This window comes from Lathyrus oleraceus, chromosome 5, assembly GCF_024323335.1.
Source record: "Lathyrus oleraceus cultivar Zhongwan6 chromosome 5, CAAS_Psat_ZW6_1.0, whole genome shotgun sequence".
NCBI lineage: Eukaryota > Viridiplantae > Streptophyta > Magnoliopsida > Fabales > Fabaceae > Lathyrus > Lathyrus oleraceus.
Genome location: NC_066583.1, coordinates 369,904,744 through 369,976,832, shown reverse-complemented (window position 1 = coordinate 369,976,832; position 72,089 = coordinate 369,904,744). Strand labels below are relative to the sequence as shown.

General features: G+C 37.6%; 1 protein-coding gene and 1 non-coding gene across 2 annotated transcripts; both read left to right on the top strand.

The window, feature by feature from the left end:
• Positions 1–1,585: 1,585 nt before the first annotated feature.
• On the top strand, positions 1,586–1,692 carry LOC127090282 (small nucleolar RNA R71). Its single transcript, XR_007791807.1, has one exon. It is a non-coding gene; the product is annotated as a small nucleolar RNA R71 (small nucleolar RNA).
• A 42,096-nt stretch (positions 1,693–43,788) lies between these two features.
• On the top strand, positions 43,789–45,966 carry LOC127084811 (probable cytokinin riboside 5'-monophosphate phosphoribohydrolase LOGL3). Its single transcript, XM_051025326.1, has 4 exons — positions 43,789–44,240; positions 44,307–44,435; positions 44,591–44,775; positions 45,452–45,966. Exons 1-4 carry the CDS (start codon positions 44,031–44,033, stop codon positions 45,846–45,848), a joined length of 921 nt encoding a protein of 306 aa, XP_050881283.1. The 5' UTR covers positions 43,789–44,030; the 3' UTR covers positions 45,849–45,966.
• The last annotated feature ends 26,123 nt before the right edge of the window (positions 45,967–72,089 follow it).

Sequence of the window (72,089 nt, the reverse complement as noted above, 5' to 3'; positions counted from 1 at the left end):
TGGGCATGGCATGTGGTCGGGTGTAAGTGCTAAGCATTCGCTTAGACTTTCGTTTTGGTATGGTTCATGCCAATTATTGTCTTCAAGGATTGAAGGGATTTGGATTTTCATTATTTCAGAGTACGTAGTTTCTTCCATCTCCATCTCTCTCACGCATTCGTCTATGACATCAAGCAGATAGCAGGTGTTGTCTATAGTTGGCGCTTGTAAGAATTGAGTTAGGATGAATTCAACCTTTTCCTCTCCAACTTCGAATGTCAGCTTACCTCTCTTTACGTCTATGATGGCTCCGGCGGTAGCCAAGAATAGCCTTCCTAGAATGGTAGGTGTACTGGCATCTTCTTTAATGTCTATGATTATGAAATCAGTAGGAATGTAAAATTGTCATACACGAACTGGGACATTATTTAGTATACCGACAGGATATTTAATCGAGCGGTCAGCTAGTTGAACGGACATCTTTGTCGGTCTTAATTCTCCCATATTGAGCCTTCTACAAATGGTTAGGGGCATTACGCTAATGCTGGCTCCTAGATCGCATAGAGCTTTGTCTATGACGAATTTTCTAATGACACAGGGTATGGAGAAACTACCCAGGTCTTTTAGTTTGGGAGGCATATTATTCTGGATTATGGCGCTACACTCGGCAGTAAGTGTAACTATTTCGTCATCCTCAATCTTTTTCTTATTGGATAGGATTTCCTTAAGAAATTTGGCATAGGAGGGCATTTGTGTGATGACTTCTGTAAAGGGTATCGTAATGTTTAATTGCTTCAGAAGCTCAACAAATTTCCTAAATTGATTCGCAGTTTTAGAACTTTTGAGTCTTTGAGGATACGGAATGGGTGGTTTATAAGGAGGTGGAGGCACATAAGGTCTCTATTTCTCTTCGGCCTCCTGGGTATTATCTTCTGTTTCCTTTGGTTCATCCACCTGCTCAGTTGAGGTTTTATCTGGTTTTTGGTACATGGCAGGGTTTTGGAGTCTTGGATCTACAGGTCCATCTACTTTTTTTCCACTCCTCAGTACAACGACATTTGCATGTCCCTTGGGATTAGGTTGCGGCTGTCCAGGAAATGTTCCAGCTGGTGCTTGGCCAGGTGCATTAAGGGCATTGTTATTCTTATACGAGAAATTGGGATGGTTTTTCCAACCAGGGTTGTAAGTATTTGAATAGGGATTTCCTTGTGTGTAGTTCACTTGATCTGTTGGGACTCCTGCTAATATTTGACATTCTTGTGCAGTGTGTCCAGGGTTTCCACATAACTCATAGTTTGGAGTTACAGCAGCCACGGTGGTTGCGGGTGGTATGGTCAAGTTGTCTAATTTTTGGACAAGGGCATCTACCTTTGCATGAACATGGTCAAGGCTACTGATTTCGTACATTCCACCCTTAGTCTGGGACTTTTCCACTGGAGTTCGTTCACCTTCCCATTGGCAATGGTTTTGGGCCATGTTTTCAATGAGTTGATAGGGTTCGGTGTATGGCTTATCCATAAGTGCATCGCCCGCGACAACGTCTATTGTAAGTCATGTGTTATACAGAAGCCCATTATAAAACGTGTGAATGATCACCCAGTCCTCTAGACCGTGATGTGGACATATTCTCATCATGTCCTTGTATCTCTCCCACGCTTCGTAGAGAGATTCCACATCTTTTTGCCTGAATCCGTTGATTTGAGCTCTCAGCATAGCAGTTTTGCTCGGCGGAAAGTATCAGGATAAAAAGACGTTCTTCAATTCCTCCCATGTTGTAACGGAGTTGGAGGGCAAGGATTGCAACCAAGCCCAAGCTCTGTCTCTTAGTGAAAAGGGAAAAAGGCGCAGTCTTATCGCATCTTGAGATACACCATTCGCTTTTACAGTATCGGCGTACTGCATAAACTTGGTCAGGTGTTCATTAGGATCTTCTGTTGGATTTCCAGCAAATTGATGTTGTTGGACGGCTGATAAGAGTGAGGGTTTCAGCTCGAAATCGTTTCAATTAATAGCGGGAGCAACAATGCTGTTGTGAGGTTCTTGTTGAGATGGGGTAGCATAGAATTTAAGAGGACGATTATGTGGTCCTTCTTCAGCCATGTTTGGTTTTTCTTCTGATTTAGGAGGAAAGGAGATATCGGGAATACCGTATTTTTGTTGATATTCGTGTATTCGGCGTCTCACGTATAGGAAACGCTCTAATTCGGGGATTGGTGGTGCTAAGTTATCGCCTTGTGAGCGAGTACTTGGCATACAATCAGGGAAAGAAAAAGGAGAGAAGATTAGTTTTTGTTTTTACCTTAGTCTATACCGTGCAACGAAAAAATCGCACTATTCGACTAAAACAGGTCCCCGACAACGGCGCCAAAAACTTGATGCTTGTCGTGGCTATATATAAAATATAGTCTGTCGGATACTTGACTGCAAGTGCACAGTCTAGTCGCTTTAGTTTTAAAAGATATCGATCCCACAAGGACCTATGGTCAAACTAGTGCTACTAACGTCACTATGTTTAGCTAAGGGAATTGATTAGTAGAAGTTCGGGGGTAATATAGTAAATCTAAGGGAAATTTTCGGTTTTAATAAAGAATTAATGGAAGGGATCAGTATGCAGCGCACTGATCGTCAGGGATTCGATAAGTTATCGGTGAATAGTTTAAATTCCAAATATCTCTCAGTAGAAAATGTTTATTTAAAAGACTTTCTCTCACACTCTCGTGGTTGTTGATTCAGCCTATAACTTTAAGTCAGAATGTACGCTCTCGCTTCCCATTTGAAGTCAAAATTACTTTTTGAAAATAAATAAGTTCTAATTGTTTTTAAAGTGCTCTCGCTGTTTTTAAACTCAATGCCTAATTTTTACTATCCAGCTTGAGCCTCACGCTCTCGCGATTGTTGGTTCTCACCTTAGTTAATTTCCCACTCTCGTGGCAAAATCATGTTAAATAGCTTTTCACGCTTTTGTGATAAAGTTAATTAAATTTAGATTAAAAACTTTAGCCTAAAAGGTTATTTGAGAAAAAAAAGGTTTTCACCGGTTATTATTAAATCCCATCAAATTAAGTTGCTACATACCGATACTGGTAGTTTAGCCTGACATATTAAATAAAGCAAACACAAGGCATACACAGATCAACATTACGGCAAACATGCTTATTACAATAAATGGGTAATAACAATAATAATTCAATAAAAACCTGAAGATCAAAGTACAGAGTATAGCGATTCTTGGAGCACTTGGGCAGTTCTCCATAAGTCGGTAGGCTTTACTTCTTTAATACAGATTACTACTAAAATAAAATAAAATGTAGTAGTTCCCCAGTGTAGGAAACTACTACTATGGCTAACTGGAAAACTAACTGGAAAGAGGGAAACTATAAAAAGAATGGCTAATGCAATACGACAACGGAAACAAGATTGCTGGAAAGAAAAGAAAAAATGCTGAATGTTGGAAAACTGAAAATTAAATTGCAGAGCGTAAATATCAAAGTAGGCGTCCCCAATTTTTCCCAATTGAGTCCCTTATATAGTGTCCATTAGGTCTTGGTAGTTGAGAAAATCAAGGAAGACTTGGTCTTGAGAGAGGAATCCGTGGGAAAAGTTTGTTGGAGGAGATTTAGGCACGTTTGGGTGCCTGTTGCTGACTGCTTCAAAGCGCAGATTGTGGCCGCGTGACGCTCGTCATGGGCCTGTGACGGTCGTCACAGTCTGGGTCGTGACAAGCATCATGAATGTGTGGCGATCGTCACATCAGCAAAATCTGCATAATCTGTTTTTCTGGTTTTTCTGTGCTTTTTCACTTGTTTCTTCTTCTTTTTCTTCCTTTTCTTCATTTTGCTCTTTAGTGTATGAAGATTCAAATACCTGTAAAAACAACACGAATACTTGCGCAATAATCGGGATATTAATCGAAATGGTTTGATCTTTGGATGTAAATTAAGGCAATTATCTGATGTGTTTTCGCGTTATCATATATATATATATATATATATATATATATATATATATATATATATATATATATATATATATATATATATATATATATATATATATATATATATATATATATATATATATATATATAATATATATATATATATCTTCACCATCTTCATCTTCAACCTTGTGCACTAACAATTGGTATTTAGAGCTCCGGTTCGATTCATAGGGAAACACGAGTGAATGGTGAGGCGTGTGTGATTGATTTTGTTTCTTGAATTCGTATTGAATTTACAATCGGAACTGTAATAGAATCACATTTATTGATTTTGAGAGATTAGGAAACATGAGTGTTTGGTGAGATCTATGTGAGTTTCAGTGCACAAAATCAAAGATGAACGAAGGAAACAGTAGCTTGAATACAAAGCTTCTAGTGATTGATGGAAAGAAATGGAATAAGTGGTCGATTCAGATGCATGTGTTATTTAGTGCTTAAGACGTTCTTGATCTCGTCAATGACAGTTATGTTCCAATTGCGACGGATGCAACAGAAGCACAAAGAAATGCGCAAGGAGAAACGAGGAAGAAAGATCAAAAGGCGTTGTTCTACATCCATCAGTGTGTGGATGCCAATGTGTTTGAGAAAATCGTTTATTCGACGATGAAGAAGGTTGCTTTGAACACACTAGTACGGTGCTACGATGGTGATACATCAGTGAAGAAGGTGAAGCTTCAGTATCTATGTAAGTAGTATGAGAATCTCAACATGAAGGACAATGAGAAGATACTTGATTACATCTCTAGAGTGATTATGATCACCAATGAGATGAAATCTTGTGGAGAAACATTTTGTTAGAATAAGTAACCATTGAGAATGTACTGAGATCTCTTACTCCTCAATTTGATTACATTGTTGTAGCAATTGAACATTCTAAAGACCTAAACACCATGAGGATTGAAGAGATGCAGAGTAGTCTAGAGGAACAAGAGTTGTGTTTGGATGAGAGAACCTCTGAAAGAGAGATAGAACTGTGAAGACAAGCTTCTCAAAGTGTTTTGATGAAGACATGCTCAACATATATGCATTGCAAAAAGAATTGTAGGTGTTTAATTGGCTGCATTGTATGGTAAAACATTAGCTGGATTCTAATGTCTTGACTGATGTCATGACATGCTGTGGAGGTGTTTGTGTGACTGCATTGTAGGTTAGAATATTTAGCTGTACTCTGATGTCTTGACTGATGTCATGACATACTTGAGTAGTTTACTGCAGGATTAGCTAATATAGGATGTATTGAATGTCAAACTGGATGTTATGACATTCATCCCTGTCAGCAGATACTGAGGAATAGAACAGTTGGTGTTCTGTTAGAACTCAGTATTTATTTTCAGTCTGGTTATCAAGGAAATACCAGACCTGGCATAAGGCCTATTGTCTGAATGTCAAACTGGATGTTATGACATTCATCATTGACAGCATATACTGAACAATAGACAGAGTGGTGTTCTGCTACACTTCAGTATGTTTCTCAGTCTGTTCTTCAAGAGGATAACAGAACTGACTTAAGGCTAAATGTGTAAATGTCAAATTGGATGCTTTGACATTTATTAATGTAAGTTGTTACTGTAGAATGGACAGATTGGTCCTGTACAGTTCAACAAATTTGTACAGTCTGTTTTCAGGAAAAACAGACTTAGCATATGGTCCTTGATGTCAAGCTGAATATTGTGACATTCATTCCTGACAGCATATGCTAAATTGTAGGTTGTTTAGTTTTTCTGTTTCAGCATTTTTCTCAGGCTATTCTTCAGGGATTCAACAGCTGAGAGAAAATCCAGGAAACCAACAACCAAGCTACATTTAATGAACCTAACAAATAGCCTATTTGTTAGTAACCTAGATGTGGAATTTAGGGGAACTTGCGTGACCTTAAATTCAGGAGAATACAAGTACAAGGCCCAAGTGCTGCAATATAAAAGGAAGTCATTCCTTCATTCAGAACAGGGGATTTTGAGGCGTGAAGATTTAGTGTGTCCATCATGCTTCACTGCTGTATTTTTGTGAGTCTTGTATTAGACATATCTTGTAAGCCAAGCTATTATCACGTAGATGATTGTATTGGTATAGGGTGTTCGTTGAGTTGTAAGTGTTGTGTCACTCTAAGCTTTTAAGCATGAGTGTTGTGTATCTTGATTAAAGCTGTTAAGCATAATCAAGAGTTGTTTGAAGTGTGACTTCAAAATTGTCTTTAATATTGATTAAAGGTAGTAATCACTGAGGTGATTGAAGGGGAGTGAGTAGGAACGCTGATCTTCGTGTAAGATTGAAATTGCATTGGGTAGGTATTAAGTGATAGGGTTAAACAGTTGGTTTAAGGTATGAATTAATACTACTAATAGTGGATTTCCTCCATGGCTTGGTAGCCCCCAGACGTAGGTCATGTTGGACCGAACTGGGTAAACAATTACTCGTGTTATTTACTGCACTTATATTTTTCTGCATAATCCTTGTCTGCGCAGAATTGGATGTCATAACAACCCGTGTGACATCGAAAGTCTGTTAACTAAAATTTCAATTGGCATCAGAGCAGGCACCCCGCCTGTTAAGTTCTGGGTGAGATCTAAGGAAGTTACTTTCTAGTACCATGGACAAGGATGTAGGACACTTAAATAGACCACCCATGCTGGATGGTTCTAACTATGATGACTGGAAGCCTCGTATGATAGCCTTCTTAAGGTCTCTAGATAGCAAAGTCTGGAGAGCTGTCAACAAAGGATGGGAACATCCAACGAAGACAGGTGAGGATGGAGTTAGTGTGCAGATCCCTGAAGAAGAATGGGACAAGGAGCAAGAGGCATTAGCCCTTGGAAATTTTAAGGCCTTGAATGCATTGTTCAATGGAATAAGTAAGAACATCTTCAGACTAGTGCACCACTGTGAGCTGGCCAAGGATGTGTGGGATACCCTCAAGGTAACTCATGAAGGCACCTCCAAAGTGAAGATGTCCAAACTTCAGATGTTGACCACCAAGTTTAAAAATCTGAGGATGAAAGAGGATGAGACTATTCATGACTTTCACATGAATATTTTTGAGATTGCAAACACCTCTGGTGGCTTAGGGGAGAAAATGGCTGAAGAGAAACTTGTAAGAAAGATTCTCAGGTCATTACCTAAGAGGTTTGCCATGAAGGTCACTACAATAGAAGAGGCTCAAGATATCTGCAAGATGAAGGTGGATGAGCTCATTGGTTCTCTCCAAACCTTTGAAATGGGCTTATGTGAGGATACTGAAAGGAAGAACAAAAGCATAGCCTTTGTATCAAATACTGAAGAGAATTCAGAAGAAGGAAACAGTGGAGGAAATGAAAGCATCTCAGAAGCCATAGCCATGCTTGGAAGACAGTTCACCAAGTTCATAAAGAAGATTGATCAATAGGGTAGACCTAATGTCAAGAACTCTTCATATGACATCAGTAGAAAGTCAAAATATGAAGAAAAGGTCACTCAAGGCAAGGGAATCCAGTGCCATGGATGTGAAGGTTATGGTCATATTAAAGCTGAATGCCCTACCTTTCTCAAGATGCAAAAGAAAGGGCTATCTGCCACCTGGTCAGAAGAAGACACTGAGAGTGAATCTGAAGGAGAATGTGCTAAACATGTCACAGCTCTGACCAGTGTCTGTGCCTCAGAGGATAACTCAAGCGGAGATGAGCTTACCTTGGATGAACTTGCTGCCTCATATAAAGAACTATGTGTTAAAAGTGCAGAAGTATGTATCCAAGGAGAAAAGCAGAAGAAACTCATCAAAGAGCTGGAAGCTGAGAAACAGAAGCAGATGAAAGTCATAGAGGGTCTGAATGGTGAGATTTCTTTGTTGACTTCTAAGCTAGACCAAATGACTAAATCCATCAGAATGTTGAATAAAGGAACTGACACCTTGGAAGAGATTCTAAAGGAAGGACAGAAGTCAGGAACCATGTCTGGTTTAGGCTTTGCTAAGAATTCTTCATCTGAACTCAAAAATTCTAAGGCTGGAGTTCAGAAATTCAAGCAGAAGTCACATCCGATGTCTCAACATCAGAGAACCAGAATGAGTAAACATCAGAAGAAGAAATTTCAGAGATGGAGATGTCATTACTGTGGTAGATTCGGTCACATAAAACCCTTCTGCTACAGGCTGCATGGTTATCCAAACCAGACTCCTCAGGTCAGACCTAAGCAGAAGGCGTCTAAGCATAATGCCCCCATTAAGAAACAAAAATGGGCTACGAATCAGACACCTCAAGTCAAACCTAAGCAGCAGGCATCTAAGCTTAATCTCTCCCTTGAGAATCAACAATGTGTTTCTAAATTAGCTCACACATCTCCAAGGGCACCTACCAGACAAGACTGGTACTTTGATAGTGGATGCTCAAGGCATATGACTGGGATGAGCAACCTATTGGTGAATCTACAACCCCAAACCACCAGGTTTGTGACATTTGGTGATGGAGCTAAAGGAGAAGTCAAGGGTGTTGGTAAGCTGGATTGTCCTGAAGCTCCAAAACTGAGTAATGTACTGTTAGTAAAAGGACTGACTGCAAATCTCATCAGCATAAGCCAGCTATGTGACCAAGGATTCAATGTGGAATTCACTAAGGGAGGATGTGTGGTGTTGAATGGTTGCAATCAGGAAGTGATGAGAGGAGCCAGATCCAAAGATAACTGCTATGTATGGAAATCTAAAGACTCACTCTACTTCCCTAAGTGCCCCTTAGCCAAGGGAGAGCAGGAAGGGAAGCTGGGACATGGAAGTCTTAGACAACTTCATGTAAAAGGAATGAAGAAGAGCATTTCCAAGGGAGCAATGAGAGGAATCCCATATCTGTCTTTGGATAAAAGAACAGACTGTGGAAAATGTCTGATTGAAAGTTGTGAGTCATTGGCACCTATTGGTCATCATACAAATGGTGTGGTAGCAAGGGATAAACAGATGTGTGTATTATTGTAGTCTGCAGAAGCTAAATACCTAGCTTCTGGTAGCAGGTGGTCATCACTGGTATGGATGAACCTGATGCAGACTGAGTACAATGTCACCCAGAATGTCATGACATTGTATGCTACTCAGTTTGACAATGGTAGGGGCAAAGAGGGAAGGTGTACGTCTGAGAAATTATAGCAACTAATGAAGTTAGTTAGCTACTGTTTATTAAGTCAACTTATTAAACAATTAATAGTGCACTCTAAGTGGTCAAAAATTAATAGACCTTACTCGCGCAACAAGCGTTCCACATTTCGTCGCTTCAACTCTCAGTCGTGCAAACCTTCTCCCAAAGAAACTGTTCAACTCTCCTCTGAGATATTCAGCATGGCACACCAATCCGATTCCACCTCCTACACGACCCTGTCCGATTCCCCCAGCGCTGAGTCTTGCAACCCTAACCGGGAGGAGTCTGCTGTTAACGCTGCAACTTCTTCTCATGCAAGAAGACCGAAAGAAACGGTCTCCAGAATCTCCTCAGTGATCGCTCTGGACAAACCAACCAAGGAAGGATCGAGGTATGTGCATAATTTCATTGCATCTATTGTCACTAAGATTCTATCTGGTGATCAGGATGTTCCTGGGGTTTCCGTTCCCTTGAACACTGTCATACCCGATAATGTTGCATGTCGAGAAACCGCAATCGCATTAAGAAAGGATGTTTCTGAACAACCTGATGATCATGAGGGTTCTAAGAGTGAAAAACCCTAGACAAGGTGAGAGGTGAGAAGGTCAGTGTCACTCAAGATGTTGATCACAACCCTAGAGCTGACACAGTTAACCTGGAAGAGTTCTCTGATAATGAACTATTGACCTCAGTTGTTCCTAGCATAGCCAAAAAGGTTAGGACTAGGAGGGAGAAAAAGACTGTGGTGCAGAGGTCCCCAACCAAGGAGGTCGATGAGACAGCCTCTCCCAAGCAAAAGGTGACAGAGAGTGCACGCAAAAGGAAAGGACATGGACCTGCAAAATCTTGGAGCAAAGAGGTGCCCAAGAAAATGAAGACCAAGGCTGTTGTGGTGGAGTCTGACTCGGATGTCCCATGTGATGTCACAACATCCCTGGAATGACACATTGTGCTGAAGGGACCTATAGCCTTTCCTTCTCTCATATGTGGCATTGTGCTGAATCAATTCCCAAACATCTTGACAGACAATGACTTTGTGAAAAGAAGAGAGAGTCCATTGGCCTTCAGTTATAAACTGTTCCTGGGTAAGCATGTCCCTGACATTGTCATGACATCTGGAGAAACATCCAATGTCGGCAACCATCCAGATAAAGCTGATGTCATTGCTGTGCTCAGAGAGACTTGCAAAGAGCTGGAGGCTAGAAATCACGCTTTGGAAAAGCTGATTTTTCAATTGGAGATGTCTGCTGAGGATACAGATGGAGCTGCCAGGCAAAGCTCTGAGGGTGAGAAGGAGGCCAGTTCTGATGAGGAGGCTGATGATGAGGCTGAGGAATAAATCATTTTATGTAATTCTGTCTTGTGTGTGTAATTCTGTTTATGTTAAGTTGGTCTGTAATTTAAGGTGTTGCTTTGGCAACATTTTTGACAAAAAGGGGGAGTAACAGGTGATACCCCAGGACAACAGTTTGTTTTGTTAAAACAGATATTCATGACAGATTCAAGATTCCCTCCCCTACTATGCAGCTGATGTTCCACTTCTATGAGTGTGAGTATGTATGTGAGTGCTGCAATTAGAAGTTTTTATTTAACTTCTGTATGTGTGCTGCAACTAGAAGTTTTTATTCAACTTCTGTATGTGTGCTGATTTGTGGAGTTTTTATTTAACTTCCATGTGTGTGAGTGTGCTGCCACTCTGAGTGTATTAGCTAGGTTAATTTCCTGCTAGATGTGAGATTCCCGCTGCTATGGACTCTGTTGTGAGACCAAAGTGTTTTAGCCAAAAATTTGCCAAAGGGGGAGTTTGTAGGTGTTTAATTGGCTGCATTGTATGGTAAAACACTAGCTGGATTCTAATGTCTTGACTGATGTCATGACATGCTGTGGAGGTGTTTGTGTGACTGCATTGTAGGTTAGAATATCTAGTTGTACTCTGATGTCTTGACTGATGTCATGACATACTTGAGTAGTTTACTGCAGGATTAGCTAATACAGGATGTATTGAATGTCAAACTGGATGTTATGACATTCATCCCTGTCAGCAGATACTGAGGAATAGAACAGTTGGTGTTCTGTTAGAACTCAGTATTTATTTTCAGTCTGGTTATCAAGGAAATACCAGACCTGGCATAAGGCCTACTGTCTGAATGTCAAACTGGATGTTATGACATTCATCATTGACAGCATATACTGAACAATAGACAGAGTGGTGTTCTGCTACACTTCAGTATGTTTCTCAGTCTGTTCTTCAAGAGGATAACAGAACTGACTTAAGGCTAAATGTGTAAATGTCAAATTGGATGCTTTGACATTTATTAATGTAAGTTGTTACTGTAGAATGGACAGATTGGTCCTGTACAGTTCAACAAATTTGTACAGTCTGTTTTCAGGAAAAACAGACTTAGCATATGGTCCTTGATGTCAAGCTGAATGTTGTGACATTCATTCCTGACAGCATATGCTAAATTGTAGGTTGTTTAGTTTTTCTGTTTCAGCATTTTTCTCAGGCTATTCTTCAGGGATTCAACAGCTGAGAGAAAATCCAGGAAACCAACAACCAAGCTACATTTAATGAACCTAACAAATAGCCTATTTGTTAGTAACCTAGATGTGGAATTTAGGGGAACTTGCGTGACCTTAAATTCAGGAGAATACAAGTACAAGGCCCAAGTGCTGCAATATAAAAGGAAGTCATTCCTTCATTCAGAACAGGGGATTTTGAGGCTTGAAGATTTAGTGTGTCCATCATACTTCACTGCTGTATTTTTATGAGTCTTGTATTAGACATATCTTGTAAGCCAAGCTATTATCACGTAGATGATTGCATTGGTATAGGGTGTTCATTGAGTTGTAAGTGTTGTGTCACTCTAAGCTTTTAAGCGTGAGTGTTGTGTATCTTGATTAAAGCTGTTAAGCACAATCAAGAGTTGTTTGAAGTATGACTTCAAAATTGTCTTTAATATTGATTAAAGGTAGTAATCACTGAGGTGATTGAGGGGGAGTGAGTAGGAACTCTGATCTTCGTGTAAGATTGAAATTGCATTGGGTAGTTATTAAGTGATAGGGTTAAACAGTTGGTTTAAGGTCTGAATTAACACTACTAATAGTGGATTTCCTCCCTGGCTTGGTAGCCCCCAGACGTAGGTCATGTTGGACCGAACTGGGTAAACAATTACTCGTGTTATTTACTGCACTTACATTTTTCTGCATAATCCTTGTCTGCGCAGAATTGGATGTTATAACAACCCGTGTGACATCAAAAGTCTGTTAACTAGAATTTCAAGAATGATTCAAGACTCAAGCTCAAGCGTTTCTTTTCAAAGCATTTCAAAGTCTTGAAGATTGCTATTGATTCGACCAAAGTGTTAAGGTATTAAGTTCTCATTCTCTCTATGATAAGTCAAGTGATCTATTTTTTATCATTCATTCATGTGTTGGCTGCTTAGGTCTCTTAAATTTTTATCTTGTAGCAGTCACCTTCATTTATAATTGCATTCTGCCATTCTACTATTTGGTAATCAGTTACCAGCATTAAGTAATCGATTACCAGCTATGTGTTCTGCTGTGCAAGGCAAGTTTTACAGCAAGTGATCGATTACACCCCTTTTGGTAATCGATTACATAGTGTAGTTTTTCAAATATTTTAACGTTGGCTCAGGTGTAACCGATTACAACATATTGGGTAATCGATTACCACTGAACCAGTGGCAGAAAATATTGCATTTTTTCATGAAAATGTTCTATGGAGTGTGTCCTTGAACCATGGCACCATTTCATGTATCATAACCATTTAGAGAGGCATCTAAGGGTTATATATAACACTTTTCTGCAGAATTTGAACACACCTCCTTTCTTACAAATATTTTCAAAAAATCTTCTTCATTCATCTTTTCAAATTTATTTCAAGTGTTCTTGATCAAAATTTTCTGGTGAAACTATTTACAGAATTTTCATAAACACTCATATAGTTTCATCCATATCATTAGAGCACTTGTTTATCATAAAGAAGTGTGATTACTGTAAAGGAGAAGATCAATCAATAGATTTATAAATTACTTTCACTTTTCAAAAACTTGTAAAAAATTCATATTGTTGCTTTATCCTTGTTGTCCAGGATTGTTGGAAACAAAAGGTTCATTAAAAGGGAGGATTGTTCTCTTTTTTGAACTTAGTGAAAAATCCAAGAGGGTTGTTCTTGGTGTATTTGTTAGTGTCTTAATTGAAAGACTAGGAAGAGTCTTGTAAAAGTCCTAACAATAGTAAAATCTATTTCATGTTGAAAGGGGACTGGAGTACTCTCGATCTGTGAGGGGAACCAGAATATCTCTTCGTGTTCTTTACCTTTCCGCACTTTATCGTTCATCGTTTAACATAACCAGAGAACAAAGTGAAGGACAAGAGCGATCCAAAACGCAGTAGAATTTAAGAAATTTCTCCTTTAGTGATCCTTACGAATGGGCATGGTCAGTGATAGAATGTTTACCTCTTGTGGCGATTGAAACCTTTAATGCAGATATACGGAGCAATCACGAACATTGAACGATGACAATGCCTTTACTCAGTCCACACGAACGGATTCCTTCAATCTCAATGCTAGCTGCTACGAATGAAGGCTTTGAATGAGAGAGAGAGAGAGAGAAAATAAATTTCAACTGCACAAATGCTTCTACACAAGTGTTCTATTTATAGAACCACTTGTGTGGGCTGCAAGCTAAAAAAGCCCACGTAAGTGTATGTGGCCCATATCTTATATTATGCCAAAATTACTTAAGTGTGTGGTACCTTACCATATTTTATATTCTACTTAAGTACACTGTACCTTATGATGTTCTGCAATTCACTTAAGTGCACTGTACCTTACGGTGTTCCTTAGTTACTCTATCTCTCATCAATCTGTCCTTTTGTGTGTGACCCTGTAGGTTTTCGCAACATTGGCAATTATATTGAATCACATAGTTAACATAATAAACAGTGAGCGATATCTAGCAACACATCACTGCTACCCAAGACACGAAAATGTCATGTGATCTGAAAAGTACTTTTATGATAATACTTATGTGTGCAATTACACTTTTTCCCTTATGTCTATATTGAACACAAGGCATAGACTGTGTCATCCTTGTCCAGTTCAATATTGGGCCCATAAACATTTATCATGTTACGCGGGATGAGCAAATTCCATCTAGGTCACTCATGTCCCTCAACATGCTTCGTGGAGTACCCATCAACTGTCTTTATGGTCATCCAGTTACGGACAATGTTTGATCAGCAATAAGGCACTTGACTCTACATCTAGGGTCCATAATGGTTTCAAGTCGAAGGGTGGTATACACCATTATCACCATGAGAATAACTTATGACACTTTGCATAACATTCTATATAGTATTCTCATAGCGGGTCAATCCAGTATAAGTATTACTCTTAATATTCATACCTATGAGACTTGATAACTCCTTATCCATGATCCATGAGATATGATCATCAGTCTATATACATAATAGTCTTAATGCTTTAATGTTATCCCACTTCATAATAAAGCTCGACTACAGATACTTTAAGAATAATGTCCTTATGTTTAATGTGATCTCATGATTAAGTCACACTTGATACATTAAACGGACTAGCTATTCCAGGGACTTTATTAAACAAACATGCTAAAGAAAAAGTCTTTTATTATTAATAAATAATTCGATACAAGTACCAAAAGTATTGGCCTCTAGGTCTTACACCAACAATCTCCCACTAGCACTAGAGCCAATCAGGCATACCCCTAATGCCCATAGATCTAGTATGGCCATCATGCTTCTGCTGCGCAAGAGGCTTTGTCAGTGGGTCAACAATATTGTCAAGTGTAGGTGCTCTGCATATTTTCACATCTCCTCTATCTATTGTTTCTCGAATGAGGTGATAACTCCTAAGTATGTGTTTGGATCGTTGGTGAGGTCTAGGCGTCTTAGCTTGTGTAATAGCACAATTATTATCACAACAGAGACCAATGGGATCCACAATGCTAGGAACTATGCCAAGGTCACTGAACTTTTTGATCCAAACAACTTCCTTTGCTGCACTTTGTAGCGGTGTATTCGTTACTATATGATCTATTGGTTAAATCATAAGCAAAGTATACAATGAATATAGAGTCGCCACCGCACTTTTATTTATCCTAAGGACTGGTTAAAAAGCGAACAAAAACCTAAGAAGTTTTACACGTAGAAAACTAATGAAAAAGATCAGAGATCGGGGTAAGGGGTAAATTACGCAATGGGAAGGTGTTAGGCACCCATCACGTCCTAGGTACTCCTAGGGAGCCCTTTTCACAATTGTTGTATAAGAAAATATTTATTTGTTTTGACATAAGTGTTGTGCAAACATGATTGGGATGGTGGGGAAAGAATATACATGTTAATTATTTTTGTGTTTGAACGGATGAACCCGTTGCCTACGTACCTTCCATCAAAGGTAAGGATCAAAACGCCGTAGTTCGGCTAAAAATTTTCCAAAAGTTAGTGGATTCAATTTTAAAACAAAAGCATCCAAGGTCTTACGTTACCCACGGGAGAAAACTCAACCTTAAGAAACAACAACGTCCACCATGTGAGAAAAGCTTCAACTTGCTAGAGAGGGGTTAACCCTATAATAAGCAAGGAAGACTTACAATTCATCTACTACGGACAAATAGGCGAGATTAATATCAACCAACTAGGGTAAATCAAACCTATAGCTAATGTATGAAAACTTAACAAACATGGACAAAGCCACAAAATCATTTGAATGGGTGAAGTTATTTGGATTATTTACAAAAAGGTCAAAGTATGATTAAAGTCAATTCAAAATGAAGTATTTACAAAAATGAAGTTTGGAAAAATCATGGACTTAAGGTCCAAGTTTCTAATTTGGAAAGAGGTGAGAATGTTTGCACAACATTTATTTCAAGTTTTTAAAACATGTGTGAAAAGGTAGGACACAATGGGATGAATGGATAATGGTGGAATGTAAAACTTCTTAAGCGGTTCGCCTCTTGAAGTCATATAGAAGATGACTCAAGTGCGTCCTTTGGAATAAGCAATGAGCAATAATCTGAACATGGTAACAGATGAAAGTAAATAAAAGCGGATACTGGATGCCACTCAATGGTCTTATACCTGTCTCCTAAAACAAGTAAGAATATCAGAAGCCACTCTATGGACTTACACTAATCTCCATCAGAATAAAACAAAACAAAACAGGGAAGTCAACTGCCAATCCATCTGGACTTATGTTAACCTCCACAGTATGATCCTAGGAATGCAAATGCCACATCACAGGGACTTACAATGAATCCTCACATACAACAACAACGCTCAAACAAAGAGCAAAGAAGATATGAGTGACCAATGAGGTCTTGCACTCTATCTCTTCCATGTCATGGGAACAGATGCCAACTTACAGGGACTTATAACTGGTTCCTCAATGGGTAATCAAACAAATCACATAGGTATGAAATAATGGACATGCTACAAGGAGCAATGAATGATAGTAAATGCACTAAGGCAATCAAATAATCATGTATAAATGAATCAAGTAATCAATCACATAAATTCAAGTAGCACACGCTATAACCATTCAATGAGGCTCAAGCAAAAGGGTTTGACTATGAAAGTCCACTGTAAGAGGTAAGTGTCGCTCTTAACCTGGCCATTGAGGGGCTCAGGTGAAGCAGATGAAAGGATATGAGGGGTGTGCCTCATTGCTTCTATCTCAGGTCCGAGAGAGCATGTAAATATAAGAATGTGGGGGAGTTCAGAAAGATGGAACTCTTTCCCCAATTGTTGACTCGATAGATCTTGGGTATGGATCTCAATGCTACAACCATGTAATGGGAGCAAGGAGAAGACACACTGAATAGTGGGAGATAGGCTATTTATCTCTACCTTCCACCAATTGCCTCAAATGAGGACTTTTCCTGCTTGGGACAAACATAAGCAATCACAATCAATGCCTCTTAAAGAGGACTTCAGACAATTTGCCCGGCCAAATAACAAGCCGGGTCTCCAGACTACATGAAGAAGAAGGTTCTATACCTCAATGCAAGTTGCTATTTAAGCAAAGCAAAGCGAGTTCTTAAGAGAACTGAGCGACTAAAGGGTACCTGAAAACAATCCAATAAAATCAGCATCCCATTCATAAACAGATAACAACATAAGAATCAATTAACAAAGTACAATTATACAAATAATGATGTGCATAGCACAAGGCTCACATGAACCAAACATCCTACAAAACAAATACATTAGTCATATGTGTCAAGTAACACAATCCATAATGTGGAGCAAATTCCTTAATCATTAACTCCTTAACCTGAAAAGGCACAATTCACTTCAAATGTAAGTAACATGACCACTAGGGCTAGCCTAGGGTCAAAAAGATGGAAAAATCTTAAAACAGCAGCCAATTCATGATCAAATTCAAGTAATATCAATATAAAGGGATCCCAATTGGTCCCATATTCAAACTATGCTCCTATTTCTATTTATGCAACATGGAAGGCAAAAGATGCAATGTGGAGTCTCATACAAACAACCAGCAAGATCACATTCAAATAAATGCCAAAATGGCACCAAAAAAATCCACAAAAATTATGTTCTAACCAGAAGACATTCAACAAGCCACATGTTAATTTTCAAGTCATTTGGACTAGTAGATCAATAGGAATTAATTACACATAACAAGGCATGCAAAAACAACATCAAATGAAGCCTACAATTATACACCCACTTCAATTAGATGGTAAACAGCAACGGTACATTAGGAATACATGGGACCAAAGCCAAAAGATAGCTACAGGGGTTAAGAACTATACTATCAATTTTCATAGTCATTGGATTAATTATGAGAATATGGCAACATGCTAAAAAATGTGTCACAAGCTAAGTCCTAACAATGGTAGGCAGCAAGGAAAAATCTTAATCAAATTGAAAATGGATTGTAAAAATCCACAAAAATTCACAGGGGATGTTAACATATTAAAGGAGTTTCATGCAAAAAATTAGGGCCATTGGCCAGAGGGAAGCATGGTAAACAATTTAGTGAATTCAGCATATCAAACCATGTCACATATATACATATCCAATTTCAATAAACCACATATAATAAACCATAGGCTAAAAATTCCCAAACCTATGTCAAAAAATCCAGAGATGAGTCAAGAATCCATGTTTCAATTTTCACTTAATTTGGATTAAGCATGTGGATTATAGAATTTAAATGGTACAATATGTGGAAATAGCATACATCAATACATCTCTATGGCTATTTGAATTTTCTACCAAGCACATATTTCTTTTTGATTTCTATAAAATAGTAGAGAAAAAATTAAGATTAACAAAAAAAGAATGGTATTTTTTTGGATTATTTTTGAGCCATATATGAATTTTTTAAGGTTTAAAATATTTATTTAATTATTATTTGAATTATATTATTGGATTTATTAATTTAATTTGGTGCCAGTGGCACAATTGTAATAACTAAAACAATGCTTAAAACGCCGCCGATTCGGTTAGTTTGGATGGATGGCTGAGATTGATCCTGGGAAGACAAACACTGAAACGCAAGGCAATACGCGGTCATGAAGATCTGGGAGCGAATTCTTTTCCAGAAATGTTGAATGTTCTTCATCTTCTTCGCCTGTTCATCGCTGGGAAACTAGGGTTCGGGCAAATCTTGATGGAAATCAACAAATCCTATACCGGTCGAACCGGTTTCGTCTCAGGATCATGAATCCATAATCAATTTCAACAATAGATTACTACATAATGCGAATCGAAGGAAAGAAACGGACGGCGTCGAAACTCGAATTCGCAAGAACTCACACAATTCGTCACGAAATTAACATCTACAACTTGTTATACAATATACAAACATCACTCTACAATATTCCTAGCTCAATTGAAGCAACTGCAAATTTCGATTTCCAACCTTGAGATTATGCAGCAATGGAATCGGCGAAGGTTGAGCTTCGAGATGTCGAAACAGATGCAGAACAGCTTCGTAGGAGATGAATGATGATACTCTTGCAGCTCGAAAATCTCCAAATCGCACCAATTCTTGGACTGTTATGGAAGTTGCAGATTGATTCCACCGATGCAATTTGCGAGCGATTCTTGAATTTTTCCTGCAAACAGAAACTTCACAATAGCTAACAATGATGAATATGCAAAGAATTTTCCCAAAGATCCATCCCAATTGGTCAATTGATGCCAAGAGTGTCTTGAGGTTTTTGAGCAAAAAAATGGGAGAATGGGAGAATGTGATTTTTTTGTGAAGAATTTTCTGTTAGCTTTTTAATTTCAGATTGCGAGAGAATGATTAAAAAACCCCAATTCTGTTAGAGATTAATAATATATATATCAAAACACTAATCCAAGTGTAAGCATAATTAAGCAAAAATGAATTAGTGGAAAAAATGGTTTATGTCCATTTTTGATTTTTTCTCTTCAATGCTTAGAAGACTCTTAGCAGAATTTGGATACTTGGAACAAGTCAAAAATAGCATTTGGAAGCTGTTGGTATAAGCCCTATTTTCAAATTCCCAATATTTTCAAATGTGGACCATTTTGCCCCTCTCTTTAAATTGATTCACCTCAAAAATGGCATTTTGCATGGAGCCTTTTCCAAGAAATCCAATTATGCACCCTTGAAGTACACATTAAATGGAGTTTGTGCATATAAAGAACTTGCAATTTGGACAATCCAGGTGGTAGTTATCCCCTCCTGATTACGGGTCTTTTTTGAAATTCACTGAGCCATATCTTGCAAACCACACATGGGATTTTTGAGTTCTTGGACTTTTTGGAAAGGTGAGATCAAGATCTTCAACTTTCATGTTGGACAAATTTTGATTTGCAGCTTGTATCATGAAATTGTCTTGAGGGGAAAAACTTTCCATTTTGGGCAGCTGAGATTACAGGTCCACTTGCCATTTCGGGAAACTTTCTATCTGAGCTCAATTCCTTCAATCTTGGTCTTTGAAATATCAAATAGGACTTGTATAGACATGGATGAGGCATTTTCAATCAATTCCAATCATCAAATCACTGATTAAATCCACAGTTGGCCACAGTTGACTTTTGTTGACTTTTGTTTGACTGAGCCAAGTTCTGATGAATTCCAAGTCTCTTTCAATTGAGATCTTGATTCCAAACGATACCATAAGTTATATGAACTCTTGATGAATAATCATGGTGTCCAAATTCTTCAAGAATGGTCACCATCAATTGCTCAAGGCCTGATTTGACTGTGTTGACTTAGCCAGCTTCATCTGCAAGAAACATGGTTAGATGACAATATTTTTGTACTTTTTGTTAGTAAACATATGAAAAGCAATGATATACAAATGCAATACATGCTTGGTGATCAAGAACCACACTCACAAGGTATCCCACCCACTAGGAGGGCAGCCAGGGTATGCATTGATCCTTGAGGCCATGATATGATATGATATGGGCCATGAGGGATCTTAGGGCCAAAATTGGGGTCTTACAGATGCCCCTATTTAAGGTCATTCTAGCCGGAGAAGTGAAGTTTAGAAATCTTCATCTCGACGCGGTAGAATGGGCTTAAATAATAGTAATGAGACGAATTTTGGTCCCTAAGAGACCTCATGATGCAAATGTATGCATGCAAAAGCAAATTCTGTGAGGGAATGTATGATTCGCACAGAAGAAAAGACGATCCATCGGAGTAATACACTCACCAGGAACAGAGATTCTAACAAGACTCTTATTGGGACTCTATTAAGGGGTAGTAAGAAAAAGAATGCGTGAGCAGGACACGACTTTGATTAGTGAAATGACAAAACTGACACAGCGTGAACAAGACACGACTCCGATTGGGGATAACAGATATCGGACTGGAGAGCTTGCTGGGGAAGCAAAGGACTCACACCGGGGAATAAAGAATTCCAGAGGAAGATAAATCCATAGGAAAGACATAAGCTGACTCAACTTATCCATCAAGGATACTTCGGATAAAAATCCGGACTCGGACCAGGAAAAGATTCACATAGAACCTCCCTGCCGGGAAATGCATATACTGGGGAATAAACACCCATATAGCAAAGAGTAAAAATCACCAAAGGAAACTCCACAGGGGAATGTCTAACAAAGAGACTCTCCTGGGAAAAGCAACAAGAAATGAGGTGTTACCGGTATAAGGGTAACAAACTCGGGAAGAATGAATATCTAAGACCGGTATAAGGGTGAGAGATATCAATCAACCAACATCTGAGAAAGACCAATAAAGGGGTACAAATACTCAGGAAAATCTGACTCCACAAGGGACCAAGGTCATAATAGGGAGTAGAAAGGAAGGAACACCAGGGATACCGAGGTATACAATAGGTGACCGACCAAACGTGAATTGGTATATATGCCAAGACACTCATCATCCGAAAGGAGGGCTTGAAAAAGCAAAATCGACTTACAGGATGGACATTCGAATCCACAACAGGAAAACGAACCTTACTCAACTGGGGACACAAACCCAAAGAGCGCATGAGATATAATATCCATTATCGGCAGACCGTGGATAAGAATACTCGCATGAGATATATTATCTATTACCGTCAGAACGTAGATAATAAACTCGCATGGTAAGAAACACCAGAGATACCGAAGCATATAATAGGTGATCTACCGAAAACGTGAATTGGTATATATGCCAAAACACACGTCATCCAAAACACAAACTGGTTAAAGGATGGATATTCGATTCTACAAAGAATACGAATCTTGCTCAGGTGGGGAAAATCAACAAAGGATTCCAGCTAAAGAGCGCATGAGAAATATTATTCATTACCGGCAGACCGTGAATAATATACTCGAAAGGAAAAGACACCAGAGATACCGAAGTATATAATAGGTGACTAACCAAAAAGAGAGACCATCGTTACCAAGCATCCGGGTAAACGAAAGACAACTCAAAGGGATAAATTGCAAGCATCCGGCAATTATCCGACAACAAGAATATTCGACTCCGCAAAGGGAAATAACGAATCTTACTCGACCAGGGAAACACAAAAGGCTTCAACTGAAGAGTGCATGAGATATATTATCCATTACCGTCGGAACGTGGATAGTATACTCGCATGGAAGATTATCCGCAACCGGTATAAGGGTTAATAAAGGATAAATCGACCGAAAAGGGAGGCATCGGGATACCAAACAGGCATATAATGATGACCAATCAAAGAGAGTAACAACATTACCAACAAAAGGGTAAATGAAAGACTCATTGGGGATAAATTGCAAGCATCCGGCAATTATCCGCAAAAGCTGGGGATACATTGATAAACAATCAAGGATCCGGGGAACTAATCACTAGCAAACGGTGAAAAGACCCACTGGCGAATTCAAAAGGATAACATTGCAAGCATCCGGCAATGATCCAGGAGACTGCTGGGAATACAAGTGCTTACTCAAGAGCAACTACCCAAAAGCAGGGAGGAATATCAACATCGAATATTGAATGAAGATAACCACAAAGAGATTAGGGTTTATATCTACCGAATACGGGGCAGAAGACCAAAAACTCTAGCTGAGATAACAAGGGGTTTAACAATACCGACTACTGGGTAAGAAACCAAAGACTCAGTCGAGGATAAAATTGCTAGCAACCGGCAATTACCCACATGTATCATAAGATACAACCCCGCTGGAGAGAAAAATCACAGCGACATAGGATTTACAACTACCGAATACGGGGTAGAAGACCACAAACTCCACTGGGGATATAAATCACCACAGGGAACAAAACTCTGTTTGGGATAACACCACAACAACAGAAGATCCACCACTAATCAGATCGAACCACAAAGGTTACCACTGCTAGGGGAAAAGAGATGGGACTCACAACTACCGGTATGAGGGCAGTGGCCATACTCTGGTGGGAATAACCACAAATTAGGGTTTACATCTACCGAATACGGGGTAGAAAACCAAAAACTCTGCGTGGGGATAGAATAAATCACGAATCCGCACGAGAAACCAAAAATGAGGTTTATAACAGACCGCAAACTCTGCTGGAGAGTAGGGAATTAGGATTTACGACTACCGGCTATCAGGTAGAAAACCAACAACTCTGGCTGGGGACTAAAAGGTATATAACCACAAGTTCTGCCAAGGAAGCCAGGAAAATAGGACTTACAACTACCGGTATAAGGGTAGGGGCCAAAAAATCAACTCTTGCGGAGGAATGAAAGGTATATAACCACAAATTCCGCCAAGAGGAGAGGAACAATAGGACTTACAACTATCGGTATAAGGGTAGAGGCCCGAAACTCCGCTGGGGATAAAAATCACCACAGGGAAGCACAATGAACAGACGACAAACGTCAATTCGGGAAAGATCCGAAAAGACAGACTGAATCAAGACACGTCCTAATGAGGATATAACTCAAATAGGAACCTCCATCCCAATATATGTGTTGGGAGGAAACGGAAAAAAAACCGTCATCCACGAGGGTATATCTCAGTGGGGAACTGCAGAAGGACAGACAGACATTTTCTGCTTATGGGGCTGACTCTATATGGAGAGATTTAACACCCGACATCTGCTTAGGGAGATCTATAAAGATCTATATCACCATAGCAGGGAACAACAAACAAAGGATATATGGCAAAAATGCAACATGAATATCTGAATGTTTTATGAGTATGCATGAATATGCGTGATTTATGCTTGATGAATGCTGACAAAACAGACATTTCTAACATAACAGGTCCAGGAATCAAACGTCCGGTATTATACTTCCAGGGGAAAACCAACTGGAAAGCCAATTCTGCTGGAGATCTGTATGCTATAAAGCAAAGATCTGCGGGTACTGCTGGGAAGCAGAAGCAAAAGAATCAGAGATATCTGGAGAATACCAAATCTGAGCAATGGATCAGCTATCGCCCTAACTAGGGCACAGAAAGTCACAACAGGCAAAGAGCCACAAAGACAAATCTGTTGGGGAACAAGAGAATCAAAGTCCTGCAGGGGATCCTAGCAAACACTGCTATGGAAACGGATCCAACATAACTCCATCGGGGAACAACCCACTGAGGAAGCAAAGGTCACCCGGATAGAGTTTGGCTGCACAAGCAACTCTACTGGGGATATCATCAACTACTCTCTTGGGGAACAACCCACCGAGGAAGGAAAGCACCAAACAAGTAGATTCTGCAACAAACCACTCTACTCGGGGCGAACACACATCTAACGGATCACATCAGTAGATTCTGCAATAAAATCCGCTCTACTGAGGATCGAAAAGTAATCAGGAAATCAATACAATCTCTGGATGACGGAGCTATCAACCGACCATACCGGGGATTGAAGGAGGTTCAACAGGCAATACTGCCACAACAACTGCTCTGCAGACAAATGCTGGAGAAAGTGGATGAAAATACCGGGATATCAACCCGATCAACCACGGAGTAGGAAAATAAATCCTACTCTGCTGAGAATAACAACCATTCTGATAGAGGGAAAGTAAACACCTCCACTGACGACTTTGCCGGGGAAAAGGTAAAGTACCGGGTATCAAACCACTGACTTACCGAGTCTTCCAAAAGGAAAGCAACCGTGCTGAGGAAACAGACAAATCCGCTGGCAACTGCGCTGGGGAGAGTGACAACAACTCTGCTCGTGACTGCAATGGGGATATCAATAACAGCTCTACTGTGCCAGGGAGACAAATAAAGTCTTGGGATAGCGACCCACTGGAGAAAGTGACGAGGCACTAAGGGGGCAAACCATCAACCGCCGAATCTTCCACAAGGAAAGCATCCATGCTAGGGAAAACTGCTGTTGGAGAAAACTGAGTTTTCGCCAACACTCTGCTTGGGGAATAACCCCACCAACAACTTGACCTGCAGTCATGCTGGAAACTCACTTGGGGAGAAATACGGGATGCGGGGATATCAACCCACTAACCACAAATATCCTGAACGACTGAGCAATCAAGCCGGGGAGAGACTACTGCTGGAGAACAGACTGAGTCTTCAATACACAATTCTGCTTCGGGGAGTCAAAATCCATAGAAGCTCTGCTTAGGGAACAACCCCAACAACCAAATCTCTGCTTGGGGGAACAACCCCAACAATCAAATCTGGAGAAGAAGGATACAAACCAAACCAGGAGTATGAACAAATGTCTTACCTGTTGGAAATCATGCCACCCTTGGGAGAGCACTGAGAAATTCTTTGAGTATCCCCTTATCATTTGTGAATGTTCACTTTGTTTAAAACAATAAATTTTGAAAAATTTTGTTTTTAAAACAATGACATTTTATCAATTAAAACATGCAAAACATTTGTTGAATTGAAACAAATAGGAGTGCAAATAATTGGATAAAAGCTCAAATTTATTTGATGGAATGGTAGTCTGCAAATGGCAAGACTCCATAGATCTGTACAAATTTGAAATCAGTGATATATATTGGAAGAGGGCTACATTGAACATAATGATCCTTTCTCTACCAATTTGAATCTCGATGTATTCGAAGCTTCAGTTGACGACGAATCGAGAATCCTCTGACGAAAAGACGGCTGATGAAACAGAAAGTCTTGTCAGGATGCAGTTACTTGCCAAATCCCTAATTTTTGCCTAGATTGCCCCAGGGTGAGGTACTCAATCTAGCGGGATGCAAATATACTCTTTTTTCAAGTCTCTAATTTTTGCCTGGATTACCCTTGCAGGTTCTCCACCGAGACGCTCATTTTTGCCTAAGCCGCCCTTTCGGGTTTTCAACTTAGCAAGCTATTCTGTTTTTTCATTTGCATATACTTTTTTTTTATTAGGCAAAGTATCTCTTAACTGCATCTGAATTCACAGGACGGGTGAAATCCTCCCCATCCATTGTTGTAAGCATCAAAGCACCGCCTGAAAAGGCTCTCTTAACAACATATGGACCCTCGTAGTTTGGAGTCCACTTGCCCCTGGAATCGGGCGCGAAAGACAAAACTTTCTTGAGCACAAGGTCACCTTCTCGGAACACACGAGGCTTGACCTTCTTGTCGAATGCTTTCTTCATTCTCTGCTGATATAATTGACCATGGCACATGGCAGTTAATCGCTTCTTTTCAATCAAATTCAACTGGTCATAACGACTTTGAATCCATTCAGCATCAGTCAACTAGGGACTTGAGGGTATAATTTTTCTTTTTTCTTTTTGAAAAAATTTGAAAAAAATTTCCTGATTTTTGATTTTTTTCATCTTTTTCACCCTCTTTTTTTTTACATTACATTTGTAATGCCCCAGTTTGACTGTTTTGCTGATTCTCATGATACAGCTGAATGAGCTTCTCTTTGTGCTCAAGAAGGTGGGTAATCTCATCAGGAATCCCCTTCAACATCATCTTCCTCGGCTTCGAATACAAAGAATTCAAATTTGGGAGATGGCGTTGGATCATTATGTTCAATGGGTTTAGAAATCCCTGCATAATGATTCTGGATAATGAAAAGCTTTTGTATTTAAACAAGCAAATCATTTATGCAGATGAAAAATGCTGTTTTTGTTTTTCAGGGTTTTTTGTGATCACTGATTTCATGCGAAAAAGCAAAAAGTGAAAACAAAGGGAAAAACAAATGTTTAACAATGCATTAATTGGATGAAAACATCATTGTATTAAATGCTTTGCCAACAATGTCATCACTTCTCCTTTTGGCATGGGAGAAGGGTTTTAAACAAAGTGAGCATATTTACTCTGATCTATGGACAACTGTAGGAACATCCACAACGACCCAATTGTGGCAGACACCACCAGGAATGACAAAATTGCCCATATCCTCTGCATCTTCTTCAATGATAGCAGCAGCTTCCTCTTCAACAGACTGATCGTCATGGATGAATCCTCCACTCGTGAACAGACCTTGCTCATTATATGCCCCAGAACAATAGCCAATGCCAGCCCGGGATTGGTTAACCAGGAATAAATCCATCAACAGTACTTAGTCTGGCAAATATCTCTCTGAATTCGCAATTCTCTTGCTCAAGATGATCCATCAATCTCGAAGAATCGGCCCTGGTATAATACCGGCGAGGTGCGTCTCCAAAATAAATGAAGACCGCAGGGTCAGACCACAGGACGGGAGACCGGAACAAAACACTCGCTTATGCAAATGATGCATGAAGTGTTTATGCATATGTTTGTTTTTTTTATTTCAAAGGAACTCGAGGGTTTTATTTGCAAACTTTGAAATGTTTAAGCACTTTGATCATCTATGAGAATATCTCATCAGATATATTAGGTGAAAAAATTTTCCCGGTTTTTCCATGTTTGAATTTTTTTTGCAAATAGACCCCTTTTGAGTTCCTTGAAAATTTTCTTTTTATCTGATGATATGGAATGCAGATGGATGCATGAATGTATGAATGCAACAATCACACTCAAGGATCAAGCAAGTCACGCCAAACAAAGGTCGTGGGAAAGCTCAACGTATCCCTAATATCAATCATCCATTTTGGTGGATTTAGGTTCTCACCTTATCGACACCCAAGTTCCATTGATATTAACGGTACATGAACCGGCTCAATCATCCTTAATATCAACCAGCCGCTTTGGTGGATTTTAGGTTTTACACCTGATCCGGGATCCATTGATATTAACGATGTTTGAACGACTCAACCACGAATCACGGGTTTGCTGAGAGTCACGAGCATGGAGTCTTGGTTAAGAACCACCCAAAGGGAATGTACTAGGGTTTAAACCTGCCAGACATGTTCTACCAGAGGTTCCCATAATCATCGTCCCATCCCTCGGATATTATCGGAGGAACGAATACTCGTATTCCAAAAATATTCTCAAGAGAAACTCTTATGAGTGTAGTATCGCGTGACAATCGCATCAGAACTGACATCTGAACGACCTCCGCACTACGTCCTAAAAATAGGCCAAGATGGGTTTGGTAACTAAGGTCCTTGGCTTCTAAGGCACATGATTGGAAGAATAATGCCTAACCACAAATAACTTGTGTGACATTATTAATCCAACATGACCTCCACCAAGTGAATGGGCTCGCAAGTCAACTGGCTAAGGACTACTCCACACCAGTCAACAAGACTATGCCATTCTCCTATCCTAGAGTGCACTCGAGTTCGGGTATAGAACTCATCTCACAGAGATCACCAAAGCAAACAGCAATTGTATATCAAGCAATTCAAACATTACAATCAATACAGTTATCCCAAATTGTACAAAAATATGTCAAATAACAAATAATGATATATCACACAACAAGGGTGAAAAGTAGGCAATACCACCAAGGATTTTATCCCCAGCAGAGTCGCCACTTTTCTGTAGCGGTGTATTCGTTACTATATGATCTATTGGTTAAATCATAAGCAAAGTATACAATGAATATAGAGTCGCCACCGCACTTTTATTTATCCTAAGGACTGGTTAAAAAGCGAACAAAAACCTAAGAAGTTTTACACGTAGAAAACTAATGAAAAAGATCAGAGATCGGGGTAAGGGGTAAATTACGCAATGGGAAGGTGTTAGGCACCCATCACGTCCTAGGTACTCCTAGGGAGCCCTTTTCACAATTGTTGTATAAGAAAATATTTATTTGTTTTGACATAAGTGTTGTGCAAACATGATTGGGATGGTGGGGAAAGAATATACATGTTAATTATTTTTGTGTTTGAACGGATGAACCCGTTGCCTACGTACCTTCCATCAAAGGTAAGGATCAAAACGCCGTAGTTCGGCTAAAAATTTTCCAAAAGTTAGTGGATTCAATTTTAAAACAAAAGCATCCAAGGTCTTACGTTACCCACGGGAGAAAACTCAACCTTAAGAAACAACAACGTCCACCATGTGAGAAAAGCTTCAACTTGCTAGAGAGGGGTTAACCCTATAATAAGCAAGGAAGACTTACAATTCATCTACTACGGACAAATAGGCGAGATTAATATCAACCAACTAGGGTAAATCAAACCTATAGCTAATGTATGAAAACTTAACAAACATGGACAAAGCCACAAAATCATTTGAATGGGTGAAGTTATTTGGATTATTTACAAAAAGGTCAAAGTATGATTAAAGTCAATTCAAAATGAAGTATTTACAAAAATGAAGTTTGGAAAAATCATGGACTTAAGGTCCAAGTTTCTAATTTGGAAAGAGGTGAGAATGTTTGCACAACATTTATTTCAAGTTTTTAAAACATGTGTGAAAAGGTAGGACACAATGGGATGAATGGATAATGGTGGAATGTAAAACTTCTTAAGCGGTTCGCCTCTTGAAGTCATATAGAAGATGACTCAAGTGCGTCCTTTGGAATAAGCAATGAGCAATAATCTGAACATGGTAACAGATGAAAGTAAATAAAAGCGGATACTGGATGCCACTCAATGGTCTTATACCTGTCTCCTAAAACAAGTAAGAATATCAGAAGCCACTCTATGGACTTACACTAATCTCCATCAGAATAAAACAAAACAAAACAGGGAAGTCAACTGCCAATCCATCTGGACTTATGTTAACCTCCACAGTATGATCCTAGGAATGCAAATGCCACATCACAGGGACTTACAATGAATCCTCACATACAACAACAACGCTCAAACAAAGAGCAAAGAAGATATGAGTGACCAATGAGGTCTTGCACTCTATCTCTTCCATGTCATGGGAACAGATGCCAACTTACAGGGACTTATAACTGGTTCCTCAATGGGTAATCAAACAAATCACATAGGTATGAAATAATGGACATGCTACAAGGAGCAATGAATGATAGTAAATGCACTAAGGCAATCAAATAATCATGTATAAATGAATCAAGTAATCAATCACATAAATTCAAGTAGCACACGCTATAACCATTCAATGAGGCTCAAGCAAAAGGGTTTGACTATGAAAGTCCACTGTAAGAGGTAAGTGTCGCTCTTAACCTGGCCATTGAGGGGCTCAGGTGAAGCAGATGAAAGGATATGAGGGGTGTGCCTCATTGCTTCTATCTCAGGTCCGAGAGAGCATGTAAATATAAGAATGTGGGGGAGTTCAGAAAGATGGAACTCTTTCCCCAATTGTTGACTCGATAGATCTTGGGTATGGATCTCAATGCTACAACCATGTAATGGGAGCAAGGAGAAGACACACTGAATAGTGGGAGATAGGCTATTTATCTCTACCTTCCACCAATTGCCTCAAATGAGGACTTTTCCTGCTTGGGACAAACATAAGCAATCACAATCAATGCCTCTTAAAGAGGACTTCAGACAATTTGCCCGGCCAAATAACAAGCCGGGTCTCCAGACTACATGAAGAAGAAGGTTCTATACCTCAATGCAAGTTGCTATTTAAGCAAAGCAAAGCGAGTTCTTAAGAGAACTGAGCGACTAAAGGGTACCTGAAAACAATCCAATAAAATCAGCATCCCATTCATAAACAGATAACAACATAAGAATCAATTAACAAAGTACAATTATACAAATAATGATGTGCATAGCACAAGGCTCACATGAACCAAACATCCTACAAAACAAATACATTAGTCATATGTGTCAAGTAACACAATCCATAATGTGGAGCAAATTCCTTAATCATTAACTCCTTAACCTGAAAAGGCACAATTCACTTCAAATGTAAGTAACATGACCACTAGGGCTAGCCTAGGGTCAAAAAGATGGAAAAATCTTAAAACAGCAGCCAATTCATGATCAAATTCAAGTAATATCAATATAAAGGGATCCCAATTGGTCCCATATTCAAACTATGCTCCTATTTCTATTTATGCAACATGGAAGGCAAAAGATGCAATGTGGAGTCTCATACAAACAACCAGCAAGATCACATTCAAATAAATGCCAAAATGGCACCAAAAAAATCCACAAAAATTATGTTCTAACCAGAAGACATTCAACAAGCCACATGTTAATTTTCAAGTCATTTGGACTAGTAGATCAATAGGAATTAATTACACATAACAAGGCATGCAAAAACAACATCAAATGAAGCCTACAATTATACACCCACTTCAATTAGATGGTAAACAGCAACGGTACATTAGGAATACATGGGACCAAAGCCAAAAGATAGCTACAGGGGTTAAGAACTATACTATCAATTTTCATAGTCATTGGATTAATTATGAGAATATGGCAACATGCTAAAAAATGTGTCACAAGCTAAGTCCTAACAATGGTAGGCAGCAAGGAAAAATCTTAATCAAATTGAAAATGGATTGTAAAAATCCACAAAAATTCACAGGGGATGTTAACATATTAAAGGAGTTTCATGCAAAAAATTAGGGCCATTGGCCAGAGGGAAGCATGGTAAACAATTTAGTGAATTCAGCATATCAAACCATGTCACATATATACATATCCAATTTCAATAAACCACATATAATAAACCATAGGCTAAAAATTCCCAAACCTATGTCAAAAAATCCAGAGATGAGTCAAGAATCCATGTTTCAATTTTCACTTAATTTGGATTAAGCATGTGGATTATAGAATTTAAATGGTACAATATGTGGAAATAGCATACATCAATACATCTCTATGGCTATTTGAATTTTCTACCAAGCACATATTTCTTTTTGATTTCTATAAAATAGTAGAGAAAAAATTAAGATTAACAAAAAAAGAATGGTATTTTTTTGGATTATTTTTGAGCCATATATGAATTTTTTAAGGTTTAAAATATTTATTTAATTATTATTTGAATTATATTATTGGATTTATTAATTTAATTTGGTGCCAGTGGCACAATTGTAATAACTAAAACAATGCTTAAAACGCCGCCGATTCGGTTAGTTTGGATGGATGGCTGAGATTGATCCTGGGAAGACAAACACTGAAACGCAAGGCAATACGCGGTCATGAAGATCTGGGAGCGAATTCTTTTCCAGAAATGTTGAATGTTCTTCATCTTCTTCGCCTGTTCATCGCTGGGAAACTAGGGTTCGGGCAAATCTTGATGGAAATCAACAAATCCTATACCGGTCGAACCGGTTTCGTCTCAGGATCATGAATCCATAATCAATTTCAACAATAGATTACTACATAATGCGAATCGAAGGAAAGAAACGGACGGCGTCGAAACTCGAATTCGCAAGAACTCACACAATTCGTCACGAAATTAACATCTACAACTTGTTATACAATATACAAACATCACTCTACAATATTCCTAGCTCAATTGAAGCAACTGCAAATTTCGATTTCCAACCTTGAGATTATGCAGCAATGGAATCGGCGAAGGTTGAGCTTCGAGATGTCGAAACAGATGCAGAACAGCTTCGTAGGAGATGAATGATGATACTCTTGCAGCTCGAAAATCTCCAAATCGCACCAATTCTTGGACTGTTATGGAAGTTGCAGATTGATTCCACCGATGCAATTTGCGAGCGATTCTTGAATTTTTCCTGCAAACAGAAACTTCACAATAGCTAACAATGATGAATATGCAAAGAATTTTCCCAAAGATCCATCCCAATTGGTCAATTGATGCCAAGAGTGTCTTGAGGTTTTTGAGCAAAAAAATGGGAGAATGGGAGAATGTGATTTTTTTGTGAAGAATTTTCTGTTAGCTTTTTAATTTCAGATTGCGAGAGAATGATTAAAAAACCCCAATTCTGTTAGAGATTAATAATATATATATCAAAACACTAATCCAAGTGTAAGCATAATTAAGCAAAAATGAATTAGTGGAAAAAATGGTTTATGTCCATTTTTGATTTTTTCTCTTCAATGCTTAGAAGACTCTTAGCAGAATTTGGATACTTGGAACAAGTCAAAAATAGCATTTGGAAGCTGTTGGTATAAGCCCTATTTTCAAATTCCCAATATTTTCAAATGTGGACCATTTTGCCCCTCTCTTTAAATTGATTCACCTCAAAAATGGCATTTTGCATGGAGCCTTTTCCAAGAAATCCAATTATGCACCCTTGAAGTACACATTAAATGGAGTTTGTGCATATAAAGAACTTGCAATTTGGACAATCCAGGTGGTAGTTATCCCCTCCTGATTACGGGTCTTTTTTGAAATTCACTGAGCCATATCTTGCAAACCACACATGGGATTTTTGAGTTCTTGGACTTTTTGGAAAGGTGAGATCAAGATCTTCAACTTTCATGTTGGACAAATTTTGATTTGCAGCTTGTATCATGAAATTGTCTTGAGGGGAAAAACTTTCCATTTTGGGCAGCTGAGATTACAGGTCCACTTGCCATTTCGGGAAACTTTCTATCTGAGCTCAATTCCTTCAATCTTGGTCTTTGAAATATCAAATAGGACTTGTATAGACATGGATGAGGCATTTTCAATCAATTCCAATCATCAAATCACTGATTAAATCCACAGTTGGCCACAGTTGACTTTTGTTGACTTTTGTTTGACTGAGCCAAGTTCTGATGAATTCCAAGTCTCTTTCAATTGAGATCTTGATTCCAAACGATACCATAAGTTATATGAACTCTTGATGAATAATCATGGTGTCCAAATTCTTCAAGAATGGTCACCATCAATTGCTCAAGGCCTGATTTGACTGTGTTGACTTAGCCAGCTTCATCTGCAAGAAACATGGTTAGATGACAATATTTTTGTACTTTTTGTTAGTAAACATATGAAAAGCAATGATATACAAATGCAATACATGCTTGGTGATCAAGAACCACACTCACAAGGTATCCCACCCACTAGGAGGGCAGCCAGGGTATGCATTGATCCTTGAGGCCATGATATGATATGATATGGGCCATGAGGGATCTTAGGGCCAAAATTGGGGTCTTACACACTTGAGGCAGCAATATACTCGGCCTCGGTTGTAGAATCAACAACTGTATCTTGCTTTGAACTTTTCCAGCTCACAGCGCCACCGTTTAAGCAAAACACATAACTAGATTGCGATCTAAAGTCATCCTTATCTGTCTGGAAGCTAGCATCGGTGTATCCAATTACAGCAAGCTCTTCCTGACCTCCATATATCAAGAACGAGTCCTTAGTCCTTCTTAAATACTTAAGGATATTCTTGACAGCTACCCAATGAGCATCATCGGGATCAGATTGGTACCTACTCGTTGCACTTAAAGCATACGAGACATCTGGTCGAGTACATAACATGGCATACATGATAGATCCTATTGCAGATGCATATGGAATCTTACTCATGCGATCCCTTTCTTCCTTAGTTGAAGGGGATTGTGTTTTTGATAGACATAAACCATGTTGCATATGTATGAATCCTTTCTTAGAATCGTGCATATTAAAGCGTCTCGGCACTTTGTCTATTTATGTACTCTGACTTTGGCCAAGAAGTTTTTATGATCTATCTCTATAGATCTTGATTCCTAATATATAGGCTGCTTCACCCAGGTCCTTCATAGAAAAGAATTTCCCCAACTAAGACTTTACTTGTTGTAGGGTAGGGACATCGTTTCCAATGAGTAATATGTCATCTACATATAATACCAGGAAAACGATCATGCTCCCACTAACCTTCTTGTAGACACAAGGCTCATCTTCGTTCTTGATGAATCCATGTTGTTTTACTGTTTCATCAAAACGAAGATTCCAACTTCTGGAAGCTTGCTTCAATCCATAGATTGATCTTTGTAACTTACATATCTTTTGGGCTTCTTCTGGTATGTCAAATCCTTCAGGTTGTGTCATGTACACATCCTCAAGAAGATTCCCATTAAGGAAAGTAGTTTTTACATCCATCTGCCATATTTCATAATCATGATATGCAGCGATAGCAAGTAAAATCCGAACAGATTTAAGCATTGCAACTGGTGAAAAGGTTTCATCATAGTCAACCCTATGAATTTGTTTATATCCTTTTGCAACCAGTCTTGCCTTATAGGTATGTACCTTACCATCCATGTCAGTCTTCTTTTTGAAGACCCACTTGCATCCTATAGGGTTAACTCCTACAGGAGGCTCTACCAAGGTCCAAACTTGTTTGTGTACATGGAATTCATTTCAGATTCCATGGCTTCTAGCCACTTCTCAGACCCGGGACCAATTATGGCCTCTTGGTAGATCACAGGCTCATCTTGATCCATGAATAATACATCACCTTGATAAGTTATGAGATATCCATATCTCTCAGGTAGGTGACGTATCCTGCTTGACCTACGTTGGTCTTGTTCTACTTGAGCAGGTTGCTCTTCCATAACTACTTGTGTTTCCTGCTCTAATTCCTCCATAGGTGTATCAATGCTTTGTGATTCTTGAATTTCTTCAAGCTCTACTTTCCTCCCACTGATTCCTTTGGAAATAAAATCCTTTTATAGAAAAACTCCAGTTCGAGCGACAAACACTTTTCCTTCAGAAGGATTGTAGAAGTAATACCCTCTTGTTTCTTTAGGATACCCCAAAATAAGCATTTGTCAGATTTGGGCTCAAGCTTAGTTGAAATTTGTCATTTCGCATAAACTTTCCAAGCCCAAATCTTCATGTAAGACATATGTGGTTTCTTACCACTCTATATCTCATATGGTGTCTTCTCAACCTTTTTGGATGGAAAAGGGTTAAGTGTGTAAGTTGCTGTCAATAGTGCATGTCCCCAAAAGGAGTTTGGAAGATCGGCGTGACTCATCATGGATCGGACCATGTCTAACAGGGTTCGATTTCTTCTCTCAGATACACCGTTCCATTGGGGTGTTCCAGGAGGTGTAAGTTGGGATAGGATCCCACACTCTTTCAGATGGTCATCAAACTCTAGGCTTAAATACTCACCACCTCGATCTAATCGAAGAGTTTTAATATTCTTACCTAGTTGGTTTTGTACTTCATTCTTGAATTTCTTGAACTTTCCAAAGGACTCTAATTTGTGTTTCATTAAATACACATAACCATATCTACTGAAATCATCAGTAAATGTGATGAAGTACTGAAAACCTCCTCTGGCTGGTATGTTCAATGGTCCACATACATCAGTATGTATGAGGGCCAAAAGATCATTAGCTCTTTCACCTTTTCCTGTGAATGGACACTTTGTCATCTTACCAATCAAACAAGATCTACATGTCTCATATGATTCATAATCAAAAGAGTCCAATAGTCCATCTTTATGGAGTTTGGAAATGCGTTTCTCATTTATGTGGCCTAATCGACAATGCCAAAGGTAAGTTGGATTTAACTCATTAGGTCTCATCCTTTTAGTATTAATGTTATAAATAGGCATTTCAAGATCAAGGACATATAGTCCATTGTTCATTTGTGCAGTAGCATAGAATATATCATTCAAATAAATTGAGCAACAATTGTTCTTTATTATAAATGAAAAACCAAACTTGTCCAAACAAGAAACGAAAATAATATTCCTGCTAATTGGAGGTACATAATAACATTTCTCTAACTGAATTATTAAACCACTAGGTAAAGTCAATACATAAGTTCCTACGGCTAAAGCAACAACCTTTGCTCCATTGCCAACTCGTAGGTCAACTTCATCTTTTGCCAAATCTCTACTCCTTTTTAGCCCCTGCACATTGGTACAAATGTGAGAACCACATCCAGTATCTAATACCCATGATGCAGAAGTAGATAAATTAATTTCAATAACAAAAATACCTGAAGTTGAAGTCTCTACTCCATTCTTCTTATCTTCCAGGTACTTTGGGCAGTTTCTCTTCCGGTATCCGGTCTTTCTGCAATGGAAGCAGGTGCCTTTCTTTGTTATGCCTCCACTAGGCTTCAAAGCAGCAATAGTGGGTTTGGGTTTGGCAAATTCCTTGCCTTTCCCTTTACCACCCTACTTGGTGGGTCTTTTGTTATGTCTCTTTCCATTTCCGTTCATCAGAATGGACTTCCCTTTTAACTTCAGATTCTGCTCAGTAGTTCTTAACATGGCTAGCAGTTCAGGAAGAGATTTGTCCATATCATTCATATTGAATTTTAAGGATAAATTGACTGAATCTATCTGGCAAAGATTGCAAGATCAAATCAGTCGCAAGTTCCTTTCCGAGGGGAAAACCCAACCTCTCAAGGTTTTCCATATACCCAATCATCTTGAGCACATGGGGACCTATAGGGGCTCCCTCAGCTAACTTGCCTTGAAAAAGGGCTTTTGAAACTTCAAACCTTTCATGCCTTGCTTGCTCTTGATAGAGCATCTTCAGGTGTTCGATCATATCGAACGTTGCCATAATCTCATGTTGCTTTTGCAACTCTGAGTTCATGGTAGCTAGCATGAGACAAGCAGTTTCATTGGCATCATCGACATGCTTCTTATAAGAATCTCTTTCTTCCTTATGTGCAAAACTAGGAGGTTCCTCTTCAGGAACAGGTTTCTCCAAGACATACAGCTTTCTATCATGTTTGAGGACAATCCTCAGATTTCGGTGTCAATCCAAAAAATTTGTCCTAGACAATTTTTCATTGTCAAGGATTGATCGTAAAATGTTGTTAGAGGTGTCTGTTATCATGGTAATCTACATGAAAATAATGAAAATATAAGTATCAACAACATATTTAATTAGGCCTTTAATTAAATATGCTCCCACTATTTTACTCAAAACAAATGACCCTCACCATTTGATTCGGAAACTCCCGTTGGAAGATTTTTTAGTGGGTCGAGATCCACATTTCACTTTGTTTTAAGTCCGCGTAGGCGGATTACACAAAACTAGGTTATTTAGGTAGGAACTCCTTCCAATTGTATTTAATACAACTCTCGAATATTTTAGATGGGTGAATAACTCCTTATTCCAATCCATGACATGGATCATTTCCAACTTTTGTTTCTAAACATATATAATCTTATTATAATTTGTTTAGTTAAGTTTGACCCATTGTTTAGCAATTGGATATTACAATTATCCCATCGCACCTTACTAATATAGAATATGCACCTCACGTAGGCGAAACCTACATTATCTGATACTAGTCATGATGAGTGCTAAAACTTGGAAAGCATAAACTTAATATTTAATTTGAGGGAATTTGCAATTATTCTGATCTCACCAGCTTATTTATCATATAAATCGTCTCTCACATGCATCAACATACATCGACATGTATCAACATAAATAATGAAACAGTTATGACCCCTAGTGCAATTGTTCTCCCAAGCCAATGAGAGAATCTAAGTTAACCTAATAACGATCTAAGCTTCTCCAAGCAAGATCTTCAAGGTTGTCCTCCTTTGATATTGTATTCTTCTCTTTCTTCATAACATTACATTACATAACAAAAACTCGTTTTACATACGGGGGAGTGGGATGAGAAAAGAAGTTACATTAAGAGATTAGAAGAGAGGCACGACACGCAGGTCGTATTTTAAAATCCCAAAATAAAATAAAGGAAAACTAAGGCCATAACCGATCACCACAAGACAATAATAATAAACACATTATTATTATTAATTTAAATTCTGTTAATTAATCAAAACCAAATTAAATTTCGACAACCGATCGCACTACGCAGAGTTAGCCGGGGGTTCCGCTGCCCGGTCAGCGGACGGGGGTCAAAGGGGCAACGCCCCGATTCAAAATTTTAATGAACAATTCATTTGAAATCGACGTCGTTTTTCGCATCAACACTTGATACTTTAAAGCACAACTCTTGCGCAATCACAACCCTAATCGCATAACTCTTTGACATCACAACCCTTGTGCCGTTATTAACCCTAATGCACCAATTTCAGACCGTCAAACACACCTCGTTTATTAATTCAATATGATTGATCAACACGTTATTGCTTCACCATACTAATGTCGGATCAAGAAGCAAATGACCATTGATCGCTCAAAGGAAAACAACCATAAGTGTTTGAATGAACGAAACAGAAACAGTATATCATATATACCGTATTTTGCATCAGGATTACTTATATCATATATATAACTTGATTGATCTTAATTGCGTTACCCATAGATAATCGATGTATCGCTGCTTCAGCATACTAACGTCGGATTCCGAAGCATAGTCAATATCAATCATCCAAATCGTACACACATGATGGCAAATTTAACTACTCGTTTATTCTTTGATTCATTCTGTCTTTTAATCATATTAATACAGAAAATACAGAAAATATAGAAAATAAACAGCTATCAGATGCATGGTTTCGTAAGTGGCTCTGATACAACTGAAGGAGAAGAGCGATCCAAAATGCAGCGGAATTAAAAATTTTCTCCTTTAGTGATCCTTACAAATGGGCATGATCAGTGATAGAATGGTTACCTCTTGTGGCGATTGAAACCTTTGATGCAGATTTACGGAGCGATCACGAACGTTGAACGATGACAACACCTCTACTCAGTCCACACGAAGGGATTCCTTCAATCTTAGTGCTAGCTGCTACGAATGAAGGCTTTGAGTGAGAGAGAGAAACAAAATTGCAACTGCACAAAGACTTCTGTACAAGGGTTCTATTTATAGAACCACTTATGTGGGTTGTAAGCTAAAAAAACCCACTTAAGTGTATGCGACCCATATCTTATATTATGCCAAAGTTACTTAAGTGCGTGGTACCTTACCATATTTCGTATTCTACTTAAGTACACCGTACCTTACGATGTTCTACAATTCACTTAAGTGCACCGTACCTTACGGTGTTCCTTAGTTACTCTATCTCTCATCAATCCTTCCTTTTGTGTGTGACCCTGTAGGTTTTCGCGGCATTGGCAATTATATTAAATCACATATTTAACATAATAAACAGTGAGCGGTATCTAGCAACACATCACTGCTACCCAAGACACGAAAATGTCATGTGATCTGACAAATCCTTTTGTGATAATACTTATGCGGGAAATTACCATTTTGCCCTATGTCTATATTGAACACAAGGCATAAACTGTGTCATCCTTGTCCAGTTCAATATTGGGCCTATAGACATTTATCCTGTTACGCAGGATGGGTAAATTCCATCTAGGTCACTCATGTCCCTCAACATGCTTCGTGGAGTACCCATCAACTGTCTTTATGGTCATCCAGTTACGGACAACGTTTGATCAGCAATAAGACACTTGACTCTACATCTAGGGTCCATAGTGGCTTCAGGTTGAAGGGTGATATACACCATTATCACCATGAGAATAACTTATAACACTTTGCATAACATTCTATATAGTATTCTCATAGCGGGTCAATCCAGTATAAGTATTACTCTTAATATTCATACCTATGTTTAAGACTTGATAACTCCTTATCCATGATCCATGAGATGTGATCATCAGTCTATATACATAATAGTCTTAATGCTTTAATGTTATCCCACTTCACAATAAAGCTCGACTACAGATACTTTAAGAATAGTGTCCTTATGTTTAATGTGATCTCATGATTAAGTCACACTTGATACATTAAACGGACTAGCTATTCCAGGGACTTTATTAAACAAACATAATAAAGAAAAAGTCTTTTATTATTAATAAATAATTTGATACAAGTACCAAAAGTATTGGCCTTTAGGGCTTACACCAACAGAAAGAATAAAGTTTTTCATAAACCAGAAAAAGTTTCAAAGAACCTAATTCACCCCCTCCCCCCTCTTAGGCGCTACTCAACTAACAATTGGCATCAGAGCAGGTTATTGGTAACTTTCTCCTCTGATCCAGAAGATGGCTTCCGCAAGTGTAAACCCGGTTTTCAAAAATGGTGGTAGTAGCAACAAACCACCCCTATTTTCTGGAGAATATTTTGACTTCTGGAAAATCCTCATGAAAACACATTTAGAAGCAATTGGAGATGGTATATGGGAAACCGTTAAAAACAGTCTGCATAATCCTATGAGTGTGGTCAATGGTGTTGACACTCTGAAAGTTAAAAGTTCATATGATGAAGACGATAAGAAAAGAATACTTACTGAAAAGAAAGCGATCAATATTCTTCAAAGTGGATTAAGTATGGATGAGTTCTTCCACATATCTCAATGTAAATCGGCAAAAGAAATATGGGACACTTTAATGGAGACTAACAAAGGAACCGCTGAAGTTAAAAGATCCAGATTAAACACATTGAGTCAAGAATATGAAATGTTCATAATGCAACCTGGAGAATCCATTTTTGCATTACATAAAAGATTTGTTCACTTGACGAATCATTTAATTGCTCTCGGAAAAACATTTATAAATGATGATCTCAACCTTAAAGTGCTAAGATCCTTGACTAGAGAGGCAACCAAAAGTAACGGTCATCTCGGAGAAGAAAAGTCTTTCCACTATGACGCCCGCATCATTATTAGGAAAACTCCAAGAACATGAACTTGAACTTGGAAGACTTGGAAATCATGAAAGTCAAGAGAAGAAATCCAAAGAAATTGCTTTAAAAGTAGATTCAAAGGAAGATAAAGATGATGGCGTATCAGAGGAAGGTGAAAATTTCATGCTCCTTGTTAAAAGGCTTGGTAAGTTTTTTAGTAAAAATGACAAACCATTTCATACAAAAAGAAATAAACATTTCAGAAAAAGGGAGACTTCCACATCTACGCAAGAAGTCACATGTTATGAATATGGAAAGCAAGGTCATATAAAGCTGGATTGTCCGAAACTCTCAAAGAAAGGTGGCTTTAAAGGCAAGAAGGATTTCAAGAATAAAAAAGCGTATGTTGCATGGGAAGATAATGAGATAAGTTCTTCATCCAGATCGGAAAGCGACGAATGTGCAAATCTAGCATTAATGGAGATCCTCCGATGGTTCTTCAATGGCGGCACAAATCCAATACGGTAAGCAACTATTCAATTCCTCTTCATTTCTTCTTCACCCCCTTTCATTTCTTCCATTGGTTTTCTTGTTGTTGTTGATTCTTTTTCCATTTTTCAATGCTTGGATCATGGAGAACTATGATGTGAAGTGTGATGAAGGTTTATTTATGCTCAAGTTGATTGAAGCTTCAATGAGAAGCTTCAACAACCATGGACTTGAGCTCTAGTGAGGGAAAGTTGAAGAATGGAGAATGAAGAGTGAAAACTTGAGAGAAAGTGAAGAATGAATGGAATCTAAAAAATGAAGAAGAAGCCATAGTGAGTGAATGATGAATGCTTATATAGACTAGGTGAGGGATGACTAGAGGTTGAAAATTAGTTAGAAATTTATTGGGGTTGTTTTGGGCACTTTGGGAAATTTCCCAAAGTAGTTAGAAGTTAGTTTATGGAAGTTTAAGGTAGTTAGGATGGTTAAAGCATGGATGTATGTGAACTCACATGCATGTGCATATGCTGAATTTTTAGTGAATATGAAGGAAATTGGATGAATTTACATGACACCACTTGAATACATGCTTGGCCATTTACATGGTATGAATGAATGAATTATAGATGCATTTGGATTGATGTTCATGGATGAAATGATGTATTACATACATGCTGAATTTTTCTTTTAATGCCCATGCTTTATGAGGTTTTGCTTATTGTATAGAAGTGGAATGAAAGTGACACATAGTATGGAATTTATTCATGGTATATGCATAACATGCAGAATTTTTATTGAATTTGACTTGTTTTTTAGTGGTTTTGCATATGATGTGAATGTATGTTCATGTGTTGAATTTTGGAGATGAATGACATGAATTTAAAATGACTTTTCATGTGTATTTTGTAAATGCTCATGATGCTTAATTTTGTTATGTAAGTGCTGAATTTTTTTAAAAAATGAATGTAATTTCTAACTTGTTTTTATTATTTTCTTTGTAACATGGTAATGAAGCATGAACAAGCATGGTCAAGAATGGAGTATGAATAAAGACCATTGAAGAACTTGGAATTATTTATATTCTTTTGTGTATGAAAACTATATAGTATGTTTGTAATGACATAAAGTGATGCAAAGTGAAGTCATGTAAATGTAGAAATAATATTTAGTGACTTTTGAATTTTATGTACATGGATTGGAATACCATGAATAAACAAAGGGGATTATAGCTCGAAGTGTATGTATGGAAATGAATTCAAATGAATGCTTAGGGAATTTACCCATGAAGGGAAAAGTGACTTAGTGAATCACTTAGGAATTGAAAATGTATCAAAAATAAAAAATGTAAGTTAGATTGAATGACTTATAATACATGTTATGCAAAAATGGAAAATGCGTGCTTGATGGATATGTCGTGCACATGGTACATCCTTTTTATACATGATGTAATGACTTAAAGAGAGAGGATGAATAGGTTTAAGAATGACTATGGTAGTGGTCAAACGTCTGGTCAACAGTGTCGGCCCTGTTGACCAAAAGTCAACCGCTTCTTTACTTTCCATTTTCAAAATTCAAGATACTTCCTGATTTAAGTAAAACATCATCACCAAAGAGCCTTTGACTTGATTTTTCAAATGAAGGTGGACTGATGAGATGTAGATGAAATGAATGCTTCCTAAATGCATGTAGATGAATAAAGCCGTAAGTCGGGTAAAAAAAGAAAAAATATGACAAATTTTGGATTATGACAATTGTATCTCTAAAGGAGCTGTAGGATTGGATCATGTACACACTGATGAAAATTTAGCAGATCCTTTGACGAAATGATTAACTAGAGAGAAAATCCACAATAGATCTAAAAAGATGTCACTAATGCTTACAAAGAAACGAGTTTATCATGATGATAACCCAACTTAGACGATTGGAGATGCTACGAAATAAGTTCAATGAATAATAACAAGTTATCAGTAATATGAGATGATCATACAAGTGAAACATGAATTCTGAAGTAATAAGTGGATAAGTTAAAATTGCTAAAAAAAAAAAAAAAAAAAAAAAAAAAAAAAGGATAAAATGACATGAAGAAAAGAAAAACGTTAAAAAACATTAATTATCATACATCTCCGAACAAAACAAAAAAAATTACTCAACTTTAACTTACTCTTTCAAAGTTGTCGTCTCTTCTCTTCTCCTCCCCAAACCGGCAAACTAAGGGGTTGTATCGTATGATTCATATTTTGTTTGTGTTCCCATAAGAAGACATAAAGCTTGTTAGTTAGTGTCTAGTTCTAATAAAGAAACCTTGGTCTGAGCCTTTCGTTGAGAATCTCAATTCTCAACTCTCAATGATGGGATTCTCGTTTGCAGTTTCATTTGGTTCCGAAATTGTGCTCACAAGAACCACTCATCAAACCAGATTAATCAACTCCACAACACATCACAAGAACAACAACACCCTTGCTTTCAACTTCTCAAACCATAAGGATATTCACACACCAATTTTTGTATCCAAGCAAGAATCGATTCAATTTGATGACAGGAAGAGCCCAAATCAGGTAACACTAACACACCTATTATTCTCTAGTTCTTCTCAATCATTTAAAAAATATATATTATTACAGGTTAAAGAAGAGATCAATCAATGTTATGAACTCATTAACAGATTGGGAAGAGGAATTGTTTATCTCGGTTCCTCTAGAATGGACTCCACCCATTCGCATTATGTACAAGCACAACATTTGGCTAAAGAGGCAAGTAAATATAGGATTTTGTTGACTAAATCATGATAATTAAGAAAATTCATATTAGTACTAAATTAAGTTTATTGTCTATTGAGAAAGTGGAAAAGTTCTTTTCTAGAAGATATGTTTTTTTTTTCTTTTTCTATATACATATTTCTTTGCAGATAGCAAGTCTTTTGGAATGCACTACATGGTCGGGGGCTGGACCGGGACTAATGGATGCTGTTACTCAAGGTGCTCTGCTGGCAGGAAAACCAGTTGGCGGATTCAAGATAGGAAGAGAAGCCGGGGAATGGACATCATCCAACTTTCATCCATACTTACCCGCAGAAAACTACCTTACTTGCAGGTGATCCACTACCCTTGCTTTATAGCTTATTCATATTGAATATGGATCCTCTCCTATTTGAAAGTAACAAAAGATGAAAGTAAAAAAAAAAGTGGCATTCTCCCTCCAACGGGATTTAGGGGTATACATACACAGGTACGGGTTGATACGATCAACATCTTGTGACTGACCCAACTCGATCGAATCTGTATTTTACTTGAACCCCATCCTAGATCAGGTCAAACTCGGATATGTTTGACCCAATCAGATTAATCCTGAATGTGTTTGGTTCGGGTGACTGGTTTAGAATGTCAAACCTGTCACTCAACTCGACATAATGACATCATTTCCCCCCTCAATTTGAGTATATTTGTTTGAGTATGCTATTTGTGCTTCAATTATTTAAGTAGCATAAGTGTTTTGATTTAATCACAATTTTTTTAGGAACAAGTTATGTTGTTAACTTTAGGACCCATGAACCCGACTCGATCATCATTACATTGTTTTTTTTTTTAGTAAAAACTATGAGTTGAGTACTCAGCTCGAATCAAAGAAACTTTTTTGGATAAAGTATCGGGTTTGGCCAAATCTGGCCCGACCGGTCTAGACTCAGGATCATATTTATATTACATTAAAATAGGAGATGATCCAAAATAAATATGACTGCTAATAACCTCCTAGACTGTTTTAAGTTCAGGTTTTTCTCTGCAAGGAAGCACGGGCTGGTCGATGCTGTAGTGAGAAACAATCCATTAGATAAAACGGCTGTTGTTGCCCTTCCTGGTGGGATTGGTACTCTAGACGAGATGTTCGAGATGCTCGCATTAATTCAACTAGAACGAATCGGATCAAAGCATCCTGTTCCCTTCCTGTTGATGAACTACGATTCATTTTACTCAAAACTTCTCGACTTTTTAGATGTTTGTGAGGATTGGGGAACTGTCTCTAAAGGAGAGGTTGCATCATTGTGGAAGGTATGTAACAGCAACTCAGAAGCTTTGGCTTACCTTGCAGATTTCTACCGCATTTCTTCTGGTGATACAAGTCAGAAGAACGAAACTAAATTGCATAGTACACATGACTTAATCTCTTGATAAGAACTTTGCTTTTATTTTACCTAAGTAACTATTTTATCTCTCAACAAAGCTTGATCTGTAGATTATTCTCCTAAATTAATGTAATAATACCAATCTATATGGTTGATTTTTGACACGTGAAATTGCTTAAAATTTTCTGATTCTTCTGTAGTCACAAAAATTTCCGATTCTTGCCAAAAAAAAGTTTTTGACAGCAAGGAGGCTATTGGCCACTTCGATATTTATCGTGTATGGATCATAGTTTTCTCGATCATACTCGGTTGAAGGGTTTTTGAAAGACTTGTTACAGAAGTTTTACAAATAAAAAGGGGACAATCCTCCTCGAGAAATTTCAAAAATGGATAAAGAATCGAAGATTGATGAAGTGAGACACTTGCGAAATAAAAGGTATGTCACCTTGTTTGATGATGTGCGGCATGGACATTTTTTGAAAGAGTTTGAATTGTGTTTAACTGATAATTAAAAAGGAAGTAGGGTATCATTCACAACTAGGAACATTGATGTTGCCGTGTCTTGCAAGAGATTTTCTTTTGTTCAAGTGCATGAGTTTTAAACCTTGGAATCATGCAATTTGGAACTTTTTTATAAGAAGGCATTCCTTGACTTTGAAAGTTGAAAGGACTGTCCTAAAAATCTAATGAGTGTATCTTCCTGAATTGTTAAAAATATATGAGGTTTTTCCTCTAGCAATTGTGGCTATTGCTGGTCTTTTATCTACCAAGAAAGAGATTCCCTTCAATGGGAAAGGTTTACTGAAAATTTAAGCTCAGAGTTGGACAATAATCCAAGTTTATATGTTGTATCAAAAATTTAGGCTCTAAATTTCATGATTTATTTTACAATCTAAAACAAGGTTTCTTATACTTTAGAGTATATCTTGAAGACTATGTAGTTAAAACCATGATGCTAATTAAACAATGGATAGCTGAGGGGTTTAACAAAGAGGAAACAAGAAAAACATTTGAGAGGAAGCAGGAAACAAAAACAGTATCTTAATTTTTGTCCTCAAGTTCTATTTATTTATTTTTGCTAACATTCAATTAGTGGCTTTTGAAAAAGAAAGAGACTATTTTTGTGTCCATTTTGACGACAAGAATTATCCAACTTGAGATTTTCAATTTAAAAACTATGTCAAAGAGAAAGGAATATGGAGTCCCTTGAATGATGTTTTTAAGACACTGATAGAGAAAACAACTTTAAATGTGCGAGAAACTAAAAAAGCTCAAATTATCACATGGGTTCTTAGTATCGTTGACCCTCATATGATCAATAATATGCACTCCTTTTCAATCAGAACAATGCAGCCAAAAGTTTTAAAATGGAAGTTAGAAATAGATAATTACAAACGTGATAATTTGCTTGTTCAAGGATATTATTTTTATTTTTTGAATTTGGTGATATAACACTCTCCTATTATCCATGTTGATGTCCTATTATCCATGTTGATGTTCCCAAGGCTTCCCTTGCGACTATCACAAAAGTCTACAATACCTTTAGCCATGCTCAATATTTTATGAAGCTTCTTTTAAAATTTGAGGTTGTTATAGGTGATTTGTTGAATAGGAGTTGTTAATGATGAAACACGACAAGTCCAATGCTTATCTTGCAAACAAACTCGTAGATGCAATAAGAAAAGTTTGGAATTGTTGCAAGCAACATGATCGTATTATCTTAGAGTGTCTCACATGTCCTCCATGACCTCCATGTCTACAATTGATCCTTTCATTCATGATGCATCTAATGGTGGTGCTCTTCCGTCTAAAATAATTCTACAAACGGTACTTCCAGCTTTGGGAATTCAAGATAAGTCTTGTAATGTTTCTTGTCCATGGTTTTCTAATTGTGTGCAACTAGTCACATGACGGGTTCCTCTGAAGATTTGCACGATTTATATTTTTATTGTGGTAATACAAAAATCCAAATTGTTGATGGAAAAATCTGCTATATAACTAATGTTGATGACATCAACTCTAATATTCATGATGTGCTTGTATCACATAGTTTCGCATCCACTTTATTATATGTTTGTGAGTTGGTGGATAATAATTGCAATGTTAATTTTTTTGTTGGTTGTCTGCTGGAGGAGCATGTGTCAAGGAAAGTGATCACAAATGGTCCTAAAGTGAAAAGATTTTTTTTGTGACTCTAGTTTATTTCTAATCATTTATCTCTTATTTATAATAATATCTTGAATTCTTTTGAGCATTGACATAGGAAATTGGGTCGGTTGAACTTAGATGTCTTGTCACATTCATTTCAAATTGGCCATATTGATCACAACCTTATCGTCACACATTATTTTGACCCCACTGTTGTAATAAATTTTCAACTTTTCAAGCATCCTCTTTAGCGACACTCCTTCACATATTTTTATTGTCATGGCTCTTAGTTCTGCCTCTGCGTTACTTCTAGCTACCATAGATTGCTTCTTATTTTTCCATGTAACCATGTTTCTCCATACAAATGAACAATAATATGATGTGGATTTTCTATCAAAAGCATATATTGGAAGAAATAGGTAAAAGTTGTTATATATTATTCGTTAGCCTTAGGTTGGTTTATATAGTGAAGATACAATTATTATAATTGATTTTCTCCTTAATGGAGAATAAAGAAAAATAAAGATAATATTAAAGACAATAATTAAATCGGAAATAATATATTTTCCAACACCCTCCTTAAGTTGGTGCATAGATATCTATCATGCTCAACTTGTCTATCAAATACTCAAAAGTAGGTCTTGCCAAACTTTTGATCAGGATATCCGTAGTTTGCTGACTTGAAATCACGAAGGGTAGACATATGATTTCCGCATCTAACTTCATCTTTATGAAGTATCGATCAATCTCGTATGCTTGGTTCTGTCATGTTGAACTGGATTATGAGCTACGCTAATAGCAGCTTTACTGTCAGAGTACAATTTCAATGGAAGCTCAATTTTCATCTTAAGTTCTTCTAGGATTCTAAGGATCCATAATCCTTCACAAATACCTTGAGACATGACTCTAAACTCGGCTTCTGCACTACTCCTTGCTACAAGTCCTTGTTTCTTGATCCTCCATGTCACAATATTACCCCAAACATAGGTACAATATCCATATGTTGATCTTCTATCTGTGACTGAACTTACCCAATCGGCATCAGTGAAGATAGACACATTTCTTTCACCAATCTTCTTAAAATATAATCTTTTTCCAGGATTTCCCTTCAAATGTATCAGTATCCTATATAATGCCTCAAGATGTTCCTCGAAAGGAGAATGCATAAACTGACTCATTACACTAACTGAGAAAGCAATATCAGGTCGAGTGTGTGACAAATAAATCAGTTTCCCAACCAATCTCTGATATCTGCCAGTATCAACAAAAACATTACCTTCTCCCCAAAGTTTAGCATTAGGATCCATAGGGGTATCTGTAGGACGACATCCACTCGTTCATGTTTCTTTCAACAAGTCTAGAATATATTTATGTTGTGAAACCACAATATCATTCTTTGACCGAGCAACCTCCATACCTAGAAAATATCTCATGAATCCCAGGTCCTTGATTTCAAAGTCTACTGCCGATTTCTCTTTTACTTTTGTCATTTCCACTAAATCGTCTCTAGACATCACTGTGAATAATAGAAAAAGGTTTTGATGGTTTATAAGGTTGTATTGGAAACTAGGAATGACGATGCTTTGCAAACTCACATGCTTCACATTTAAACGAATAAAAGTTCTTATTGTGAAATATCTTAGGAAACAAGTGTTTTAAGTAACGAAAACTAGGATGACCTAATCTTAAATGCCGTACCATTATGTTGTCATATTTATTATTCAAAACAGAAAAAGACTCAAAGCAGAAACTTATTGTTTTTTAAGGTAGTTGTGATGCAGATCCAATGTCAAGGTAGTAGAGTCCTCCAACCTCCTTAACACTTCCAATCATCTTCCTCGAGTTCAAATCCTGAAAGACACGGTGAGATCGGAAAAAATTAGTTTGACAATATATATCTTGGGCTAATTTACTGACGGACAATAAATTACAAGATAAATTTGGAACATGAAGGATGTAACACCCCGATAAAACAAGATAATTGTTTAATTTAAGTTAATAATATATTTATTAATTTAATTAAATAATTGGAATATTCTTATTGAAATTATTATTATTATTGGGTTATTATTTTATTGGAAAAAAGTTGGAATTTAGAAAAGGTCCCATTTAGTAAAAAGGTTATTTTTTTTCACGTGAAAAGGAAAAAGGGACAGAAGAGTGGAAAAGGGCAAAGAGAGCCAGAGAACAAGGGTTGAAGAGAGGAAGAACTTGAAGCTGCAGGATTCGCCGGATTAACTCAGGTAAGGGGGGTTTATCATCGATTAATGGGTATTATGGGATAATATGTGATGGGTAGTGAGAAACCATTGATTTGCCTCTGATTGAATGATGTATGATGAATTTGTGAACTTTTGGGATGAACGAAATTTGGATTATAATTGAAGAAATTCGTAGGAATTAGAGGTAGAAAGGTTAGCAATTTGTGAAATCGAAAATGTATGATTCGTGTTAGATGATATGAATGAATTGTGTGTAAAATTTGGACTGTGGAAGGTTGAATTAGATAGATCTCGTAGCAGAGAAAGCCATTGCAGATCTGGAAATTCTGGTTTCTGGTCATACGCGTATGGCACTAGGCAATACGCGTATGAGATGGCTGGTACGCGTATGGATGAGGCCTTACGCGTATGGGTGAGGAAAATGATATTTTGAACGTAGATTTGTCTCTGTTGGTACGCGTATGGGAGAGTGGTACGCGTAGCATACGCGTATGAGGCAGATGATACGCATATGGGTTGGGCGAGGAAATGCGCCATACGCGTATGGGCATAGGCAATACGCGTATGGGCAGGGTTGTGATTTTCCTGAGCTGTTGTTGTGCAGTTTTTAGCGGTTCAGCTGAGTAACGTAATTCAGCTGATGTATGATATATTAGGGATCATTTCCCGTTGTTTTGAGTAGTATAGGCATTAGTAGAGTGTGCTAATGCTGTGATTGATTATGTGGTATGACATGATATGATTATGTGGTGAATATGTTGATGATGTATGATGATATGCATAATGTTGTGAATGTATTGATCATGTCTGAAATTATGTATGGACTGTTTTATGGCTTAGAGTGTGAGCATAGGTCCATTGTAGATTGTTGTTGATGATGTTGCATTGCTAGGTGAATTAGCATGCATATTGTGGCCTTTATGGTGGTAGCTAATTCCCATGGTGAGGAATTAGTGATGTTAGTCATTTTGGACTGTTGTTGATATTTGCATGCTAGGTGATTAGCGTGCATAGCATGGCCCTTGGGGTGGTAGCTAATTCCCATGGTGAGGAATTAGTGATGTGAGTCACTAGGTCTCAAATGAGTGGGACTAGTGAACTTGGTAGCCGTACCTGGATTTGGTCGGTGAAGTTGAACTATATGTTCACGAATAGTCGGTACCGCATGCATGGAGTCTCATTGCATAAAATGTGTATGGCGTATAATATGAATGGATGTATTCCAATATTATACGTGTGTTTGTGTTGATATTGAGTATGAGTATGATTTGCATCGGTATTGAATATGATGTTTGAGTTGATGTACCGTTACTGAATGTGTTATGTGATTAGGGTGATTAATGTGTTAAATTACTTAACATGACATGATGTTTTATAATGCTTATTATATTGATTGAGGAACTCACCCTTACAACTATTTTCAGGTAACGAGCAATGAGTTGAGTAGAAGTTAATGCTTGGAGTCTAGTGTAGTCTCCTTAGTGGGTCGTGCTCTGATAGATGTAACATCGGGATGGGATGTTTTAACTTGTTTTAAATGTTTTATTGTTGGTTGTGAACCATTTTACATGTAATGTTTTACATGATTGATGAAATTTATATCCACTGCGTTTTATGCAAATGTTTAGGTTTTGAATTAATAAAAGAGCATGACCGTTATATTGTTGAATGGTGTGGAATATTGTGTGACACCCTTAAATGGCATAATTACTCTGATTGATATTTTATTATTTTAATTAAATATTTGGGATATTTTAGAAGGGTGTTACATTAGTGGTATCAGAGCATAGTCGGTCGAGTCGAGTCGTAATTATTCTGTTTCCCCTGTACGAGATAGGTGTTGTGTAACCCTATCAGTACTTATTGTTTTAGTTTGTTGGGTTTTCAGAATAGAGATGGCTGGAAGAGGTAGAGATGATGCTGCGATTGCTGAGGCTCTGGGTATGCTAGCTGGAGTACTTGGAGGAAATCCGAATGTTGTGGGAATGGGAGCTACTCGTCAACTGAGTGAGTTCCAGAAGAACAATCCTCCAATGTTCAAGGGAGCATACGATCCAGATGGTGCTCAGAAGTGGTTGAAGGAGATAGAGAGGATCTTCCGAGTGACTGAGTGTGCCGATAACCAGAAGGTCAGGTTCGGTACGCATATGCTGTCAGAAGAAGCAGATGATTGGTGGGTTGCTACCCGCACTGAGTTGGAATCTGCTGGGAATGCTGAGATCACTTGGGCGGTGTTCAGAGAGAGATTCCTGAGGAAGTATTTTCCAGAGGATGTCAGAGGAAAGAAAGAGATAGAGTTCTTGGAATTGAAGCAGGGCAATCGGTCTGTTACTGAGTATGCTGCTAAGTTCATAGAGCTGTCAAAGTATTACACTCCCTATAACGAGGCTACTGGAGAATTTTCAAAGTGTGTGAAGTTTGAGAACGGGTTACGTCCCGAGATCAAGCAGGCTATTGGGTATCAGCGGATCAGAGTGTTTTCTGACTTGGTTGACTGTTGCAGGATTTTTGAACAGGATTCCAAAGCCAGAGCAGAGAGCTATCAGCAAAGGGTTGATAGGAAAGGCAAGAATCAGAATGATCGTGGGAAACCGTATGCAGCTGGCAAAGGTTTCCAGAGACAGAGTGGGATGAAGAGGCCTAGTGGGGGAGACTCCAGTGCCCCTGCTAAGTGTTACAGATGTGGTCAGGCTGGACATCGTTTCCATGAGTGTGCCAGTACTGAGAAGAAGTGTTTCAAGTGTGGAAAAGGTGGTCATTTGGCTGCAGAGTGCCGGATGAAGACTGTGACTTGTTTCAACTGTGGAGAGTTGGGTCATATTAGTCCACAGTGTCCTAAGCCGAAGAAAGAGAACCAGTCGGGAGGCAAGGTCTTTGCTTTATCGGGTTCTGAGACTGCTGCAGATGATCGTTTGATCCGAGGTACGTGTTATATTAATGGCTTTCCTCTTGTAGCTATTATTGACACAGGTGCGACTCATTCCTTTATATCTTTGGATTGTGTTGTGAAACTTAAGTTAGAGATATCTGAGATGCGTGGAAGTATGGTGATTGATACTCCTGCGAAGGGTTCAGTGACTACTACTTCAGTTTGTTTAAATTGTCCTTTGAGTATTTTTGGTAGAGACTTTGGGATGGACCTAGTGTGTCTTCCACTAGTGCAGATCGATGTTATCTTGGGTATGAACTGGTTGGTGTTTAACCGAGTTTCTATCAACTGTTTTGATAAGACTGTGATCTTTTCTGAGAGTGAGGAAGGAAAGAGTTTGTTTCTATCAGCGAGGCAGGTGAATGAGGCAGTAGCAGGTGGGGCAGAGTTGTTTATGCTGTTAGCGACTTTGGAGGCTAAAGATAAACTGGTGATTTGCGATCTAGCCGTGGTGTGTGATTTTCCTGATGTGTTTCCGGAAGAAGTGAATGAATTGCCACCAGAGCGTGAAGTTGAGTTCTCGATTGATTTGGTACCTGGTACTAGACCGATATCGATGGCTCCGTACCGTATGTCTGCTGTTGAGTTAACTGAATTGAAGAGTCAGCTAGAGGATCTGTTGGATAAGAAATTTATTCGTCCGAGTGTGTCACCGTGGGGTGCACCAGTGTTGTTGGTTAAGAAGAAAGAAGGTACTATGAGGTTGTGTGTGGACTACAGGCAACTGAATAAAGTGACGATCAAGAATCGGTATCCTTTGCCGAGGATTGATGATTTGATGGATCAGTTGGTTGGTGCGAGTGTGTTCAGCAAGATAGATTTGAGATCGGGATATCATCAGATACGTGTGAAAACTGAGGATATTCAGAAGACTGCTTTCAGAACAAGGTATGGACATTATGAGTATTCCGTGATGCCTTTTGGTGTGACTAATGCACCTGGAGTATTTATGGAGTATATGAATAGGATTTTCCATCCGTATCTAGACCAGTTTGTTGTGGTGTTTATTGACGATATTTTGGTGTATTCGAAATCTGAAGAAGAGCATGCTGAGCATTTGAGAGTGGTTTTAGGAGTTCTAAGAGAAAAGAAGTTATTTGCTAAACTGTCCAAATGTGAATTTTGGTTAGAAGAGGTGAGTTTTCTTGGTCATGTGATTTCAAGAGGTGGTGTTGCTGTTGATCCTTCTAAGATAGAAGCGGTGTCTAAGTGGGAAGCTCCGAAGTCTGTTGCTGAGATTCGAAGTTTCCTTGGATTGGCTGGTTATTATAGGAAGTTCATTGAGGGATTTTCGAAGTTGGCGTTACCGTTGACGATGTTGACTAGAAAGGGGCAAGCGTTTGTTTGGGATTCAAAATGTGAAGAAGGTTTCCAAGAGTTAAAGAGAAGGTTAACTACTGCTCCTATTTTGATATTACCGAGTCCGTCAGAACTATTTGAGGTTTATTGTGATGCTTCATTGTTGGGTTTGGGTGGTGTGTTGATGCAGAATAAGCAGGTTATAGCTTATGCTTCGAGACAACTGAGGGTTCATGAGAGGAACTATCCGACGCACGATTTAGAGTTGGCAGCTGTGGTATTTGTTCTGAAGTTATGGAGACATTACTTGTATGGGTCGAGATTTGAGGTTTTCAGTGACCATAAGAGTTTAAAGTATTTGTTTGATCAGAAAGAGCTGAATATGAGACAGAGGAGATGGTTAGAGTTTCTGAAGGATTATGACTTTGGTTTGAATTACCATCCGGGTAAGGCAAACGTAGTGGCTGATGCATTGAGTCGGAAATCATTGCATATGTCTATGTTAATGGTTAAGGAATTGGATTTAATTGAGCAGTTTAGAGACTTGAGTTTGGTGTGTGAGAGTACTCACAATAGTGTTAAATTGGGAATGTTGAAGTTAACGAGTGGTATTCTGGATGAGATTAGAGAAGGTCAGAAATCTGATGTGCTTTTGGTTGATAAGTTGACTCTAGTGAATCAAGGTCAAGGTGGTGAACTCAGAGTTGATGAGAATGGTGTTTTGAAATTTGGTAATCGGGTGTGTATTCCGGATGTTACCGAACTTAAGAAGAGTATTCTTGAAGAAGGACATCGTAGTGGCTTGAGTATTCATCCTGGAGCTACGAAGATGTATCATGATTTGAAAAAGTTATTTTGGTGGCCGGGAATGAAAAGAGAAATTGCGAGTTTTGTTTATTCTTGTTTGACTTGTCAGAAGTCAAAGATTGAGCATCAGAAGCCGTCTGGGCTAATGCAACCGTTGGCTATTCCAGAGTGGAAGTGGGATAGTATCAGTATGGATTTTGTTTCTGGTTTACCGAGGACAAGTAAGAATTTTGAAGCTATTTGGGTGATTGTCGATAGATTGACGAAATCGGCTCATTTCATTCCGATCAGAATGGATTATCCGTTAGAGAGATTAGCTGAGTTGTATATTGAGAAAATTGTAAGTTTGCATGGTATTCCGTCGAGTATTGTTTCGGACAGAGATCCTAGATTTACATCGAAGTTTTGGGAAGGTTTGCAGAGGGCTTTGGGAACCAAGCTGAGATTGAGTTCTGCATATCATCCGCAGACTGATGGTCAGACTGAGAGGACGATTCAGTCACTAGAGGATCTTTTGAGGGCTTGTGTTTTGGAAAAGGGAGGTGCTTGGGATTGTTACTTACCTTTGATTGAGTTTACCTACAACAATAGTTTTCATTCGAGCATTGGTATGGCACCGTTTGAAGCTTTGTATGGTAGGAGATGTCGGACACCTTTATGTTGGTATGAGTCCGGTGAGAGTGCTGTGGTTGGACCGGAGATTGTTCAACAAACTACGGAAAAGATTAAGATGATTCAGGAGAAGATGAGAATTGCTCAGAGTCGTCAGAAGAGTTATCACGACAAGAGGAGGAAGTCACTTGAGTTTCAAGAAAGAGATCATGTGTTTCTTCGTGTTACTCCGATAACTGGGGTTGGTCGAGCTTTGAAGCCGAAGAAGTTGACACCTCGATTTATTGGTCCTTATCAGATTTTGGAGAGGATAGGGGAGGTAGCCTATCGTATCGCTTTACCGCCGTCACTTGCGAATTTGCATGAGGTTTTTCATGTGTCTCAGTTGAGGAGGTACATTCCTGATCCGTCGCATGTGGTCCAAGTAGATGATGTCCAGATGAGAGATAACCTGACTGTTGAAACATCACCTATGAGGATTGAGGATCGAGAGTTGAAGCAGTTGCGGGGTAAAGAGATTGCCTTGGTAAAGGTAGCTTGGGGAGGACCAGCAGGTGGCAATGTGACTTGGGAACTTGAGAGTCAGATGAAGGAGTCTTATCCGGAGTTATTCGCTTGAGGTATGTTTTCGAGGACGAAAACTCTTTTAGTGGGGGAGAGTTGTAACACCCCGATAAAACAAGATAATTGTTTAATTTAAGTTAATAATATATTTATTAATTTAATTAAATAATTGGAATATTCTTATTGAAATTATTATTATTATTGGGTTATTATTTTATTGGAAAAAAGTTGGAATTTAGAAAAGGTCCCATTTAGTAAAAAGGTTATTTTTTTTCACGTGGAAAGGAAAAAGGGACAGAAGAGTGGAAAAGGGCAAAGAGAGCCAGAGAACAAGGGTTGAAGAGAGGAAGAACTTGAAGCTGCAGGATTCGCCGGATTAACTCAGGTAAGGGGGGTTTATCATCGATTAATGGGTATTATGGGATAATATGTGATGGGTAGTGAGAAACCATTGATTTGCCTCTGATTGAATGATGTATGATGAATTTGTGAACTTTTGGGATGAACGAAATTTGGATTATAATTGAAGAAATTCGTAGGAATTAGAGGTAGAAAGGTTAGCAATTTATGAAATCGAAAATGTATGATTCGTGTTAGATGATATGAATGAATTGTGTGTAAAATTTGGACTGTGGAAGGTTGAATTGGATAGATCTCGTAGCAGAGAAAGCCATTGCAGATCTGGAAATTCTGGTTTCTGGTCATACGCGTATGGCACTAGGCAATACGCGTATGAGATGGCTGGTACGCGTATGGATGAGGCCTTACGCGTATGGGTGAGGAAAATGATATTTTGAACGTAGATTTGTCTCTGTTGGTACGCGTATGGGAGAGTGGTACGCGTAGCATACGCGTATGAGGCAGATGATACGCGTATGGGTTGGCGAGGAAATGCGCCATACGCGTATGGGCATAGGCAATACGCGTATGGGCAGGGTTGTGATTTTCCTGAGCTGTTGTTGTGCAGTTTTTAGCGGTTCAGCTGAGTAACGTAATTCAGCTAATGTATGATATATTAGGGATCATTTCCCGTTGTTTTGAGTAGTATAGGCATTAGTAGAGTGTGCTAATGCTGTGATTGATTATGTGGTATGACATGATATGATTATGTGGTGAATATGTTGATGATGTATGATGATATGCATAATGTTGTGAATGTATTGATCATGTCTGAAATTATGTATGGACTGTTTTATGGCTTAGAGTGTGAGCATAGGTCCATTGTAGATTGTTGTTGATGATGTTGCATTGCTAGGTGAATTAGCATGCATATTGTGGCCTTTATGGTGGTAGCTAATTCCCATGGTGAGGAATTAGTGACGTTAGTCATTTTGGACTGTTGTTGATATTTGCATGCTAGGTGATTAACGTGCATAGCATGGCCCTTGGGGTGGTAGCTAATTCCCATGGTGAGGAATTAGTGATGTGAGTCACTAGGTCTCAAATGAGTGGGACTAGTGAGCTTGGTAGCCGTACCTGGATTTGGTCGGTGAAGTTGAACTATATGTTCACGAATAGTCGGTACCGCATGCATGGAGTCTCATTGCATAAAATGTGTATGGCGTATAATATGAATGGATGTATTCCAATATTATACGTGTGTTTGTGTTGATATTGAGTATGAGTATGATTTCCATCGGTATTGAATATGATGTTTGAGTTGATGTACCGTTACTGAATGTGTTATGTGATTAGGGTGATTAATGTGTTAAATTACTTAACATGACATGATGTTTTATAATGCTTATTATATTGATTGAGGAACTCACCCTTACAACTATTTTCAGGTAACGAGCAATGAGTTGAGTAGAAGTTAATGCTTGGAGTCTAGTGTAGTCTCCTTAGTGGGTCGTGCTCTGATAGATGTAACATCGGGATGGGATGTTTTAACTTGTTTTAAATGTTTTATTGTTGGTTGTGAACCATTTTACATGTAATGTTTTACATGATTGATGAAATTTATATCCACTGCGTTTTATGCAAATGTTTAGGTTTTGAATTAATAAAAGAGCATGACCGTTATATTGTTGAATGGTGTGGAATATTGTGTGACACCCTTAAATGGCATAATTACTATGATTGATATTTTATTATTTTAATTAAATATTTGGGATATTTTAGAAGGGTGTTACAAAGGACATTTTTAAGAGTTAACATTGGAAACAACACAACTGACCCTTTACCTGCAATGGCTGGAAAATAACCATCTGCGGTTTTTATTTTTTGATTACCTACACATGGAGTATATGAAGAGAACAAAATAGATTCACCTATCATGTGATCGGAGGCACCTGAATCTACTATCCAAGTATGACTGAGACTGACATTAAAAAATGTAGAATTACCTTTTATTGTTATAGAGAATAAGGGGTTGGAGACTCGAGGAGTTTGTACAGTCTATCTAGTTACTATGTAGTGAGTGGAAACCGAGACAAAGGGGGTTGCTGCCCTTGATCAGAATTACTATCCTAAAATGCACAACCCCTTTTCTTCTTCCAGTTAGGAGGCTTTCCTTTGAGCCTCCAACAAGTTTCACATGTATGTTATCCGCGCTTGCAGTGATCACACCAAGGAACTTTGTCTGACCTTCTTCCCTCGTCAAGGTTCCTAGTAGTCAGAGCTGAGCCTTCAGATTTAGAGCTTCATGGTGTCTTGCCCATCATAATTTCTTGTCGTGTCTCTTACCTTCTTATTTCTGCAAAAGTTTCACGAAGAGTTGGCAATGGTACTTTTCCTAAAACTCTACCTCTTACCTCATCAAGGTCTTTATTGAGCCTATTGAGAAACATGAATACATGATCATTTTCTTGCCTCTTTAAAAACAAAACATTGTCTTCTGTACACCTCTAATTGTCATCGTAACAGAGATCTAACTCTTGCCACAGTGTCAACGACTCATTGTAATAAGCAGTTACACTCCTGTACATTGTTTCGCATGCCATAACTTTGATTTTAAGCCAAAAATTTGAGAGGAGTTTTGAATATTAGAGTATGTTTCCTTAACAGCTTCCCACACATCCTTTGCGGAAGGTAAGAACATGTAAGGCTTACATATTCCAATTTTCATAGAGCTTACCAGCCACACAATAATCAAGGAGTTTTCCGACTTCCATTTTTTATAAAGAGGGTCTCCTGTTGCCGGTTCAGCTACTGCTCTTGTTAAGAAACCAAGTTTCCTTTTGCTATCCAATACCAACCAAACGATTTGAGCCCATTCATTATAGTTATTCCCATTCATTTTAGGGATATTGACCTTGAGGGAGTATGAGGAACCCTTTTGATCATTACCACCTATGTTGGAATAATTGTCACAAAAAACAATGTCGTTCTTGTTTCCATTATTGTCGTCATTAGCCATTGTTTATGACCACCGACAGTTCCTCTCATACGCCGTTTTCGTGGCCACCACTGTTTTTGCGGCTGACGCCCGACTCAGGTTGTGGTTGTTCACCATGGTTGGATCTGATGTAGGCATATGATGGGGAAGGCCACCTGTTGTTGTTATTCGCCATATGAGGCTAAACAGGTATGTGAACCGGGTTGGGTAAGAAAGCGGGTCGAACAAAAATAGGTTAAGGAAAGCTTTATGGTAACCCCAATCCCAACAAAAATAGGTTGAGGAAAATTTTACGGTAAACCCTAACTCAGTGCTCTGATACCATATTGAAAAAAATAGGTAAAAGTTGTTATATATTATTCGTCAGTCTTAGGCTGGTTTATATAGTGAAGATACAATTATTACAATTAATTTTCTCCTTAATGGAGAATAAACAAAAATAAAGGTAGTATTAAAGGAAATAATAAAACCGGAAATAATATATTTTCCAACGGTACATCCTGCACAATCTAAATTCGTCTAGACTTCAATTCCTTTCTTTGTATTTTTCTTGAAATACAACCCCTTCCCGGGAGTACCTTTAAGATATTATAGGTCCATCTATTGCTGTCATATTTGCCTATGTGGAATTTAACATATGGTGGCTTGCCATACTTACAACAAATCTAATATCTGGTCTAGTGTGTGTCAAATAAATTAATTTTCCCACTAAGCGTCAGTACCTATCTGTCTCAGTTAGAACGGTTTATTCTTTGAACTTGCTTCCTTTTGTTACTTCTATGGGTGTGTTGGTTGCTTTGCATCCAAGCATCCCGGTTTCTTTAAGAAGATCCATTGTATACTTACTTTGGGACACATAAGTTCCATTCCTTGTATGTGCTACTTCAATTTCCAAGAAGTATTTGAGTTTTCCTAAATCTTTGACTTCAAATTCTCTAGCCAAGAACCCCCTTCAGGCGCTCAATTCGCTTCTTACCATCCCCAGTTATCACAATGTCATCAACATACACAATGAACAAGTTTATCTTGCCTTTTCTTGAATGTTTGACAAACATTGTATGATATGTTTAACATTGAGTGAACCCGTTTCTCTTGACAACTTAAGTTAGTCTGTCAAACCAAGCTCTCAGAGATTGTTTAAGGTCAAAATGATTTCCAGAGTCTGCACACTTTATTCATAGTGTCGGGTGATTCTAGTCCTGGTGGGATATGCATATATATATATATATATATATATATATATATATATATATATATATATATATATATATATATATATATATATATATATATATATATATATATATATATATATATATATATTTTCTCTTCTAGTTCGCCATTCAAGAATGGATTTTTTTTGTATCCAATTGACGTAGCGGTCACTCCAAATTTGCATCCAAGGACAAAATAACTCAATCTAAATTGAGTTTAGCCACAAGAGAAGAAGTTTCTTAATAGTCCACACCATACGATTCAGTGAACTCTTTTCCTCCAGTCTAGACTTGTACCTATTGATTGAGAATATCCACTTGTATCTAATTTTTCTTCTTCTCTTTTTATAGAGTAGTAATCTCCCAAGTCCCATTCTTTATCAAAGCCTGAGTTTTTTCATTTACTGTTTTGCTCCATTATGTATGTTGGAATGCTTCTTGAATGTTCCTAGTTATCATAGTGTTGTCAAGAGATACGAAAAATGATTTGTATTCTTGTGACAACTTTCCATATGGCACATATCTCTCAATAGGGTAGTGAGTGAAAGTTCTCACCCCTTCATAAGGCTATAGGAATATCAAGGTCATCAATATTATCATAAAAAAATTCAGAATTGAGAAAGGGGTTACCTAAGGGAATTTTATCTTCTAGAGTTTGGTTGAATTCTCGGTGTAGCGTCGGAGAAACGATTGATTCTATCTCCTTTTGAGTATTCCTTTTTCTCGCATAAACCTGTCATATTTGGTATTTTTCTGGGCCATTTCAAGGGCAACACCATTTGTTATGACATGGTATTCTTTGGCAAAATAAGGAATATTGGGTTCTATCTGGATAGGTTCTGTCAAGGCAGCGAGAGTGAGCTCGATTTGGGATTTTTTTGGTTATTTTAGGGTATGGTTCAACATGGGAAGTAGGATTCGGTTCAGTCAGAATAAGCTCAACGGGTTTGGGTTCGGTCTGGGCAATATATAGTTCAGCCAAAAGTTGGGATTATGTCCATATTCGTGGTTACTCCCCTTGAATACCAACTTTGAGGTAATAAGATTTATTTTCAAAGAATGTCACATGTATTGTGTGGTAGAAATTTATGTTTATAGGAGACTAACACTTGTACCTCTTTTGATGAGGAGAGTAGCGAAGAAAGCTACATTTAATGATCTTAGGATCAAGTTTGCTACAATGGGGATAAAGGTTGTGGACAAAGACTGAACATCCAATTTTTTTAGGGGAACAGAGAGAAGATTTTGTTGATTAGATATGAGTTTTTTAGAGTTGAGTGAGGGGTGTCAAATTCGAGAACACTGGAAGGCATGTGGTTAATAAGGTAGGTGGAAAATAGGACAACTTCTCCCTTATATTGTTTTGGCACATTTGAGGCCATCGTGAGGGATTGCAAGCACAAGAACTTTGGTAGGGGTGGCAAACAAGCATGTCTGCTCCGTTTAGACCCACGTCGTATAAGCCCGTAAAAAATGGGGCGGGACAGACATAATTAAAGGTGCGAGGCTAAAATCTTGATTCGCCCCGCACTAAAAGTAAGGGCGGGACAGACACTGCACCTTTTAAATCTAAAAATACAAAACTTTATGTAAACTTTTGCGCCCGCAAAAACCTATAAAAATATAAGTCAGGTCGAACACAATAAAGGATGCGAGCCTAAAGCTTTGTAGTACTCACAACCATCGTCGGATCTAAGAACCTTAATATCAGTTTGGAATTGGATTTTTATCGTTTTGTGGAAGGTTTAAAATATTGTTCTCACTTCTGAGTTTTCTTTCATGAGATATATCCAAGTAACTCTTGTATGGTCATCAATGAAAGTGACGAACCATTTGTGGCCAATAAGGATGTTGATCCTAGAGGGCCCCTACACATCACTATGTACTAACGAAAATGGTTTAGATGATTTGTAAGGGATTAGAGGGTGAGGGCTATACGAGTGTATTTAGACAATGGGCAAATTTCACAATGTAGATTCCTTAGCTTTTAATTGAATAATGAAGGAAATACTTTTTTCAAGTACAAAAAATTGGGGTGACCTAATAAAAAATGTCATAATAAAATCAAATCCTCTTTATTTCAGAGAACAACACTTCCCTGATATATTATTGATGTCCCACTTTTGATATCTTTGATTTGAAGGAGATATAGTCTATCCTTTTCCTTATCCTTAGCATTGCTAATCATCCTCCCCGATTCTAAAAATTCTGACCATTCAATTTTTGGCCAAAGATAGAAAGGTGAAGATGATTTGTTCGTTCAGTAGGACTAATTATAGATGTACCAGTCTCCATTATGGAGGAAGAGGATTTAGAAGATGAAGACATGGTAGGGTTGAAGTGAATGGCTACAAATGGCTCAGATATAACTATGATACCATGCATAAAAGTGAAGATTGTATTCACTAGTTAATTCTGAATGATGCTAAAGAGTGAATAAATAGTAAAAATATTGATCCTATAATCAATTCTATGACCTAAGAATTCAGGGGAATAATTGATCCTCATTATACCTATAACTAATAAAAAAATATCTTAATATATATATATTTTTAAATTGTACACAGTAAATAAATACAAATCAGAATTATATTAATTATGATAAATTCTCATAATTATCTACAATATTGAATCAAGAGTAAAAAATGAAATTAAATGTTCATAAAAAAAAATTCTCAAGAGTTTTTTCCAAACAAATAAATTACATTTTGGATCAAAAATTATCATCATTTTCTTCAACTATGCTTCAATCATTTATTACATATTGTCTCCTCAATTAAACATTAACTTGCAAAACTCTCCAAATCCAGCGGATAAATTTGGAATTCTACCGTGATGCCAAAGTGATGCAGTGAAAGCTTGTATTTGGTTCACTGAACAATAATATGTTGTCATGCAAATGGAAAACATTAGTACCCAAAAAATAGTATTAGACAGAAAATGCAAACCTTTTTTCCCTTTGAGTATGATAAAGCATGATTTCTATCTCCTTGAATTTGGAATAACATCTCCACGAATGTTAGTAATTTCTACGGCGGGAACATGCTCCACGAATGAAGAAGAAGATTCTGACGAAGAAAAAGTCAATGTTGCATTGATGGCAATTACAGAGGATCTCACAAGTTCTAAAGAACAAGAAGACAAGGTATTATCATAATCAGAATCCGACTCCGATTCTAAAGAGGTATTTTCTAACCTATCTCGTTCTGATATTGAATCATGTCTCTCTGAAATGCTAGAAAAGTACCAGAGTCTTCAGGGTAAATACAAGGACCTTAAATAATTCCAAGTAACTGCTTCTGAAACTCGGAGAGAGCTTGAGAAAGATATTTCCTATCTAAATGAAAAATTATAGAAAGTAACAACTTTGCTTTGAAAAGCAAAACTTCAAAACTAGAGGAGGAAATAATCTCAGAAGCTTCTGGTACTGATTGCGTCATTAGATATGACAGAACATTCCAGTACTTTTTGACTCAAAGTATAGATAGAAGCAAAGTGGATTACTTTATCTATGAAGTTAGCAGAAATGGCAAGAAACGTTTAGGTTGTACAAAATCTATAAAACCTGACGAAAGTCAAAAGGTAAAACCAAAACCTCTCTATGTGCATTTCGTGCTTGTTGGCACTGAGCTTGATATTTCTGCACGGACACATAAACATACAAAGGATAACAACTCAATTATGAAATCCAAGTATCATGCACAAATTCCTCATGATTATCCTTCTGCTAAAAAACACAAAGTTGTAAGAAACTCTAGGAAAACTAACAAGAGAGGACCTAAAAAATGGGTACCTAAGGATAAAATAACTTATGTTGTAGACATCCTTAACAGCTCAGCTGAAACACCAGTCATGGTACCTGCACAATGGATGCTTACGACACATGACGGGAAGAAGGTCTATGTTCCAAGATTTAGAACTTAAGCCTAGAGGCTTCGTTGGTTTCAGAGGGAACCAGAAAGGAAAAATCATTGGCTATGGAACCATCGGTAACAGTAAACTTCCTTCTATTACTAATTTTTTTTAGTTGATGGTCTGATGCATAACCTATTGTCTATTGGTCAACTTAGTGACAATGGTTATGATATCATCTTTAATTAAAAGTCGTGTAAGGCTGACATTCCGAAAGATGGTACAATCCTTTTTAACAGAAAGAGAAAGAGCAACATTTGTAAAATTAGACTTTCTGATCTTAAAGATCAAAAATTAAAATGTCTAATGTTTGTTAATGAGGAGAAATGGGTATGGCATAGACGTTTGGGATATGTTAGCATGAGAAGGATTTCTCATCTAAATAAGCTTGGATTAGCCAGAGGTCTACCCAACCTGAAGTTCGCTTCAGATGCTCTTTGTGAAGCATGTCAGAAAGGCAAGTTTTTTAAAACATCCTTCAAAGCAAAAAGTATTGTTTATACCTCTAGACCGTTAGAATTTCTACATATTTATTTGTTTGGACCAGTGAAAACTACTTCTATCAATGAAAATAAGTATGTATTGGTCATAGTTGATGACTACAGTCGTTGGACATGGGTAAAGTTCTTGAAACACAAGGATGAGTCACATTCTCTGCTTTTTACCTTCTTATCACTAGTGCAAACATAAATACATTGCAAAATAGTCAAAGTCAGAAGTGATCATGGTAGGGAATTTGAAAATAAATATTTTGAAAATCTATTTGATTCAAATGGTATTTCCCATGATTTCTCCTGTCCTAGAACTCCACAACAAAATGGAGTTGTAGAAAGGAAGAATAGGACTTTGCAAGAAATGACTCGCACCATGATCTAAGAAACTGACATGGCTAAGCATTTCTGGGCAGAAGCAGTTAACACAACTTGTTATATTCAGAACAAGATTTCTATTCGACCTATTATGGGTAAGACTCCTTATGAATTATGGAAGAACATAAAGCCAAACATTTCTTATTTTCACCCTTTTGGATGTGAATGTTTTATGTTGAACACTAAAGAGAATCTTGGCAAGTTTGATTCTAAAGCACATAAGTGTTTATTGTTAGGATATTTTGAACGCTCTAAAGGATACATAATATTTAACACAGAAACACAAATTATTGAGGAATCAATTTATGTTAGATTCAATGATAAGCTTGATCCTGAAAAGTCAAAGCTAGTTAAGAAATTTGCAGATTTAAAGATCAATCTTTCAGAATCGAAGGATACTGATTATGGAGAAAAAGAATCAGAAGAAAAAACTAAAGAATCTAAAGAAATGAATCAACCATTAGCTATCGTTGGTCCAACTCATCAGAAGAATAGTAGATTAATAACTCCTCATTCTAAAGAATTAATTCTGGGAGACAAGAATGCTCTAGTCAGAACAATATCTTTATTCAAACCTTCTGAAGAGACTCTTCTAGGTTTGGTATCTCTGACAGAACCCACATTTATTGATGAAGCTCTTCTGGATAATGAATGGATTTTAGATATGCAAGAAGAAATGAATCAATTCACCAGAAACGATGTTTAGGATCTTGTTCAGAAACCAAAGGGTTTCCATGTCATTGGAACCAGACGGGTCTTCAGAAATAAGCTGAATGAGAAATGCGAGGTTGTCAGAAACAAGGCTCGAATGGTAGCATAAGGTTATATTCAGTAAGAAGGTATAAAGTATACATAAACCTTTGCTCTAGTTGCCAGGTTAGAGTCTATTCGTCTTTTAATTTTATTTGCAGTGAAACATAACATCATCCTTTATCAGATGGATGTTAAGAGTGCATTATTGAATGGATATATTTTTGAAGAAGTATATGTGCATCAACCTTCTAGTTTTAAAAGTTCTCAAAATCCTGATTTTGTATTTAAACTGAAAAATTCGTTATATGGTCTGAAGCAAGCTCCCAGAGTTTGGTATGATAAACTAAGTAACTTTCTTTTGGAAAATAATTTTACTAGAGGGAATCTGGGAACAACTCTCTTTTGCAAAACCTTTAAGAATGATATTCTGGTTGTGCAAATTTATATTTATGATATTATTTTTGGTTCTGCTAATGTGTTGTTGTGCAAGGATTTTGCTAAGTCAATGCAGGCAGAATTTGAAATGAGCCTGATGGAAGAACTCAAATTCTTTCTGGGAATCCAGATTGATCAACATTCAGAAGGAACGTATATTCATCAGAGCAAATATACAAAGGAACTTCTGAAGAAGTTTAACTTATCAGAATGTAAGCTAGCAAAGACTCTAATGTATCTAACATGTATTATGGAAAAGAAGAGGTAAGCAGTAAGGTAAATCAAAAGCTTTTCAGAGGTATGATAGGATCTCTTTTATATCTAATCGCTTCTAGACCTGATATCTTATTCAGTGTCTGCTTATATGCTCACTTCCAATCATATCCTAGGGAAACTCACGTAACTGCTGTTAAGAGAATCTTTAGGTATCTAAAAGGTACTACTAACCTTGGTTTGTTTTATAGAAAATCAAGTGAATACAAATTAGTAGGCTATTGTGATGCTGACTATGCTGGAGACAAAATAGAAAGGAAAAGTACTTTTGGAAGTTGTTAATTTCTGGGAGACAACTTGATCTCATGGTCCAGCAAGAGACAGTGAACAATCGCACTTTCAACAGTCGAAGCTGAATATATTGCAGCTTTTGGATGCAACACTCAGATACTCTGGATGAAGAGTCAGTTGGAAGATATCAAATATCTGAGAGTAATTCATATTCTCTGTGATAATACTTCTGTTATTTGTTTATCTAAGAATCCTATCTTGCATTCTAGGGCTAAGAATATTGAAATTAAACATCACTTTTTACGTGACTATGTTTATAAGGGTATTTTTCATCTAAAATTTGTTGATACAGGCCATCAATGGGCTGATATCTTTACAAAACCCCTTACTGAAGATAGATTCGTGTTCATTCTAAAAAACTTATTTATGAAATTATGTCCAGAATGAAAATATGTATTTCAGAATGTTTAAATCTTTAGAACTCTAGATTAGATTCTGAGAATGTTTTTGTTAACTCTGAAACATGAGCTTTCTGAAGTAAGGAAGTTTTCATGAATCAGAAATGTTCTGATCATAAGCAATCTTATCGATTTGTCTTCCTGATTCTGAATAGTTGTTGCATTAAATGGTTGTCTTGCCTTTTTATTTCATGTGGTTCTAAGTGGTGACAGTTGTCCCACTTTTTGAGCATGCGTGATAAAAGCATGACACATTGGATTTCGCAATTCTTGGAATTAGGTTTAAACTCTTATACTTCCCCATGTGACTGCGTATTTCCATTTTGTCATCATTGCAAAATTTTCTATATAAACCCACTTCACTCATATTATCACACAACGCGCACATTACTCCCACACTTTCAGTTTTCAAACCTAAAACAACTCTCTCTCTCTCTGAAACTATTCTTTATCTTCATCATATTCATCAATGGCTGCTCAACAACAACTGATTCAACAACAATTTCAACAACTGCAACTAGCTCAACCTAGATCTTCTCCTAAGTCTGTATCTGGTGAAAACTCTCCTCCATCCAAAAAAGAAATCAGCGGCAGTAATACCCAGTTGGATAGCTATCCTATCTTCACAAATATCGATCCACCTGAAGTTTTGGTGTACTACATGGATATTTGTCTCGAAGATGGTGTTGATCTGTTGGTAGATCCCTTAAATATCCCGGATGACTACCCAGCTGTTCCGCCACCTCCTTCTCCTTCTGCCCAAAACCCTTAGTTTTCTAAAAAGTGTTTTCGCACGTGTGTGTTTTTATCTAAGTGTGTATGTATGTCTTTTATGTTAACTTGATGCATTTCGTTTGTAGTTCCTTTTAGTTCTTTGTATTTCCATTTTGTTAAATACCAGTTGTATCTTTCACTGCCTTTTTGGCATTTTCAATGAAAATATGTTTGTTTCTCTTCATTTACTTTATTATTTTGTATATGTATTTTGGATTGATAACAAAGGGGGAAAACATAACGTATTTAAGGGGAAAAATTAGTGTTTTATTTTGATACCTAAATTTCTTAATTAGAAATCCAAACATTGATTAATGTTTTCTACTAACAACTACTTCGAAAAAGAGTTTGTTAAGTGTTTTGCAGGGTTATATCTCAAGAATCAGAATGGTTAAAATCAAACATCTGAAATTGTCAAGAAGTATCAAGATCTGAATATAATTTACCAGTTTCTGATGAAATGTTCTTCTATCTGAGTCTGTACACCTTCATGCTTATGATTGAATACCAGATTCAAGGAACTAATATTCATGTTCTGAACCAAGAACATTGAGTACTTAGCATCAAAGTGCTTCTGAAAAGTTCTTTATGAAAAATCATGGAATTGGAATCCACCTATAAGGAAGAATTTCTTTTATAGTAATCAGACTTGAAAAGTCAAAGTTCTTATAAGAAAGCCAATTCGTTTAAGAAGATAACTAGCTCTAAAAGTTTCTTCAAAAGAACTCAACAAAGCTTTTGAAGTGAAGCTTATCAAAATGATGATGTTATCAAACCAGTTCTCTGGACAACATCAATTAATTTCTATTGATAAACCAGATTCTGATAGAAAATTCACTCTAATATTTCAAAAAGGTTAATTAGGAAAGTGTTCTTTCATTCTAATTTTATCTTTATAGGATTATACATCTCAGGGGGAGCTTTGTGCTTCTGTAAGATGTATTCTTCAGTGATTACAATGTACAAAACTGTTCATCAAAATACATGTTTTGTCATCATCAAAAGGGGGGAGATTGTTAGAACAAGATTTAGTTCTGCATCTATATCTTGAGTTTTGATGATAACAATATTGTATTTGTGTGAGAACAATCTTGGTACCCTAATGGTTTATTATTGTGTAGCTTTAACAACAAGTTCTGATTCTGAATATATGATGTGCAACATCATCAGTTTCTGAACTATGTGTTCTAAATCCACTTTTGCGCAAGCTATTAGAAGTTTTGAAAGATGTTCAATATTGTTGCTGCAATGATCTTTCTAGTTCTATGCTGATTCACTCCTGAGAAGCTTCTAAGGAGACACTATGTTGCTGCTGTAATGTTCTCTCAGTTCATGCTTCTGGACGTGACTCTGATCACCAAAATTCTGAAGAATGGCAAGCTTATGAAGTTGTGTTATATAGCCGAAGATTCTGAAGATCTCAAGTCGGATGATTGAAGTTATTAAGGTTCCGACTGAAGATTCTAAAGACTCTACAGACTTTGCAGCTCTTAAGCTAGACTACTAACACTGTCAAGGTTCTGACCAAAGATTCTGAAGTTTCTGAATCCAGCTTGATGTTTCTTCATTTCATGTTTCATCAACTTTCATCAAGAGCCAATAAACTTGAAAATAAGATCAAATGGGAACATGATCAAATAATACATAGTATAAATCAAACATCCTTTCCACTACTTGATTTCGTGGGCAAGGACAGTATTATACATCACACCCTTCACTGATTTTTTGGACGAAGGGTAATACGTAGTATCACTCTTTTACCATCCAACAGAGGACAATCGCTCAATGAGCTTTCTCCATTTTCCCCTCCAACGGTCTTCTTCTTATGCTATATAAGTGAAGACTTGGAGACTTAAAGAAAAACGCCAGTGACACAATATTTTGACAAGTCTATTTTCTTTGTGAAAAGCTATCATTTGTTTGTACATAGTTTTTCTTTAAGTATTTGTTATTCATTTGTGTAAAATTTACTTTTATAGAAGCATCTTGTAACATATAAAATACTATTCAAACTGTTTGTTTGATTCCTTGAGGAGATTATCCCTGAGAAGACAAAAAAGGTTGTTCTTTGTGAGTCCTTAAGGAGACTTGGGTATAGTTGGATCCTTGAGAAGACAAAGAAGGTTACTCTTTGTGATTATTATAATCTATTGATTATAGTGGATTAAGTCCTTATGTATAAGGCAAAGTCACCTTGGCGGGTGGGCTGGAGTAGCTTTGAGTTTCAAGCGAACCAGGATAAAAATACTTGTGTTTTTATCTCTTTGTTATTAACTTGTTAGTGGTATTCTTATTTTGGAAAAAGCTTTTGCTTGTAAAACCCAATTCAAACCCCCTTTCTTGTGTTTTTCACACCTTTAATAACATTTAATGGGAAAAATGGTCCTCAAAATCACGTTGTTGCCTTTAACACGCAAATTTTAACGCCCCCGACTGACCCCACAAACCAACACGGGTCTCTTCAGCATGCTTTATCCTCACTCACACCCTTTCTGGGAAACTTTCTAGAAGGTCACCAATCCAAATACAACTCCAAGTCAAGCATGTTTAACTATGGAGTTCTTATTTGTTGGGTTACTGAAAAGAATATGCAACTTTTTGGTATAAGTAGTACCAATCAATCCTTATGAGTCTTCCTTCAACCATGTAGCTAGATACATGCATAACCTCAGGATCCCTCTCATTCCGATGTGAACTCGTTTTTTCCAAGAAGTCGCTAGGAGTCACTCATTATCATGCCTTGTGCATCGGCGACCATTCCCGACCCTCGTCGGCCTCGAGTGTTACACGCCCACCAGCTTCCACTTGGTTCGTCTCCAAACTACATCATACTAGGAGAGGTTTATTCTAATACCATTTGTAACACCCCATAGTGTTTTTCAGGATTACCGACTGACCCCACAAACCAACACAGGTCTTTTCAGCATACTTTATCCTCAGTCACACGCTTTCCGAGAAACATTCCAGAAGGTCACCCATACAAATACTACTCCAAGTCAAGCACACTTAACTATGGAGCTCTTATTTGTTGGTATACCGAAAAGAAGATGCCTCTTGTTGGTATAGGTAGTACCAATCAATCCATATAAGCCTTCCTTCAACCATACAGTCACATTCCTGCACATCCTCAAGCTCCCTCTCATTCTGATGTGAATTCGGTTTTTGCTAAGAAGCTGCCAGGAGGCGCTCATTGTCAAGCCTTATGCATTGATGACCATTCCCCGCCCTTGTTAGCCTCAAGTGTTACAGAAATGACAATCATAGGTGTGACAAACTCACTAAATGAAAGATTTTTTTCACAACTTTGAAGGAGGTCGACTTAATATGGTATATGCGTCTCCTCAGGGTCATTGTAACCAGCTATCACACCATATCCACGAAATTAATCTATTAGTTCTTAGCTAGCTAGAACTACAATGTCTCCACTACAAGTCTTTTCAACGTACGCCA

Bases quoted from the DNA above. Each gene is read 5' to 3' on its own strand.
- LOC127084811 (XM_051025326.1), top strand. From the start codon at position 44,031: ATGATGGGATTCTCGTTTGCAGTTTCATTTGGTTCCGAAATTGTGCTC. The intron at 44,436-44,590 runs GCAAGTAAATAT...ATTTCTTTGCAG, and splicing joins CACAACATTTGGCTAAAGAG to ATAGCAAGTCTTTTGGAATG. The intron at 44,776-45,451 runs GTGATCCACTAC...TTTTAAGTTCAG, and splicing joins GAAAACTACCTTACTTGCAG to GTTTTTCTCTGCAAGGAAGC.